Here is a 56,453-nt window from a genome sequence, read left to right as displayed (position 1 = left end):
TACGAGGGTGTTTATTAATTTTCTCTTTATGATTTCCGTAAATATGTTTAATATGTACGCCAATGAACGTTCGGGTGTTTTCGGTAAATTGGCTGCTATCTTTTAGCTGCTAACTTCACACCGGTAATTTTTAAGCGTTGTGGCAACGTCAGTCTTTTATTTGACATGGTAAACAGATTTTTGTAATTTTTGGCCTAATAACTTAAAAAGCAGAGTAATTTTCAAACTCAATTTACTCGAAAACCACTGGAAATATCGATTTGGACAAAGATAATATTTTTTACGTAAAATTGTTAAGATTTTATAAATTTGTAGAGAAAATTGTAAAAAAATTGAAATAAAAAAAAATTACGGGGTGTCTCAAGAAGAACATAATGCAGTCATCACTGATTTTTTTAATGGACCACCCTGTATATTATGAATTTGTGAATTGTACGGTAAATTCTGAACACTTTTTGTATAACATACCATATCTTTAAAATCAGCGGTTTTCGTAATAATGACGTTTGAAAATTGATATTTTGAAATACACATAATATACAGGGTGTTCCATTTTAAAAAATCAATGATGACGCACTGTATATATGCATTACATCATGATGTACTGTAGCCAATAAAATATTTGAATTAAATTAATTTTATAAAATCAAAACTAATCAGTATAATTTTATGCAGATTTGTGAAATATACAGTGTGTCCAAGCAATGGTGGGTTATCTCTCGGATTTGGATAGGACTTGCAAAAATAACAAATTTATATATTTTTTTAATTCACGCTCATACTATGGAGTTATTAGACCTTAAATTTAAAGTTGAAAATTGATTTTAAGTTACAATCACTTTGATTTTCATTAAATTTGGCTATGCTAATTAAAAGTTCTGGAAAAAATTTAAAAAACGTATATTTTTGCACTGTTTTTAGAAGCCCCATTAGAATAAACTGAAACTATTCTCATTTTTAACACATTACTATTAAAATATAACAAACTCTTAAAGACAAAATCATGAAAACACCAAACCAAAAATACGCTTATTACACCCATGTCATATTTCTTACTCAAAGAACAACAGCATTCCTTATGCTTGTCGCCTAATTGTCTTTCCCGGATTACCACTACTAAATCTCTAAAACAATTTAATTTATAATAATATGCAAATAAAAATTCCAAGTTGATTTTACAGGGAAACAAACCGTTGTAAAAATACCTTCATATTTTCAGTTTGTCAACAACATTCCTCATGAGGCATGGAATAACAGCGTATACAAGGGATGATCTGTCATCAATGAGAAAACTACCTACTACTATTTTGCACTGACATACGAAAGTATTTCTTTTTGTTTTAGTAGATAATCCAATTTAAGTCGTTATGATGATAATTTTTCTACCAAAATCAAAATGCCGGAAAGATTCCTCATCAATTTAACATTTTTATCAAAACTGGCTACATCCTTGACAAATGTATTGATGATCTGACGGATCACCTAACAAACGTCACTCATACCTGCTGTAGGTATACAAATTACCCCCTGACAAACAAAATATTTAAGGTGTATCTTTTCGAAAAATCGCAGATGATGCCTTTGTAGCAAAGAGATAAAAGTGTCTGGCTCGGCTTGCACAGTTACGAGACGTTTCCACTCTGATGTCTTCATTTGTCAAGGGTGGCTACGAAATATGATAGCCAATAAAATCTAAGGTAAAAAAACGGCTAAACTTATTTTTATTTCCGCCGTCAAAATTTCTTGGAAGCGGATGAGATGCATAAAAATAATAAATTGATAATAACAATGTTTAGATTTAATTCCAACCTTCTTTAGGATTACAAAACCATGGCAACATTCATAAAGTTAAAATACATTTTATTAAAATCAAAAATAAGCACTCAAATAATTAATCAAGTGTTTGATTCTATTTTCAAGTAATTATATTCTTAATGCTGCTTATTAAAAGGCAACAGAACTAAAAAGTAGATTATAGGCTGTAAAAAAAAAATATTGCATCAAACTTAGAAAGTTGATGGTATCGAACTAGGACAAAGGAACCCTTCAAGGGAAAAGCCATGCAATCAACATTAAGACCAAAGTGTCCGAACATTAACTTAGACGTCTTTGTGACGAGGAAATCAGATGCTGTTCTATTGAAGTGAATATGACGCCTGAAAACAAGGAAAATGATTAAACATATATATAACGACTAATACAAGGTTAGAAGACAGATTTTAGGAAAACACAATATCAACACCGTCTATAACACCACAAGGAAGCCTTTACTAAGACAATGTGCAAGGAAAATGTGTTCCAAGATGTCGATGTAGGAGACACATGAGCTCGAGATTATAGATTTAGGTGTAATCTAAAAAATAACATCGATGTGGTGGAGGGCAAACACAGGGCATTCAGTAAGAATAATTCTAGTAGGAGCTAAAGAACTTTTGTCAAAATCCTATAGAGAAGAAAAAGAAGTCTGAAAAAAACAACAAGTTCAATTGAAACGAAAGATTATACCACCTGGAGTTTGGAAACGATTCATAGAAATCAAAAACTGTGACGTTTTCAAATCATGGACCGGATCTCCGTTTATTCTGAAGAAGAAAACGATACGGTTCTCGAAACGTGAAGAAGTCTAAACCGATTACGTGACCCTGAAACTGTGCAACCAGTATCAGTCAATAAGAAAATATGTTTCTGTGGACATTTTGAGGTCTTGAGTTAAATCTTATTCAGAATTCGGCGGAGATAAAATGATTGCGACTCTGTCAAAATTGACAGTTTGTAAATAATTCCCAATGTAAAAAAATGGAATTTTTATAAAGTTTTCATTGCATGTTTCTATTGCACTCAGTTAACTCCTTGATGTAACAGACAGTTTATCAGTAGCAGCATTGGCAAGGTTTGAGATTGCTATTCCTATTTTGTTATGAACTGATTGCTCTAGTAAAGTACTGCCACCGCTGATGACTTCCAGCTACCATGTCCTTTCAACTTTACAACATTTCCTCCTGAATCTCCAAGCATCTAAAACCATTACTCATACACTCTTGTGGATTGGGCAACCCAAGATGTCTAGCAATTTCGCTTTCATATTTTCCAAAGGTTTTAATAGTTATTTGCTGAACAAAGAACTGTGTAAAATATTTACCTACATTATTTGTACAGCGGATGGTACCGTCTAATTGAAAGAAAATAACTTTGTTAATTTAAAATTTTCAAAACATATTTTGAGTAAGAAGATTGTTCAGACTCAAGGCGGACTTCACTAAAGAACTCACGCGGACCCATCAATGAATGTGACTGAACGTCAACAATGGTGCTTTGCAGATCAGTAACCAGGACCGGAACCTAGCCAGTAACTATGATTGAAATTTTTTTTCGAAAAACACGTCACTTCCGCCAAACATGTTGTTCCTGAATAGGATACCAACTTTGTCCTAACACAAATCCGATTCAAATTAAAATTTAGGAACGTTGTACCAAAAAATTATCAAAACATCAGTATCGATTTAAAATGGACAACGCTTCTCTACGTTTTATAACTTTTACTTTAATCCCGACTAAACCTTGAAGTCGTAAAACCGCCCACGCCACTGGTGGGCCCATAACCGAATCAATCCGTAGCCTGTCCATCTAGAGCGCGTTGACGAGCAGGGCTACTTGATGGATGCGTGTCGCCGACCCAAGCGCCAAGCGGTGTGGTCCCGTCCACTAGGCGGGTGATAAATACAGCGCTAACTCGACACATGTCAGCGATCCGGTCATCCACGTCGTGCAACGGCCTTCTATGATCACGACTACAGGCTGTGGCACAGAAGGCTTCAGAAGGCTTTTCGATTTGGCAAAAATAGTAGCTATTAGCAGGTAATAGCAACACAGGGTTGCTCTGAACTGGTATTAGTTACTAATAGGTACTACTATTGCCAAAAAGAACGACCCCGCCCCCAAAATACAAACGAATAATTGGTTAGAGCGCACTTGATCGCGTTCTGGAATCATCAGTATGTCATAGTGCTCATTTGCAAAGGTTCATCACCCCTTGAAAAAATTGCGCCAGGATAAAAGTCTGTGGCTATCTAACCATAATTTTTACTCAACTTTCCAGTTGAATCACAAAGCCGTCTTCAACCACTCTACACAGGACCAATTCCTTCCAAAATAGAAGCCCATGTCCAACTACCTTCCACAGGAAGCACAAGGTATGAAGCGGAACTACAATGATCGCGTATGTTTTGAAAATTTCCGTCTATGCTTTGAAAATTTCCTATACCACCGGCAGAGCATCCGCTGACGATGTGCTGCAAAGTTGAAAAAGTCACCCCAGTTTCGGATTTCGAAAGATAAAAACTCCGAAATATGCGAAATTTGAAATGACGAACAGCGATATAAAACCACAGTCAGACTATAAGTATATCACCAATTCCGAACGATTATAATCTAAAGATGGGCAAAATTCAGAGAAGTCAATTGTCCAGACCTAAAGCGGATTTCACTATAGAACCCATGCGGACCCATCAAGATTTGTAACTGAACGTGAACAATGGTGTCTTGCAGTTCAAAACCGCCTAGACCGCAGTTCTGGAGCTCCAACCAACCAGGCATTGGTGCAATCCTACAGTGGAGATGCCACGAAATACATCAGTCTCCTAGAAGTTTTCAAACCCCTCTCAGGAGGTCTACACAAGCTTCCAGAAGCTTCCAAATTTCAGGTACTCTTCAAAACAAAAAATGACAGTAATAATAAGGGTAAAAATATGTCAAAATTAGGAATGCATAACAATAATTTATGGGTACCAGGACCCAAAGGCATTTGTGGAAACAAGAATACGGATGAACTTGATAGGAAGGGATCCGAGACAGAGTTCATTGGCCCAGAGCCCTTCTGCGGTACATCTCCCAGTGTGGTCAGGCGGGCTCTGGGCGAATGGACTAAAATAGAACATAGGAAAAACTAAACTGACCAGGGTATAGCCATTCTAAGGAGTTCATGGAATATCCTTTGAAGGAAAGAGCAAATGAGTTGCTGACCTTGAATAAAATTCGACTCAGGAGAGTGACGGGACTCATAACGGGATACTGTCACTTTAGGAAACATCTATCCATAATCAAATCTGAGAGAAGTGTCAGCAAGAAAGCAAGGACTAATTAGTGGGACGCACAATAGGCCTAATACGACCGCGGTGCTATGGGACCAATTACTAGGAAAAGAAGAAAAACAAGAACCATAATCTAAAACTTATGTCTCATATACATATAAAGTGTGTTTCATTTAAAGTCGGAACACCTCCGTATTTAGGATGGCGTTGGCCGATTTCCAAAATTCTTTTTTTTTATGTGGTAGTACTCAAAAAGGCCTACTTTTTGATATCATGTTTTATTACAAGTGACCTTTTCTACGGCCTGCTATCAGTAAGAACAGACCCTCAAAAATTAAAAAAACATATTAGGCATTTTTTAAGAAAGAAATGGATAGCATTTTCCATTTGATCACACTTTTACAGGGTGTTCACAAAATGGGTGCAAACTTCGAAAAATTTCACTCATTGTAGAGTGAAAATTGGAAAATATTTTCAAGGTATTTTTCCATAATTTTATTAATCGAAGGTATATCCATGCATTTTCATTGATTTCACTCATACAGGGTGCTCACATTAAGACAGCCAAATGATATATATTGTAACAGGTAGAAATTGAATTAAAAGTTTTTAATTATAAAATCTAATAGAAGTTAAGTTAAAATACAAGTAATGACATATTGGATATATGGTGACAAAATAGTAAGGATAATTTGGGTGACAGCAGAATGAAAAATGACGGTGTATAATGATATGAAAATTAGAATGAAATCTCAGTATAAAGGAATAAAAATAATGTAATGTAGTTAAAAAAAGAATAAAATGGTATTAAAAATGGTAAATTAAAAATGTATAAATTATAAAATAATCTGATTGGTTGAGATTGAAAACGATATATTAATCAACATTGTAATTAGATATAAAAGTGCGGTGAGAAGGAAAATAAAAAAAAGTGATGATAAAGGAGACAGAAATAAATAGTCAAGAGATTCAAGAAGTAAAAAGAGGAATTAGAAGATATACAAATCATAGCAATTAAAAGAAGTTTAAAATAAGAGGAAGTGAAATAGAATATGGAAGAATAAAAGAAAATTATATGAACTACCAAGAAAAAAACAAGTGTTGAGAAGAAGATTATTAAAGAAAAGTAATGAAGCACAATACAGACATCAACACAGACAAAAGGACCACAAAAGTGTAATATAGGTAACAAGAAACTATAAGTTTATAGAATAAGTAATTAGCAATCATTTAGCTCAGGTTAGATAGGGAATTAGGAAGAATTTTATAAATGTATTATATTATAATATATTATATAATGTATTATGTTATTATAATATACGAATTTCAAACTCAATTAAAACATTACTATTTTATTTTTTTAACAAAAGTAAAGAAACAAAATTAATTACATATTAACATTTTCTTCATAATTAATTTCAAAAAGCTTTAGAACCGACTAGACTGAGATATCAACATGCTCTATAAAAATTTCATTATATAATTTGCAGAAAGTACACTAGTAGTCTAGTTGTCATTAAAATTATTAAATTATTTTTTTTTAATATACCTAATTAAATTATAATTTGAGAATAATTTTTTAAAAAATATATAATGAATAAATTTACATTTAAAGCTTCAAAATCAAATTGGCATATAAAAAGAGCTAGCTTGGTAAGTATAGAACATAATTTATTATGATATTTTTAAGAATACTATAGGAAAATTCAAAATTTAAATATTTTAAATACATTTCACATGTTAAATAAATCTGTATAATACTATAAATTGGCGCCTAACATTATTTATTACACAAACTACACAGAACAAACAAAACTAAATTATAATAAATAAAACACAAAAATATAATTATTTATAGTATTATAATATTTTTTTATTATATCAGAAATGAATTTCACAACGAATTAATATTTAAATATTATTGTTTTCTATTAGCCCACCATCATTTGGTATGCACTGTTCAATTCGTCTCTTCTTATTTCTAATAAGTCACCTCAACTGATGTGGTGTTATTTGTCGACATGTTTGTCTAATTCTATATTTCTACGACATCTGGGCATTAATTTATGTAGTATTTATTGTTATTTATTAGTCCGCCTTGATCCTGTCAATTTCTTTTAAATATTCCCCCGATCTACGCCTATGGATGGCCTCCTAAATCATCGTGCACCTTTTTTAAAGATCTTCCAAACACGTTTGAGGTGTTGCAGCTCTGCACACGCTAATAATATTTACGCCCCACAGTTAAATCCACCCTTTTCGGGTAGCTGCGCCCCTACACCCCCACAAATTTATAGTATGGTAAATTATGATAATGTCCTGTTAGTAATACGTTAGAATGTTCGGGATCGTAGCCCTCGGCAGTAGAAGATGCCATTCCATACGAAGGTAATTCGTTATATTCATTGTGTCCGTATATTTGTGTAGTTTGTATACGGGACAAATTTCTGTTACAACACCATTGTGCTCCGAAGGTAAATATATGTCTTTATAAAGGTATTTAGATTGGGAGCAGGTTTATTTTTCATTCGTGGGGATATTCGAATTAAATGGTAATATATGGTGCTTTCACACGGTGAGGGTGGTCTGGAAGCCGTGACTAATAATCAGAACGGTTACAATATAAAGTAGCTCTTAAGTGCTTTTATACATTTAATACTGGCAAAGCCAGAGTCGAGAAAAAAGCTCATAGATTTTCAATGCTATCCAAAAATATAGTTTTTTTTATAATTATTCAAAAGTCCCCTGTTGCGATAATAAATCTATATCTTTTTATAATCTATTTTTTTTAATTAACGGCATTTCGACATCTTTATCGTGTTTTTTTCAGCGCCCTTTATTTTATGGAAGTGGCTGTTATAATTGTTACGATATCAATTGGAACTTGTGAATCTTAAAGCATAGGACCGTCTCGTCTGCACTTCCCTTGAAATTTCTTCCTATGCTTTAGCGATGATCTGTCTCGTAATTTATATTGGAATAGCCATTGGGCGAGTCCGGTATTGGTAGACCAGTCCGCCTGATGTAGAATCGACGGCGGCGCGCTGGTCGTCGAAGCAAATTGGTCCACTAGGTCGTAAATAATTTTTGGTACACTATAATTAGTGTGGCATCGAACGCGCTTCACTTGGCTTTGCCAGTGCAGTGGAGCGATGTAATACGGCGCACAATTTATAATATGTATAAAGAAAATAAAGGTCCTACTTTAAACATGATTCGCGATAAATTAAGTGATTATCCTGATTATAATTATAAATCTTTATATACTTTACATGTTTTATTACAATGCGATTTTAAACATAAAAAACTTGACAATCATATGGTAATTATGAAATCACGACGTATAGTCGGGAAGGTTATTTACAAAAAATTAGAGAATATCGTCAACTAAATAGGAATATAGCTCGGAATATAGTATCTCTAGACGAGACAGGGCAAAATTTTTCTGGACGCCTATGGATTCCGTAGAATTTATGAGTTAAACGTTTTTATGCGGTTCCAACTGATATCGAAACGACTTATACCATAATTGAGATGGTTCAGGGGGAAATGCAAGGTTATCATCATGTTTCTTCCTCGAGCAGTACTTCTACGTCACATAAATTTTCGAAAAATTAAATTCATTTTCTGAAAAGAGTGGTATTAAAAAAAGGTACTCTCATTTCAACAGAATGCGCTGTTTTTTAAAAAATTGCAAAATATGATTCTAAAATCCTTAATGTTGATGATAACACAAATTGTCGGTAGTAAAACTTCAACAAAAAACAGGAACAGTAAATGGAACTGGTAGGCTTAACTTTCACTTGCCACTATATTGCACATGTAGCATATTCTTTTGGAGATTATCTCCCGTACTACAACAAATAGACCCATCAAATCATACACCGCTAAGGACCAGTTCTAACAAAATATGTAAAATTGTACAGGATGAATCATTTAAAAAATTATAAATATCTTTATCATTTACCTTTTTCTTTCCTCAACAGAATATATAAAAACTTACGCGACGCGGGAGTTTACTTTTATTTTTTCCGTGTGGTGTCATAAAAATTGATGTATGTTTATCCTCCCAATTGTTATACAGAGTGTTAGAAGTTTGATTTGAAATTTTACATTACGCAATTCAGTTAGTATCTGGAATTGGACCGTGTCTAAAAGTTTTCTGCGTACCACTATTTCCTTTTCTTGAAGCGTTTTAAAGCAAGTGCGCGAAAATTGGATTCGTGCACACATGGTATACACCAGCTGTGTAGCGTTAGGTTAAGCGCTGTTGTCACCGTGTGATGAAACTCCCCAATATTAATACTCGCTATATTTTGAAAACTGTTAATCTTACGCCCTTGTAATATACAATTTCTTTGTTCATTTATGATTACTCTATCTCATGCTGAAGTAATGTCAGTCAAACTTCTTACACCCTGTATAACACTATCTGCCTATAATTTTTCTACACTTTTTAAATTTAATTAACAGAAAGTTGTGGGTGGTCGGTAGTTCCCGTGATATATTAATACGAAAAACAAAGCGGTTTTCTGTAAAATTATAATTTCTGATTTGGCAGCCTGCTGGGATTTAAACCCAGAATGGGCCTAGAATTAATTTTTAATTTTAAAAAGTAGCGCTACGGTGAATTATGGTTTCTGGAGAAGTAGGTACACGGAAACCGACGAAAAAAAAACAAGGTGATCGTAAGACCATATTGTTAGTTACTGTTTAAAATCTCGATATATTAGAATTAAAAACAGATACAATAAAATTTAGCCGGTCAATTTCTTTTTCTAAATAATTTTCTAGACACGTGACCTAGCGACTTGGTTCTCAAGGTGCTTTAAAAATATATCTTCATACATATTTGTAATTTTAAAAAACGATTTTCATTGAATTCGTTTACATCGCGAATTATATCCGCATTTAAAATATTTAAAACTGATTTTATTTTGACTACGATTTTTATTTACAATTTACCTTTTCAAAAATTTCACAAATTTCATATATTTTTTTAACAATACATATTAAATACCGAATACAATAAATCATGAGAAGATAAAAACTTCCTTTTCTACACAACAGAACGGGGAACATGTCCCGAATAAATTAGCTCAGACGAACTTTGACCCTTTTCTTACTTTGACGGAAACACAATCTAGAGAATATTTCTTTCCCCAATATATCTCCCCAGTGTATCTCATAACCCATAAGTTTTCTGTTGCAAAATCAACTTACTGTCACGCCGATGTATTATTTTCGATGATAAATTGTTTAATGAAACGGGCCCCTTTTCTAAAAAATTTCCGTCAGTGCGTTCTGGTCGATTCTTATCTATGTTCTCATGTTACGTTCTTTTTTTCGGAGGTGTAAATTCCGAACAAGTCATTAATAACGGTACGTACCAGCATAAAAATTTGGGAAAAACAAACAAGTGGCAGCAGAACAGGTAGACACGAACAAGTGTGTCATATGGTTATAAGTACAATTCTCTGACATAAGTAATTTTATCCATTTATACAGGGTGTTAATGAACATCCTTGAAAAATCTGCATTTTCAAATGCTTCGAATGCAGCTAACGATTCCAGTTAACCCCATATTTTCGCGTATGACTGACTTCACCAATACGGGTCATCCTCATCATTTCGTCGAGACTGTAATTATGCAGACAGAGCTACGACGACTCGGGCACGATTCGCGTGTCTCAACAGGCGCCACTCGTCGTGGGCGAAACTGACGCGCGTTCGAGCTCTTCGCAGCATTCTCGTCCGGTCTCCCACACCGATCCCATCTGGCGCCTCGTCACTGCAACAGTCGATGACTCGAAAAATCTTCAAAATACAATTCAATACAAGATACTCGTATGCGTTCGTTTTCTGAAAGTGTAACAGGTGAATCACTCCTTTCAAAATTTGGTGCACTCCAATTCAGAGAAATAATAACAGAATGACTATCCACAAAATTGTAATGTTGTTGGCACGGGAACCAGCTTTTGTTGCGTGACTTTTGTATTAGATAAAACAGAAGAGCATAGCTGATCACATGCGTCTGGAATATAATACTGACTTGTATTTGCTAGTATTATAGAAACTAACAATAAGTTTTCATCAGTAACCAAGTGTTCAAGAGTTAGTCTTATTTTTCATTGTAAGAAAGTCAAAGGAAGATTCAGCATCATCTACATTTATAGAAACTAACGAGCGTGCAAATAAAAACGTGGTCGAAGTTGGCTCTGACACATTGAACGTAGGGAGTAGCTTATAGCGACCAACTTAACCTCATTTCTCAACGAGCTGTATAGCAGCTGTCAGTTTCAATAACGTTAATGACTATATAACTTTATTTTAAAGAATAATCGTGATAACAATAACAAACAATTAAAGGAGCTGCGGAAAGTGTCCCCCTCCTTGTTATAACAATAAATTAAAGCAGCTGCTGAAAGTGTCCCCCTCCTTGTTCCAAGCACTTTTCACACCTGTTCCTCAAAGAATTAAAGACATTTTCTAAGATGCTCGGGGTATTGTTAATTTCACGAATCTTGTCTATAAGTCGAGCCTGCAGATGGTTTAAATCAGGAATAGGCAGTTCAAAAATAGTGTTTTTAAGGTAAGGCCACAAAAAGAAATCACACGGCGTAATATCACATGACCTCGGTGGAAATTCATGTTCAGCATTGAGACTTATTAGTCGATTTTGGAAAACTTCCCTCAACATATTCATCGTCTCGCCTGCCGTATGTGCCCTTGCGCCATCTTGTTGAAAGTAAAAGTTTGTAATTTCGTTTTCTTCCAGCTGGTTAACAAAAGGAGCGATAATTTCTTCTCTATACCTTTGCGCAGTAAGAGTACCATTAAAAAAAATAGGTCCATAAATCCTCCTTCGATTGAGAGCACACCAAACTCCAATTTTTTGAGCGTGTAGAGGGCCCTCGACAAAAAAGTTATCTGGTTTTTCAGAAGACCACATTCTCATATTCTGTGAGTTTACGTAACCACTTAAATGAAACCAGGCTTCATCAGAAAAAAAGGTGATATTATGAAGTTCACCGTAGTTGTTTAAAAACCATTCACAAAATACAGCCCGTCGCGGAAAATCAACTTCATGAAGTTCTTGCTGACAAGTTAAACGATAGGAGAACAAACGCAAATCTTTTTTTAACACTGTGTGGCAGGTACCGACTGATACTCCCACCATTTGTGATAAAACACGTACAGAAGTTCTTGGCGCATTTTCCATTATTTGTTGGACATTTTCTTTTAATTCTTCAGTCCGCTTTTTAGGTCGGCCGCTTCCTTCTTTTCTTGTTACACTGCCCGTTTCACGAAAAACATTAACACAACGCTGAACTGCACTTTGAAAAATTTTGTACTCAACAACGCCGGGAAATTGATTTTGAAATTCTATGAAACATTCCTCAATAGAATACTTCCATATTCCATCAATCTTGCGTCCATTTCTAAAGTAGGACTCTATGATAAACACTTTTTGTTCTTGAGAAAACACCATTTTAAACGCTGTTTAAAACGAAAATATTCAAATTGACAGCGGCGATATAGCGCTTTGACAGATGATGTTTAAGTTCATTTGCTATACGCTACGCCCTACGTCCAAATTTTCAGAACCAACTTGACCACGTTTTTATTTGAACGCTCGTTATATCTGGATTAACTGCAGGTAAATTTAAAGCATCTTCCCTTGCAAGGGAAACATTGGCCACTTCTGCTGTTGCGAAACCATCGTCCGTAAAGGTGTCAGGATTATATGGATACATCCATGTGACTCTAAATGATATATTCATATAGCTGTTAATCTATTTTCTTCCACTCTCTTCCCTGCTATGATTCTGTATGTTACCAAGATACAAGGACATTAGGCAGAACAATCCGTGCCTTTTTCTGATTCCTTGATGAAGTCCAGCTTCAATAATGAGCAACTCAATGCCCTATTATATAGAAAGGAAATAACATTTTCTATGAATACCAAATTTTCTCATTTAAGAATCCATGGTGAATATTTTTATTAATATGGAACTACAACAACTTAGATGAAATTTAGTTCACTAGCACTTGTCACTTTTTGATGCAGTAACCGAAGTAATTGAATATACAGAAATTGCAAAAATACATGCATAAAGACAAAGCTTATTCTACTTTTCCTCTTGCATGCTTTTTTTTTTGTTTTGAATAGTAAAAGCGTTGTAATTCTTAGAGATACTTTAGAAATTTGTAATGGAATCTTCTTTCAGAAGAAATATTGGAAATGATTACCTTATCCAGCCCGACAGCATAAGCATAGTCAAGTCAAATTTTCTACAGCTATTTTCTGAAGACTGAGGAATGCTGCAGATATGCTGATGACGGATAAGTGTTCAACGTGCGTAAAAACATAAGATGTCGCTCAAGCAGTACGTGTCGCTAACGCTGTTCTTCAGTAGGTGCTTCACCGATTTTCTGAAGACTGAAGGATGATACAGACCACGAATTCGCATTCAGCACATGAAAATACATCAAGAAACAGCCAGCTTGGTCACTTTATAAAGAAATATTTGCTTTTACTCGCCCGTAAATCATTGGACTTGATCGAGCGCGTGGATTCGATAACTTCAGAAGGCTGTAGCTTCAGAACAGTAGTTTCTCAGACTTAGGTCTCATGGACTTTTCTGATCGACACATTGAGGACTATCATTCGGCAAACTTTCGTACCATTTGGCCTGGACCGGTTTCCATAAGGATAGTTGCGGAGTCCTTTGTAACATTAAGGAAATTAATTTTTTTACCACTTTGTCAATTATAGGCTTGGTACAAATTTATGACAAAAAAAAAATACATTTTCATGCAAGTTGCCTATTATTATCTCAGTAATTGGAACGAGTTATACAGAAACTATACTACGATGGTGCGTTTTGCAAAAGATAAACGCAGTTGAGAGATGGTCTCAATAGCTTTATAATGACCTAAGTAGTACCGTTACCACCGACGGTAGTACCCAATCAAATTTTACCTCATTATTATTAAACCACTCAATATTTTTATTACTATCCTTCAGCAGCAGAAAATTTTGAAACATCAGACCTTTGTACACAACTTTTATATTAAAAACTCAATAATTTAATTCACTAAAATCCATAGTACGCACTTTCAATAAACAAAGAATTTTTACTTTCTACCAAGTAATTGTTTCGTTACCTTTTAAACCAATTAAATCACATAAGCCATCTAAACGTCATCACTCACCACACACATTATGTAAAATAGAAGCATAAAACATGGGTTATTACACCTTGTTCTGTCTATATACAGGTCGGCTGACATTTGGAAAATCCGTCTAGACCGAATCGTTAAATAAATAACTTTATCTGATCCAGCATATTTACGGTTATTGGAAATCGAATGAGATTTGAATAAGTAATACTGGTACCATTAATCTGAGCTTCACGTGGAGGTCATTTTTCAGAAGGAGACATGTCAGAGCCAGTGCCTGACACGATGACGTAACTTTACCTCAGTGGATTTTTTCAGGCAGGTATTTCATGGGTCTCGAAAATAACATAAACTGACATCGAGTTTGATGAAGGAAGAATAACAAGGACACTTGGTAAAAAAATTGTATTTGGATTGTAAAAATTTCAAGAAGGGACAGTCTTCAAATATACAGGGTGTTTTTAAATAAAGTTGCAAAAATAATACTAGTAAATGTAGAGCCAAAAATAAGAGGATGAAGTAAAAATACCTTATATGAAAGTTGCACCCCTGAGGAGATATACCCTCTCAAAGGAGGGGATTGAAATTCACATTTTAATTTTTTTCTTTAACATGAGGAATGCTAGAGGCACGAAACTTGGTACTCATAAAGAGATAACTTTTCAATATTTGTTCGATCATTGGCGTTTTTTATAAAGAAGTGAAACAGTCAACCCCATTGCAATATTTTATTAGAAATTTTTTATGTGAAGCAAATTATTTATTTAAAAATATTTATTGAGAAGACTAATTTATTGCGCAACTTTTTTACCTCTTGTAATTTTTTGATAAAACCGATAGTTTTCTAATAAAAAAATTAGATGCGTTATCGTTCACTAAAGGGGTAATTGCGAAAATTTGTAAAAATAAAGTAGGCGGATGTCATAACAAATACATTGTTTTATCATATTAATAAATTGATACTTTCTGTCAACCAATAATTAGTAGCAATTGATTAATTTATTATCAGAATAATTATGGCAAATAATATTTATACCAATGACGAATATGTCGACATGCTCCAAGTGTTTTTTGATTCCAGAAAAAATAGTAACGCTGCAGTAAGATTATACCACCAAAGATATCCAAACCGACCGATTCCTCATAGACAAACATTGGCCTCGGTGGAAAGAAGGCTTCGCGAAACTGGTAAATTCAGCACAATCGTGAGGGTGCCGGAAGAAGGCGTAATGTCCGAACTGTTGCAACTGAGGAAGCTATACTGGAACATCCAGAACAAGACTGTGGTACAAGCACAAGACGGTTGTCCAGGCAACTGCAAGTTTCTCACAGTCTTGTGTGGAATGTAGCTCATGAAAATCTTTTATACCCTTTTCACCATCAACCCGTGCAAGAATTGAATGACCCTGATTTACCTAACCGCGTGGATTTTTGTCAATGGTAAGTACATTAATATTTCCAGGCATGACTTAAATTTCCTAATGAATATACTTTTCACCGATGAAGCAAATTTTTCTGCAGTAAACCTTCATAACGTTCATTCATGGTCGGAAGAAAATATTCATGAAATATTTGTTTCAAGATGTCAACATAATTTCAGTTTAAAAGTTTGGATGGAAATTGGGAATTGTAGGAAATACTCTAGTAGGTCCTTTTATTCTTCCACACAGGCTTGAAGCGGCCGAGTATCTTAGATTTTTGAACGAAAATCTTCCAACATTACTTGAGGATGTACCCCTCGCTACACGTCAGGTGGTATATGCACGATGGGGCGCCTGTACATAGTACTCTTGCCATAGAGAATGGTTAAATTTAAATTACCCGAATCGCTGGATTGGTCGTGGTTGTGATGCCCCTGTTTGTTGGCCTGCACGTTCACCTGACCTAACGCCTATGGATTTCTTTTTGTGGGGACACATAAAAAGTATTGTTTATGCCACTTCTGTTGCCTCCTTAGAAAAACTACGCTTTAAGAATATTTCAGGCAGACGTATTAGGTTATGCTTGCAGCAAAATGGAAATTATTTCGAGAATATTCTTTAAATTTAATTTTGCATTTCTTCTTTTTCGTTTGTATTAAATTTTATTTCACATGTCCCATAGTCATAAGTTATCAAACATTTTTCATTAATTAATAGCAAATTATTCTTAATGCTATTATTAAATTACCAGCTTATTGACAGAAAGTGTCAATTTATTAATATGATAAATAACAATTTATTTGTTATGACATCCGCCTACTTTAATAAAATATTGCAATGGGGTTGACTGTTGCACTCCTTTATAAAATATACCAAAGATCGAAAAAATATTGAAGAGTTGTCTCTTTATTAGTAGGATGCTCGTGCCAAGTTTTGTGTCTAGCATTCCCCATGTTAAAGAAAATGTGAATTTCAATCCCCTCCTTTAAGAAGGTATATCGCCTCAGGAGTGCAACTTTCATATAAGGTACTTTTACTTCAATCGATTCGTTCGATTCGTTTTTGTTTAGAAGCTACAAGCATTTTAAAAAATACAATTTCATATTTCAATCAAAGTAGCCTGATAAATGAAAATGATGGTTATATAGGCCATACACTCTATAATTTCGATGTATGGACGCCAAATACCTATAACAACTTATCATATACATCCCAGAATATGTGGGCAATCTGTCGGATTTATACAGGGGACGTTAAAATAACATGACAAGTTCCTATAAAAATTTTCCCATAAGGATGCCCCTGAAAATCAATTTTTTTAATAACTTTTAAAATACTTTGTGTAATTTAACTATTTTTTAAGTAGAGAGTTTCAGAGCAACTTCTGAAGAAGATATGTGTCTCGAAACGTCAAGAGTTGTAAATCGATGACGTGGCAGCCCTCTCGGAAATCATTCAACCTATAACAAGAGTATTTAGTCTTAGACGAAAGATTGATGCTTTAAAACTGATATTGTAATTTACTGTTGCTTGGAGCAAAACAAAAATATTTTACCTAAACAAAGACTTATCCAATTTGAAATCACAGCTTGCAGATGTGCCAAAATCCTAGCCGACTTGGGACACCCTATACCAGGGTTCATAGTTCAAAAGTAATGAAGAATTCCTTGACTTTTCCAGGTTTTCCCTGACTTATAAAAAAAAGTCCAGGTCACTTGTAGTTCATTTTTACATACTAATTGGTGTTTATGCATTAAATTTTTTCTCGACTGGACTCCATAATATTTTTTATACCCTAAGAACCTCTTATAAAGGTTTCAAAACCACAAATAGTTTTCTCTTTCAAGAACACAGGGCCGGCTTTCACAAAATTTCCAGTTGCAAACATCAAATTCCCTGACTTTCATGAATATTTTTAAAATTCCCTGACNCCCTAAGAACCTCTTATAAAGGTTTCAAAACCACAAATAGTTTTCTCTTTCAAGAACACAGGGCCGGCTTTCACAAAATTTCCAGTTGCAAACATCAAATTCCCTGACTTTCATGAATATTTTTAAAATTCCCTGACTATTCCCTGTTTTTTATGAAGAATAACGAATTCCCTGACTTTTCCCGGTATTCCCGGTTTTCCCGGCCGCTACGAACCCTGCTATACGCAAGATATCAATTAATTTGATCCCTTGCAATAATCCCGCGAAAATAATTACAATTATCCGCCGCCTCTGCCCACGGACAATTATCCTCAACGGGTATAATAGCCCCTAACTGCGACTTTCTACACTTGCACCTCAATTATACATTATTTGTAACCGCGCTTACTTTGGTACCTTACGCCCACCGTCTACACGAGACCAGTAATTACTTTCCCATATGGCCAGTTATTGATTGTCCCTATCTTTTATCGCGATGCGATGGCGCCGTGTGACGCGAGTAAAAAATTATTAAAGCCTTCGAAGGGTCACGTTTGGTGGACGACGACACAGAGTGTTTGATTTAGAAGACACTATTCCCGCGGATATTCCTCAAATGTTGCTGGCATCTAACTGACAAAATCGAAGCTTATACACTACAATTCCTCCACTCAAGGCAATTCCCCTGATTTCCTCCATGAATTCCTTCGAATTCCTCTGACTCCCCTTGAATTCCTCCGAGTTAATATGAATTCCTTTCTTCTTGAATTCTTCGGACTTTGTGTTGGCATATTTTGGCAATAGCTCAGAACTGAATAAGTTCTGGTAACGTAATAAGGTCGTTAAATTACATTTTTTGAGAATTTATAAGCTATTTCACTCTGTAATTTTTACACCAGTGAAAATAATTTGACCTTTATATCGGATTGAGAAAATATTAGAGTCGACGTTCGATCACGCTTCGGGGTGGCTCCGCATATTCTCGGAGACAGGTCGGTTTGGATCGTGACATTCGGCCTCTCCCTATTCGAAGGATTCGCGACTGTCGACTTCCCCGTCCTAGAATCTCGCTGTTATTCGAGATTTATGTAAGATGTAACACTCATATTCACACCATGACTATACAGGGTGTCCCACAATGAATTGTACATAGAGTAACAGGTGATTTTTGATGTCATAATGTGATCTGGCCAAACTTACCTTAGTCCAAATGTTGATAGTAACCGAGTTACATTATGTGAAAGTCAAAATTTTATTTTATATATTTTTTTAAAAAACCTTCGAAGTAATTGATGTATTTAAACGAAATTTGATATTCCAAGGTCTTTTGACACTTGCGTCGCTTCTTAGAAAATATAAAGTTTTTGCTACACACTATATGTTATTTTCTGGTAGCAAAATCTCTTTTTCACTTTATATTAAAAAGTATACCTTCTTAACATCGCTAGGAATTAGCATTCTCGAGATATTGGAATTAAAAAGATTCGATGTGATTTAAACTGTAGATGCACTTTATCAAAGCAGTTCTGCAAATAAACAGAAACAATGAAAAACGTTTTTAAAACTAGTTTTTCCCAAACTTGTCAATTAATTAGTATTAGAATTTAGATTATTGTTGAATTTCTGCAATGTTAATTCTTAATGCTCCGTCACAACAATTTTTCTAATACTCAGATGCGAGACATAATATGCGTTTATGCACAAGAAAACTTTTGTGGCAGACGTGTGGCAGATCGGACATACGTATGGTTGTACCCTGACAAAATCCAACCAAACCATCAAACTTTAAAAAATATATTTGACAGTTTAGGACAAACTAGAGAATTTCCTGTATATACACAACATAATTATATCATTCGTTGGTTATCTCACCTATGACATACTGATGAGAACTTATAATTTCGAAATCAGTATAAGCCTGGTGGTTCTACTGACAAATTATTATAGTTATTCATTAAATATTCCGACATTGCGATATTTATCCACAATATAATTTATTAGAATGTCCTGAAAATATTAAACTTAGCCATTAATGTCCTAACTCAATCCAGTAGATTAAGTGTAATCAGAAGGATCAGAAGAAAAAATGCTGGAAAGCCAATAAAATACCGACTACAAACAGCGGTAATCCCATTAAATTGCTCATTCCTGTAAGCTGTACTCAGGATTCTATTTAAAAAGTAATTATTTGTTTTTTAGGCCACTGTGTAAAACAGGTGGTACAGGGTGATCGATTTAATTGGAGAAATTAATATTTCTGGGAAACGGCTGAGAAAAATAAATTATTTTAGGAACTATTGCATTTCTGATTACTTTTACTTGAAAGTAGGGTCAAGATACAGAAATTATCTTTACGACGCTAGGCGTCGCGGCGCTTCAAAAAATTCTCCAATGCAACTAAACAGTGAAAACCAATTGCCAAAGTTTTTGCCACATATTTCTAATAGCTGTTTTACATTGACAATTTATTGATCAATTAATTCATGAAGTCGCTTCATCAAAAAATTTAACAAGTGTGCTGTCAAATAACTTCATGAATTTATTCATCAAGTTCTTGACGAATTAGAGCATGTTCTAATATTCGTCAATTTCTTCGTGAAGTTCGGAAGAACCAACCCAACAGATTTCCAGCCTCAGATCAGTAATGAGGTTATGTTATTGGGATATATAAATAATTGTGTGGCGTCGTACTAGTTTTGTATTGTTTTTACTGATTTGTTACTTACAAACACTAATATTTATATAATATGTGTCAAAACGGTACCGCTGTTGTATCACTACAATTATGAGTGGAAAGGTGACATATTTTAAATTTGTTTGCTTCTTTGATTCGTTGGTAGAACTGATTCATGCGTCAAAAAACTTGAAAAGTCTGTAGCAGTGTAAAACCACATTGTTTACCAATAAATTCGTGAATTAATTCATGAAGAACTTCGTCAATTTATTCATCAATAAATTGTCAATGTAAAACAGCTATAATAAATGTAGTAAATTCTATTCGTTGAACTTTTTTTTTTTTAATAAATGCAAGCAGGCTAGGCAAATAACAGTATTTGTTTTCATGACATATTTTCTATGAGAAGTGTCAGAATTTTGAAGGTTTTAATAATCATTATAGAGTTTATATAATTAATTTTTGAAGTGTTGTGATCGTTTATTAATAGTAGTTATTGAAAAGTATCAATAATAAAATGTTTTCCCATGGCGAAAAAGTGGATATGCTATTAATTTTCGGAGAAGCCCAGAAAAATGTATTACGGACAAGATTATACGCATTGAGAATAATAAATTATTTTTAGTTAACAGGGTGAGACAAAAAACGGTAACCGCTGATGAAAATGTGGTATTTATAATAAACTATTTTGAAAATCATCCTGAAGCATCGATTAGAAAGGCTTCGAGAGAGTTAAATTTGACATATAATGCAATTTAAAGAGTTTTAAAAATTAACAAATTTCACGATTACAAAATACATAGTGTGCAAGAGTTTTAAATCTTGGAGATTTTGAACGGCGAAAAAATTTTATTTCTCAATTCTTAGTTGCATTAGATGATAATCCTAATTTGTATAACCACATTTTGTAGACAGACGAAAGTCATTTTATTAGTCATGGCATTCCAAACCGGAAAAATACTCATCATTGATCGGACGAAAAGCCACATAGTATCGGAGAAGTTCAAAGGCAGCGTCACTTTAGTGTCAATGTATGGTGTGGAATTGTTGGGCGCCATTTAATAGGTCCATACTTTTATAATGGTGTCTTGACGGGACAAAGGTATTGCAATTTTCTTGCAAATGAAATTCCTATTCTTATAGAAAATGTGCCACTTCAAATTTCAACTGGACGGGGCGCCTTACCATAATGCTGCAGTTGTTCAAAACTATTTAAATTTGCACTTTGAAAATAAGTGGATAGGTACTAATGGTCCTTTACAATTTGCTCCGAGAGACCCAGATCTAACCCCTCTGGATTTCTTCTTGTGCGGAGCCCTAAAAAATATTGTGTATAAAACTAAAACAAACAGTATTGATCATTTAAAGCAGAAAATCACTGCTGCTTGTACTGAAATACATGGCAATATTTTAAAAAAGGTTACGTCCAGTGAACTAAGAAAACGTTACGAATTGTGTTTAAATAATAACGGTGCTCACATTGAACACCTATTAAAACATTAAGTATTGTGTTTATTTATTTCAGTTGATATTCTTTATATTGCTGTGGTCTCCCTTATATGATAGGTGGGTTTGTAATTCTTACAAATTAATGTAATTGTTGTATCAGTTGTGTTATTAAATTGTTTATAGTGAATACGTTTTTTATTGTAAATAGAACCGTAGTTATTGATATATTGAACCAGCAAGGGCATTGAAAAAGATCTATATCGCTGACTACGTCGTTGCAATAATAATTATGAGATAGAGAAATTCACTAGAGAATTGCCCGTAACTTTTTAAATAATGGGAATATGTTATATAGGGAAAATATTCAAAATTAAGGGATCTTTATAGTGACATTGTTGCTGGAAAAAAATTTTTTGAAGCGTCGTTAAGATAATTTCTGTATTTCTGCCCTAACTTCTAGTAAAAGTAAGCAAAAATGAAATAGTTTCTAAAATAATTTATTTTTCTCGGCCGTTTCCCAGAAAAACTCATTTCTTCGGTTAAATCGATCACCCTGTACATAAAGTAATGCACAATAACTCCCAATGTTTTCCAATATTTATGGACTTCTAATAGCTTTTCTTCTACACGTTCGATGTTTGTTTTCTTAATGGTGTAATAAGTACCACTTTTTCTCATAAGTGGCATTCTAGCACTACGGTTTTTACTCGGGTTTTTACACGTAATTAAGATAATAATTGTGAAAGGGAACTTAAACACCTCACTACTTCATACCAAACGATATTTGTTAAACAATTTAAATTGCGGTCTGTCCTCTATTCTCAATTAGTTTTTGATCTGATTTCAATTTCAACAACTGAGATAATAAATAAAGCTTCATTCACGAATCTAAATCTAAGTTTGATAAACCAAATAGGTACCTACAAAAATATACCTACACGCGTATGTTTTTTAGTTAAAATATGTTCAAATGTTCAAGTTTTAAAATATTACATAAATCGGAGAGCAATTCGTAGGAACTTCTAGCGAACCGCTATAAAAGATAGCCCATAAAAGAGACAGCTAATTAAAACAAGGTAAGCCGGGGTATTGGAGTCGGCCAGGAGCGTAACAATGAAAGGTGAAGAGGAAATCGATAAAATGCTTGTTGTAAATCGTTAAGCAAGAGTGGTCACAATTCTTCCTCTGTTTTTGACCGGTTATATGCCACTCAAAGTGTAACAAGGAAGTTTCAACAGACTTTGGAGTCACATTAAAATAGGTAATTGTGAAAAATATTATTTAAAAGCTTGAAAATTTTGAGTAACACAACTGATATCCACTTATTACATCTCTAGACGACAGTGTTCATAAAATAATGACGATTGCAATTTGCCTATATAAAAAATAAGTTCCCTGAAGAATGATAATACCCTCCTGGTTCAACTCGATAAAATTAACAGTTTAGGAAATTTTAAGTGAAGTAATCCACAACATGGCGCAATAATAAGGATCGACGGTTGCGGTTTCAGATTTACTCTTTCCGCTTTCCTGTAATATCCGCCAACTATCACTTCAGTAGTTACATACCCTTTAGAAGAAACTCTATTTATTGAACTTACGCACGCCTCTGTATGCGAAACCGAAATCGCAAGCCGTTCCTGTTCTGTCAAAATTCGATGCACATGATCGGGTTTGAAACGAAACGGGCGATAATTCACCAACCAGCGTCCCTCCTCGAGTTTTTTTAACAGGGTTAATTCAATTCCCATTTACATTCCGAGATGGTTCAGATGAACTCAACGATTAGATCCATATCGACAACAAATTACTACCTACCGGCATATATCTATACATCGAGATGTGTTATTATACCGTGTAAAATTCGAGATGGCATCTCAACACTCTGTTTAGAAGAGGATAACACAATTATCGGGGTGTTGTAGACACGTAAATTGAGTTTCGGTAGCGGAATGTTTAAAATGGTAGGTTTGTATTGGGATATGCACCAAATGCTTAAAAGATGGTTTGATATATAGCTCATAAGACAAAAATTCTTATTTTTTGTCGTACTATCACCCCCCGACTTACGGAAGGTCTTTCTGAAACACCCTGTATATATTATATGAATAGTAGCACAAGTTAACCATAAATAATTGACACATTTCGACACTTAAAGCATTTAAAAATTTTTAATTGAAGAAAACTATGACTTCTCTGAATTATATTCTAAGTCACTTACCTCCATCAATGGAACTTTGAAGGGAACCATTTTTGTTCCAGCGACTTGTTCTCCCATAGCTTGATATTTCAACCATCTGTAAAATAATACATATTTATCAAAACCACTTATACCACTGCCAGCACATACAGTTTCGTTTTTTTCCCAATTAACATTTAGGAAACAAACAAAATTTACATCCACGTTATTAAAAACAGGCTTTTAATATAAAATATATTTTTTTAAGTCACCCTAATTCAGAAACCGTCTCTCTAAAAAAAATATTTATATTACTTAACCAATTTTTGCATAAAATTATAGCAGTTGGTCCATGGCTTCGAATTAAAAGCTAATAAAAAAAATTACTAATCCTTCCAAACCCCTAATACCCAGCTCCTACCCCCACGAGACATTATAAACTTTAAATGTATTTTTAAATAAAAGAAAATTAATAACGAGAAGTGACGAGAACCAAATCAATTTTCAAAATGTAGTAATGTGTAAATTGGTTGGTGTGCCATCTGCTAGCCAAGTAGCAAAGTAATTCGACAGATCCTTGACCATAGACACAAACAATTACAAGTAACTGTCTCGAATAACAATAATATCATCTGTCACTAGATGTCAGCAAATCGAAAAAGAATATACCTAGTGTATTATGCAGTCCTTCAGTACCTCTATACTGAAATATGGGTTTACTTTAGGAAGGAAATATTAGTAAATATAGCAGATTTCAAACACATATTTCAATAACAGTAAAAATTGTGATAATCTTGAGCAATGCATAAAGTTCAGTCCAATCTATCATCCTTCACCGCTAGATGTCGCTGAAATTGATTACTTATAGTCTTAATTTTTAATAAAAACATTTTATAATTCCAAATTAATTTAGCTGATTTGTTATAAAGAATACAGTATATGTATAGTTACTGATTACTTATTAATTTACTCTAAAATGTACTACATAGGTATACGAAATAAATTTTGCATAGGTACCGAAGAACACGACTTTATCGATGTAGCTAATGCCATCAGCAAACAATAAAAGTAAAACGTATTTGATGGAAATTTAGAAAAGAATAATATAATTTACTATTCTTATTTCCCAATGTTTTTCATATCACATCTTTCTAAGAAGACATTCATTCCTGCCATAGCAGAAACCATCTAATATTTTTAGAAATGGTACTCACCCTTTTGGAATTGCCCTCATTTTCTCAAGAATGACTTGAAAAGTAGATATTCACGAAACACTCACTAAAATTTCACGAGGTAAATTACTTATTAATTACGATAATATATAATTTGTTGTATTTTGCATATAAACCAAAAATACGGTGTGATGGAACGCAACTAAAGAATTGACATACGCGCAGTTTTCTGACCTAACCTAGAAAGTACAGAGAATCGTGAAAATGTCGGCGTAAGAAAACGTTAAAGTTAAAATAAATAACGTATATTCTGTAGATTCAAAAGATGTAATCACACCGATTTTATTGCCTTTTCAACGGATATGATTTTTTTTAATTTGAGGCATAAATATTTACTAAAGAACTATCTGGAACAAGTACTCAAAGGTAAACTGTCATCAATTTACTCTGTAAAAAATTATGATTTTGGAATTCTTATAAATTCTGGGAATAAAGGGGGAATTTAATGAAACAACAATAGGCTATACAAATAATATATTCCTAAAATATTAATAACATACAAACTTAACTAGAAAATAATTTAATATCAATAACATAAATATACCAAAAACAACTTACAAAAATTAAAAACTCTCAGATTTTAAATACAAAAATAGTTTTAACACCTTCCGTGAACTTAACAATCTACCAACGAAGCCACCCTAGTAAAATCCAACTAGAACCCTGCCTCGTCGGTCCTTCAACGTAAATCTACACAGACAGAACCTGTGTATATATCTTCTCGAATCTTAAATATGTTTTAATTATGCATATATACTTATACAGTGGTCAATATATATATATTTTATTAAATAATTACATTGTTATATAGCAACCAGTTTTTTGTGCTTGATAACTTGCGTAAACTAAAATCTAAGACACAGCCCTCGCTCAAGAATTATCAACTACCTAATGGTACAGACATAAAATCTAAACTTCAAAAACATAAACAATTAACACATATGATTTTAAAACAAATAATAGGGAGAAGATGGGATTTATCCAAAATATACGATGCTGCTGCATGCTCCTCTGTATCGAATATAATTTAATTTAATTGACGATTCAGATAAATTTCATTTCTCCAAATATAATAATTTTTTTTAAATATAGTACGAGCCTTTATATGAACATGAAAAGTATGAAATGGGCTTTACCTAAGGATATGTAGCATTCCTTGAAAATGTGGTATTTATTGTAATATAATTTTAAGAACATAAACCAATGACAATTCAACAAAAATTTATAGAAAAAATAATTTGGACAGTTTACATGCTCAGATACTTTAGACGAGCTGAAAATGTTAGTTTTACTCATATTTTGCTTAATATGAATTATATCAGGCAGGCATGGCACAAATTTGCAAAAAAATACAAAATAACATTTTAACTAAGTATTAAAAAAAGTTCCTATATTAGTTTGAGCAAGGTTATTAATCTACTACCTATATTTTATCATAAATCAATCTAAAGCAAACCATGATTTTAAAAAAATACACTAGTAATAAACTATTCTAAAACATCATTCATACGTCTCCCTTTCGCATTTCTATATCACTTAATATATAGAATACAGCATGAATTTACAATATGAAATAATTCAAATATCCAAGAAATCTATTCCTGGTATTCATGTGCTTTAAACCTCCAAAGAATTTGTATAATTCCGTACAAAACTCTCTTATATAAATATTCTAGGGAAGCTTGTCTAACGACGATAGTGGATGCTTTTGTATAGGAAGTAGATCTGCATAAAAAATATGGATTTTAATATGATGGCAATATTAAATAATTTATCACAGGTACCATAACTAGAGTTTTACAATTATTCTAAAGTCAATTTAGAATATAAACGATAACCTTGCAACAACAATAAAGTTGGTAAAACCTATAATAGAACTAATAAATTTTTCAATCACTTATTTTATCACAGCCTATATTAAATAGATAAAAAATAATAAATAACCATCTTGGATGTTACTTTTTAAATTTGTATTACCTAAGTGATTTAAAATCAAATCAAAGTTTATGTATGTACTCAGTGACAAATTATGGCTTAAAGTGTCAATTTGGCGCCCAACATGGGGCAAAATTAGAAAATAAATAAGAGTTTATATCCTCTATTGCTCCTTAAAGGCAGATCAATCTCCTGTAAAACATCACCACTAAACTCTCAACATTATTTTTTTTATTCATATTTTGGATAAAATATTTTATAAATAATAACCAAATTGATTTTACTATAATGAAAAACAGTAAAGCATACTTTTATCACATTCTGAACACAATCACTTTCGAATTAAGTTGTACTTCAAATACCTCATCACTCGACTGACCGAAAAGATTCACTTAATATGTATTTTGCAAAGCAAAACTCCCTCGACTACATACTATTTACAAACTTAATCCTGCTAATTGCAACAAGAGCAATAAAATTATCATTTGATGTTAAAATTCCATGTTACAGCTTCAGTTATTCTCAACTGTAGTGCTTATTTTATTAGTAAAGCGACATTATGTAGACATGTATAAAGTTTTTATATGTACAATATTTACAAGTTCGTTCATATTTTAAGTAGAAATGAAAATTAAAAAAGAGTGCATCAAGTGGTTCTTAACATTACCTTGAATTGTGTAACTTTTTTGATGCTGTGTTCAAACTTTGAAATAGTTAAAGATTAAAAGATTTATTTATTAACTGAACCATATACCATTTAACAAATTCAATTTCCAACTCTTATCAATTTCACAGCCGAAGTCATACACTTCATGACAAAAATGAGCCACGCTGTATAAGGGAATTATTGCTATGAGTTGTAGAAACAAAGGAGCACTCAATTGGACTTAATTACTGGATTAAAAATGGGTATCCACAATATAAATTTGATGTTTTTCATATAAACGTCTTTCATTAATGCTTCTGAAAGATACACCTTAGAAACAAAATGAAAAATCATAAATGTCTGCAACACTTATCGATTTTTGTCAGAATGTTAACTTAAAGCAGGAAGAAACTTTGTATAATATTTGGCTGTTAGGTAGAACTTTAGCATCAACAAAATGGTTTTACAAACTAATAATTTATTTTTAATAAACCAATTAAACTGTTGGAAAACTTTTCAGCATTTTTGATTTTTACTTGTCGTAAACTCTAAGGGTAAAATATTAATAGGGCTCTATAGCAAATAGGCAACCCGCAGTACATTTTTATAAATTTTATTATACACTTTGTCTAAATATGAATTAATGCACAAATAACAAACTTTCCCTCAATTTAACGCAGATTTTTTATAAAATGGACTTGGTTTGAAACTCAATTTACTTTTTGGTGTAAAGAAATTTGTAATTTACGATGCCGCCTGTTCAAAAGCGGCAAATTACAAATTTCTTTACAACAAAAAGTAATCCGAGTTTCAAACTAACTCCATTTTATAGAAAATCTGCGTTAGAATGGAGAAAAGTCTGTTATTTGTGCATTAATTCATATTCAAACTGTTTAATAAAATCTATAAAAATTTATTGTTGGCTGGCTATTTGCTATAGAGCCCTCTTAATAAACAAATTTTGCCGGTATATTCCAACTCTATTGTTAGGTATTGTTATTTTTTTCTTTATTTTTGGGTACTTTTGTCACCTGTATGTCCCCCCTTGTGCCAAAAGGATCCGTCAAGGGTTACTTTTATGAAAATATTTTTGCCTAACCAAAAAATCTCACATTGAAGAAAGCAGACAAATACAAAAACACATCACTTTATATTTCGCACTTAAAAAAACTGCCAAACTCAAAAAAAAACAAAAAACGTTCAAAAGACAAAACAGATAAATTTTCAAAACGTTGACTTTTTAGTGATTTAGCATTTTGTATTCGTTTGCTGTTTTCAGTTTGATATTTTTGGTTAGGCTAAACTATTTTCATAAATATAACCCTTTCGGCACAAGGATTTATTTCACTAATTTTTGAAATTTTGAAAAAATAACCAAATTTCACTAGACTTGTTTAATGTTGATTTCATAGCCACACACAAAAAAAAAAGTTGTCTACTTTTCATGCGACATATGTTATCTGTAGTATTTTTGCCTCCTGATCACGAATCCGGTGTCAAAATTGAGCTATCATATCACAGGAATTTCCTAACCTCAAAGAACAGGTCAAAAATAGCAAAAATTCTCAAAAAAGTGCTAGGAAGTATACAAAAAAATGTTTTTTCTATATTCAAATGTTCACTGATTGATGGTTCTTTTTCTAACCACAAAAAAATTAAGGTCAGATATCACGAATTTTCAAAAAATAAGATTGGCGTCAAATTTGGTGTACGGGGGTTTTCGGGGTCGCTGAGCATGGATCCGAGGTAAATTTTGCAAAATTCAAGATGGCGGATCCAAGATGTCCGAACAAATTTTCAAAAAATAACACATTTGCGCCAAATTTGGTATACAGTGTTTTTCGGGGTCGCTGATCACGGATCCGATGTAAATTTTGCAAAATTAAAGATGGCCGGCCAAATTTTCAAAAAATAACACATTCACGTCAAATTTGGAATATGTGGGTTGTCGAGGCAAAATTGACCTCGGATCCGTGATCAGCGATCCCGAAAACCCCCGTATATCAAAATTCGTGATATCGACCCGTCTTTTTAGGTTAGAAAAAGAACCATCAATTCTGACTGCGAATTTACGTTCGGTGGGGTATTAACCAAATAAATGAACATTTGAATATAGAAAAAAAATTTTTTTGTATTTTTTATAACACTTTTTTATTGTGAATTTTTGTTATTTTTGACCTGTTTTTTGAGGTTAGGAAGTTCCTGTGATGTGTAGCTCAATTCTGGCATCGGATTCGTGATCAGGAAGCAAAAATACTACGTATAACATATGTCGCATGAAAAGTACAGATAGTCGCATAAAAAGTACAGTTTTTTGTGTGTGAAGATAATGCCGAAATTCATAAAAAAAATTATTTAGTGCTCTAAGTGCTGAATAAACTTTTAACTTTTTATATCTTAAGTATAGGTAGATTGAAAAAAATTTTAGTATTTTTTAATACTGCACCCCTAGCACTTACGGTATGTTTTTCTGGAACACCATGTATATCTAATTCATGCAAATGAAATTTTTGTACCTAATTCCTCCTTTCTCCAAATTATTATTGCAGAAAAAATCCTAACGAAAAATTAACACGAACCAATAAAATCTTCCATCGTAAACAAGTTTGAATAAACATTGCTGCCTTGTGTGGTGGAAGGAGCACTATATTATTATTATTTCAAATACGTTTTATTCAGGAACAGGCCCATTTCATGTACAATTAGAGAAGCTAACATCACGGTAAACAAATTAAATAAAATTTTCTAAGTAGTTGTAATCAACCATGATGGGAACATTTACTGTACAAGATAAGTGTTTTAAATGTCACGATAAATGAGCACATATTCCATATCTTTTCAGAAATAAAAAAAGTTCAGTATATACATTTTTTTTAAATATGTTAAAAAGAAGCGAGGCACACAAAACACAACTATCCTGTACAGAAAAGAAAAATAGAGGCTTCGAAAAACACCTTTTATAAATTACGACATATTTTTACAAAAAGCGAAGTGTAACTCTGCTAAAAGTAACACCTTCCCTATATACTGACCACCCCCATTATTACACCTCGCTTTGATAAAAAACACCTAAAATAAAAAACAAGAAAGAACATATAGTAGGTAACCTACGAATTATTTGATCTGTTACATGTTATAAATAACAATTAAAGCTATAGTGTAGGTACTATCGGTACTAAATGTTTAATAAAAATATACAATTCTAGCTCCGCACTATACAAGTTTTATTACGGACACGACCCGTCCCTTCCTACCTTACCGTCTGCCGCCGTCTAACGCGGCGCTGAGATTCTATTGGGAGGCTTCACGCCCGTCTATAAGTCTTCGGCGGCACCGGTGGTGTGGACGCCATTCCTCACCTTGTCCAGAACCTTATTGACATATTCCGTAGTGTGACCGGCTATCTTAACTACTAGAACAAAGGAACTGGTCAACAAATGTTTCCAGAACCAAAGGAGAAGGGTCAATTAGGTCGGTTTTGGAGAAAAAAAGAAAAAAAACACTTATTTATATCCAATAACCAATCGATTCCACCCCAAATGGGACATCCCCCTCCTTCCTAGTCAAGATCAAGGTCAATTAGAGGTCAGATTAAGAAAAAGAAGGATCTGGAAGTTTAGGTTTTTTGGGTCGCTGAGTCGGAGGTTAGTTTGTCTGTATCAGGCCATTTTAAAGTTGTTTCAAGGTCATTTCAAGATCAAATTGAGAAAAAGCCGAGCAATCAAGTCCAACCCTGTTATACAGGATTTTGGAGTCGCTAGGTTAGAATCCGAGGTTAGTTTGTCTATATCAGGTCATTTAAAGGTCGCCTCAAGGTCATTTCAAGGTCAAATTGAAAAAAAACGAATACTTAAGTCTAACTGCCTGTTATATAGGTTTTTGGTATAGCTGAGTTCGCATCTGAGATCAGTTTGTCTGCATCAGGTCATTTGAGGGTTATTTCAAGGTCAAACCAAGAAAAAACTGATTACTGTTTTTCAAGTCCGAGTTTGAATCCAAGGTCCAATTATATAACAATTTAGTCCTCCACTACTTGATTTGTGCCAATTAGTTGAATGTGAACCGAAGGTAAAGATTGGCCAAGTTTTAGGTCAAGAGATCACTGATGTGGAACCCAAGCGAAATCTTACAACCTTTGTACAGGCCATTTTTGTGTCAAATGAGTAGTTTCTGAAATAAAATATCTGCTCATTTGCTCCTTCAGTGAACTTGCCTAAACCTTGCATGTAGCTCTGTGTAAACTCAAATGATTTTAAAAACCTATTTTTAATATCAACAATTTTAGATTCAGACAAAAACAGAGGGGTCTGAAATCGTCTCTCACTGACCCTACTAGAAGTACGTTTTCTCAAATCAACCTTGGAATAACCTTGAACCTTTAGTAATACATATAAATGAACCTCGGATTCAGATTCAGCGACTGTAAGAACGGTAATTGATTCCAGGGTTTATTCCATAAATCAACTTTTAGATGACCTTAAAATGGCCTTCAAACGACCCGACACAGATAAACTGACCTCAGATTTGAACTCGGCAACTCCAAATACGTGAACAACAGGCGGTTAGACTACACTTGACTTTGAAATGATCTTGAGGCGACCTTCAAATAACCCGATACAGAAAAACTGACCTCGAATTCGAACTCATCGACCCCAAAATTCTGTATAACATGAAGTCGGACTTGATTGCTCGGCTTTTTCTCAATTTGACCTTGAAATGACCTTGACACAACCTTAAAATGGCCTGTATCAAGACTAACAAAACTAACCTCCGATTCGGACTCAGCCACCCAAAAAACCTAAACTCCGAGATCCTTTGACTTAATGCACTTTTTCTCAATCCGACCTCTAATTAACCTTGATTCTGACTAGGAAGGAGGAAGGAGGTCCCGTTTGGGGTGGAATCGATTAGTCATTGGGTATAAATAATAAAATTTGGAACAAAAATGAATTTACCCTCCCCCTTTGTCACTTGTTATTAATTCCAAAAATTGTGTTTGATTCCCAACATTTTCACAAATAATTTAGTCTCTACGTTAAAACTTTTTATATTTCCCACAACTTTCAAATACTTTCTTTTATACTTTTACAGTATAATGATTAATTTGTTCTATTTACTTATTTAATTTTTGGTATTATTTACTACATATATACTACATATATATTTGAAATGAAAGCAGAAACTTACTGGTACAGTTTTTATAAATCTTATCCAAATTCATCGACAGCTCTTCCTGTCTATCGGGAGCCTGTTCTGATAATTTTGCTGCCAGAATTTGTTTAGCCTGATAAATACCATTAATAAGGCGTTCTAAAAAATAAATTTATAACATAAATCGAACTGCATACTGAAATTAATCTTTTTTTTTCTGTATTTTTCTACATTAAGTACTAGGCATATCCAGAAAGTAAGCGTACTGAGACTCTGATGCTCTAAGGTTTGTGTTTTCGACCCAGTTGACAACACTCCATTCAAAGCCAAGGTGTTGGGAGCAGAAGGTGCACTCATTTGTGTCAGCCTGTTGAGAACTGTTGTTGTAGTGGCATGTTGAAATGAGTGTCGCTGTTCCCAATCCCACCAGCTGCGATGTGAGGAGCGTAATCAGGTTTCTTCTTGCAAAGGGAAAGGTGACATTCCAGATTTTTAAGGAAGTTTATGGGAATGGTGTGATGAATCGTACTAACGTGTACAAGTGGTGTTGAAGGTATAAATCTGGCAGAAAATGAATATTCATGACGAATATGGAGGGCGATACAGAATAAAAGAAGGGGAATGTTAACAAAGGGAGTGTGCTTATTGCAATGCATGTCCCCACAAAGCAACTCTTGGATTTATTCGATTGGAACATCATCAACCACCCTGGTCACAGCCCTGACCTGGCACCTTCTGATCTTCATCTTTTCTTTTCACTCAAGGTGTTTATGGGTGGAAATGGATTTTCTACTAATGATGAGGTCCACAGTGCCGTGAATCAATGGGCTCGAGAGGTGACAGAAGATTTTTTGGACGAAGGTATCAGAAAGCTCATCCTATGGCTCACTAAGTGTTTTGATGTTGAAAGCGACTACATCAAAAAATAATGCTTTCTGAATATGTAAATTTTTCATAAATATACTGCCGTTTCAATGTTTAAAACATTGAGTACTTTTACTTTGTGGATATGTCTCGTATAATAAAAGGCAACAGCATTTCTATTTATGAACATTTTTCTTTGTGCAATGAAGTATTGTAATCACTCTTTTGCATCAATTTGACATTTTTTAAATTTTTGAAATTTACATAAAATTTAGACAAATTTATATGTGCAAAAGAAAAATTTATCCGACAACCAAAAAATGGCTAAAAAAGAAAAACACCTTATATCACTTAAACGATTCAAAATATTGAGATGCAATTACTGGTGTTATATTTTTCTTAAAAATCAAGCCCAAATCACAATTACTTTTTGTCTGCCTTGAGAGATACAAAACACTCCCATGTGTCACACACTGTATATGGGGCATTCCATGCCAAATCGACCACTTTAAACCCTGACCCCTTTCAATTTGGCTGAAACTTTTTTATTGTTTTCTACCCCATTGAAAACCTCCGAGAATTTTTTCACCCAACTCAAAAAAAGTTATGAATTTTAAAAAAATAGCTTTTTTTTAAATAACCATAACTTTTTCAAAAATTGAGATGTTTTTTCCAAAATTTCTGTTTTTAAATGTCCTTTTTGAAAAAAAAATAGATCAAAATTATCTGGACCTATCTTGTTTTTTTTTTAATTTTCGAAAAAAGTTGAAAATTTCTCGATTACCATTTTGAATTTTTTTTATTTTATTAAAAACGATATATTTTTTCTTAATTTTTTCATGTTTATCACTCAATTATGTCTTTCATATATTTTTTTTTCAATTTTGGGATTCTGTATACATTTTCAAAAATTTTCAGTTAAAATTTTCAATCAATAAAAAAAATAGAAAATGAAAAACACCACTGAGAAAATTTTTGGATTTATAAATGTCAACAGTATTTTATAAAAAAAAAAAAATCAAAAATTGAAAAAAAAACAGTGAAGATAGGTCCAGGTAATTTTGATCAACTTTTTTTCAAAAAGTACATTTAAAAACAAAAATTTTGAAAAAAAACCTCAACTCAATTTTTGAAAAAGTTATGATTATTTTAAATAAAAAAGCTATTTTTTTCAAAAATTCATCTTTTTTCGAGTTGGGTGAAAAAATTTGAAAAAATTCTCGGAGGTTTTCAATGGGGTAGAAAACAATAAAAAAGTTTCAGCCAAGTTGAAAGAGGCCGGGGTTAAAAGTGGTCGATTTGGCGAGGAATGCCCCGTATGTAATTCCCACCAATATTGAAATAAAGGAACAGTGAACTTAAATTTTCTTGAAGGTTTAAAAGATTTTACAAAAACTTACTGTGTTCAGACTCCAAGCCACTCAATTTGATCTTATTAGCCTCGTGCTGAGCTTTCTTTTTCAGCCTGCAAGCCCTAGAAGCCAGCTTGTTCTTTTCTTTCCTGGAAGTGGGACGCACATTGAAAGGCAGCTCGCTCACTGGCGTCATATCGTTTATGATTCTACCCAACTTGTCCAATTCCTTCCCTATATTGAAAAGTTTCCTCGCATTTGGAGTCAAATCATTCCCATCACCTAAAAAAAAGCTCAGCGTAATCGAACTCATGTAGAAGTATGTACCGTTACCTTTTCTAGCCTTTCCGCTATGCTTAATCCCTCTAACGGAGCAATCGGGGCTGAACACCGGGTCGGTTATCTCGTTGAGATAGTGCGGGTCTTCCATTTTACACTTCATCACTAAGCGTTGCCCTTTGGGTCCCTTAGCTTGAACGTTGTACTGCCAGAAATAACGTTCCTTCTTGCTTGCCGACTTGCCCCCATGTTCATCGTCGTCATCCGAGTCAGCTAAGTTAAATCAGTAATACTTAAACTTTTTTTCAAAATAACCAAAACGCTTACCGTTATCAGAGGAGAAATCTTCATAGTGCCCATCGCTATCTTCATCGCTTTCATCATCGTGAGAAAAGTCCGGCGGGTCAGGGCTCAGTATGCCACCCGTAGATAGCGAAGAGGTAGATCCCGCTTCTGCCTGCGAACTTGTTGATAAGAGGTGTTTCCTTGGTTCGCGTCGCTGCCATATTTGTTCCAGCCCCAGGTGTGTCGGCGCAGAGGAAGATAACCTAAATAGGAATAATGATAAATTTCCAATATAGGGGGTGTAACTTTATGTAGGTATCAGTTTTTTTAAGGATAATAGTGTGTTCCCCAGATTACTAATCTGAAATAATTATTATTTTTTAATGAAATAGACTAGTTTATACATAATTTGTTTTTTAAACTGGACTTAAACAATTGTCTACGCCGTTACTGAGCAGCTCCCGAACTTGATTGTATGTGCGTACCCATCGTTGTTGCCTGTCACTTTTTAAACAACTGTATAAAATTAATGAAGGAAAAAAACAAATTAAATCCAAATTTTCAGTTTAACGACTTCAAAACAAGAACAGAATGGACCTTATTTCTCTTATGACAATCAAGATCCCTATGATGTGGTTCCAAGTGGGAACCCAGGTTTTCACAAATAATTATGTTTCACGTACCTAGAATTATGGCCCCGGGGTATCCTGATGCTCTGAGTTGGCAAGCTCGTGTTCCTGCCGGGAACGGATTGCCCTAGAATCGATCGATCTGGCGATACATAGTTCTCCCCTTTCATCAACAGCTCGTGTAAGGTGCTGTGCTTCTGCTGCAAGTTACTGACGTGTATGGGAGAGGATGTCTGAATAATTGATGAACTTGAACTGTTTTGACTGCCTGGAGACAGAGCGGACACTGGCGTCTTCGAATTGTAGTGATCGAAGTTACCTTTACCGAAAATTAATTTACTGGTATTACGAATTCTTTCAAGAAATAATTGATAAGTCATTCTGCAGAATCAACTGTGGTAAATGAGCAAAAAAAATAGAATTTACCTGTTGGAACACTAGAAGGCAAGTCCAATTCCTTGTAATACAACATTCCTTGGGGTGGGCAAGATGACGCTGACGTAACTGGGTTATTATTCATATGATTTGTATTCGTGTGACCATACGTATTTTTACCTAAGGTTATGTATGTACTCTCTTCGGGGAGTAACAAATCGTCAAAGTTCAAATCACCTACAAGACACGGGATTCAATACAATTCGTCGAAATAATTTACTCGGCATCCATATATATGACATTCCGAAGCCCATCAACACAGTAAGCACAAAATGAACAAAGGTCAAATACTACAAAAAAAACTTTAACTTCCTCAAAATTGCAAATCTTAAGCCCGCTATTTTATTTCAAACACTAATTTTTGGCAGATTGTATTCATTTTATTTTTTCTGAATTAATGTCCAAAAAATGGCACTTTTGCAAAAACAATAGTGATATAATTAGCTTGCACAAATAGTCTTTATCTAATAATTGAAAAAAAAAATGCATTAGAGGAAATCAAAGAATATAATCACTATTAGATCTCGGATAAAAAACTTTTTACTCACTGTGTTAATGGTCTAAACATTTATACATTTTAACACTCTGTATTTTTTCGAAACTACGGTAATATTCCACCTTGTCATTAAAAATGTGTTAAACGTTAATGTCAACAATTGTTATTTTATTAACATCTTTTAGATAAAAGTTATTAATTTTTATGATAGATTTTACAGTTTCAATATGTCCTATTTGTAATAAAAAAATAGTAAATATCGAAGTTTCTACACGGTTCAAGTGCCATAACCGACTGCTCTCATGATTTGAACAGAGAAAGTACTTATTATTTTGCCTCAAAATGGTGGCACAAAATACCCAACAATCAGAATTAGTATATAACCTCAATATTGAAACAAAACCTTTCAGCTCATGTATTGAGGTTAGGACAAAAATGGTTAGGTTATGGTTGCACTGTATATAAAAGCATTGTTTACAATTTAATTACACAGGGTGATTCCCAAGTCGAGTCAGATCTTGTATAGTGTGTAAAACTGTATAACTACAGATTTTTATGTTTATACTTCCTCATGTATGATGACATAATTACTGTAATTTACTGTGTATAATTCTGCTATTATTTGCAACATTTACTTAATGAACTGCATTTGAAAAGACACACTTGTCTTCCTCTTCTAGGTAACAGTTTTGAAATTATTTATTGGCTTAATTTGTGCTTTAAATATTTAAAATATTGTGAACTAACGTAAAACATTTTGTTTTATAAAAAAAGCAAAGGGAAGAGACCCAAATAGCAAAGAAGAAGACGAAGGTACGGTAAAGGACAGTGTATTACATTTTTTATGCTATATAATGTAAACGTGATTTGAATACAATAAAGAACTATAACATAAAGATCATGAGTTTAAAAAAGTCCATTTAGCGATGCAAGAAATTACGACATTGCAGTTCAACTGGGTTTAAATACAAAACAGCTTGAAGTACAGTACTGACCCTCTTAAGGAGTTTGGTAGATGTCAAACTAAAGCGCCATCTAGCAGACTTCCAGTATACTATTGGTACGTTCAACTGTTTTAATGTCAGAATGTTACGAACTAATACAGACCTTATAAAATATCCATTCACAAAATTAATACCGTCGTTTCATCACAGTTTAAATTCAATGATATACTGAATATTGATTATGATATAAGAATCTAAAACTACAAAGAAAAGAAACAGTGATTACCATATCTTTTACCTAATAAAGTCTCATCGTTGGCATTCAACTCAGCCAGAGTAGGCCCCTGAATCAAATCGGCTTTGTCTACTTGGAAAATATCATCATCGTCCATGTGTATGAGAGCTTCAGACTTCAGCATCTCGTCAGTATCTATTATCCTATTATGTCCCCAGTAAATATTACCACCATAAATGTCGGTGGTCTGTATCTGGCCCGTGAGGCCAACGTCGGCGTATAAAGGGGACTGAGAATTTTCTAGGTCAATGCCGAAGTCTCGGTAGTCCCCGGCCTCCCGTTTTGAGGGAATAGGGACACTAGCCGAAGTGTTTATCATGGTGGTATCGTTCAGGGGCTCTTGCTTTATCGTGATGCCTGAATCTAAGAAGAAGTCTCTACTGAAATCGCTCATTTTTGGAGGTTCAGAAACTGAAAAAATTCAAATAGTTGAAAATAGGTATTATAAAATTGGAAAGAGTACAAAAAATATTACAGGATAGAAAAAAATGTGGTGTCGATTTTCTCTTGTTGAAAGTTGTAGTATAATACAAATATTTTAAACCACCAGAATGCTAATTAATGAACAATAACGATACGAAATATAAATTGAAAGCTAAATTCGTATTGATGAAATATCTAGCGGCAATGATTTAAAATAAGTAAAAAGTTACCTGTCAGTTTTGTTGCTTATTTATTAAAAGTATATTTCGCAAACTATGTTAGAAATGTTCATTATATATCTACTACTGTGCAAAAGAACACATTCGATAAATCCACAAAGTGAAAAAATATGTTATCAATGTGGTAATGAAATATCATCAAATTTGCACCAAACAAGTGGCGGAATTTTAAAATTATCACAAAGCATGGTGAATACTAAATCACCTTTATCATCTACAGAATGACAGGCATTACATCTTAAAGATGCTTAACAGAAACTCCAATTTTGTCAATGGATTTTGCAACATCTGCAAGATTATTTCTGTTCAAGGGTTCTATGGTCTGATGAAACTATTTTATCAGAGATGACATTGATAAGTATAATGATTTTAATAATCATATTTGTTCGTTCGCCATATCGCAAAATTTTCAACATAGATTCACTGATTTTAAATATGCTTAAAGTGACAATTCACTCAGCACTGAAATTACATGGGTTTAGGTCTGGACATTTTGGTGGCCACATTTGTTCCTTATGTTGTTAATGTTAATGTTGCTTAAAACTGTCATGGGCTGTACCATGACCTAAACCCATGTAATTTTTATTTGTGGGTCGACTTGTATATGAAGTAGAAATAACTAATTGAAATGAATTAGTGGAAAAACTGACTTACAGCTATATAACTTTATTTTTCTAGAAATTATTGCTATGTAGGTAGGTACCTTCTTTTGCTAATTGTAATAAGGCTAGAGAATCGCACAGTATTGGTCAAACAAATTAAAACAATTCTAATGTGAACCAAAATATTCATTTAAGGAAATCATTAAACACAAACATAAATATAATAAATATTACAATTTTATTGAACGAAAATACTATTTTAAAGAATTCTTCAAATTCAAATTGGTGTCTATACATACTTTAAATTTATGTTCTACACCTGATAAGTAAAATCTTAATCTTAATACATACTCAACCTTGCTTGACAAGTACTGTCTGTTTAGATTATGAGTTTATCTAACTAGAATGATAATGCTAATTTTTTTAACATTATTGCACCATATAATATTCAATGCAAATGCTTCTATACACAATCTAATACTGTTGACTGTACAAAGAATAAGGTTATGCCATATTTTATCTAATACTAATGTAAACATTGAAAACACCAGTTTAAATTTACAGATAAACTTGTACACATAACGGCTGTGTTTACGCTTAAAATATATTTTATTGAAATGTCAGATATGGGCTGACCAGAGTACAAATCTGTGGCCTAGGCGATAAGACGGTAGTAAATAATAGTTGAAAACTTCATTCATGAAAGCATAGCCTCTGGTAAAGGCATATAACTTTTTTGGGATCAAAGGCACATGATACAAGCATGTACATAAAAGGATGCAAGCTATTTTGTTTGCTGGAGTTTTGAGTTTGGTTTATAAGTACCCAGCTGTAAGCATCAGTGTTGGGGCCAGTGAAAACTGAAGCGGTCATGTTTTGATACCATTTTTTTGGGGATCATTTCTATACCCACAAAGAGAACTTTCATGACGTAAAAGTTCTGGAAGTTGCGAAATAAACAAGGTAATCAGGGGTTGCCAAGCCTGGGATCTCACATATATTTGCAAAATACATTTTTCGTAATCAACTAATAAATACAATTTCATTTTATTCATCTCAAAATGTTCATTTTTCATAACGTTACGATGCTATGAAGTTTCAAAAACAGAAAATTGGTAGGTATCAAATTAAAGTTGACAGGTATGAAATCAAAAAAAAAAGTCTATCAGTTGATTACGTATACCTACCAAATTTGCATGAATTATGTAACCCTTTTCAAGATGTCCAGGTCAACACGGCCCTTATTTAAATTTCTTATTTCACAAGTTCCATTCGAAATTTTTTCATCATGAAACTCATGAAAGTTCACTACGTGAGTACAGAAATCATTCTTCCGCATTCTTCTCTAAAAATAACGGTATAGATTTCATGCTTCATTATCAAAATGTAACCACTTTAATTTTCACCATCCCCCACTGACAAACACTTAAATTTTATTCGAGACAAACATAATCTTAAAAAGAACAAACAACTTTATGTTTTGTTATGTTTCTTATAGATAATTATGAAAAGGTGTTTTTGTAGATCAAATTAAACTGGTATGAACTTTATGGTTACAAAAATTGCATTAAATTCCAAATGATAAATAAATGCAACTGTCCTTTTAAATATGGATCTAACCTCAATCTCAAATGAATAATTTACAGAATCCTGTTTTAATATTGATTTGGTGATTCACCAACCTAGAACGAAATTAGAATCTAGAAATCTACACATTCCAAAGTATTCTAGATATCTAGAGATATAGAATTATGAATAGAAAAATATCTCCTTTCTCTTGTTTACATTAGTATAAACAAGGATAGGTGATTACCATTCATAACATGTTTATGTAGAACAAAATTCAAGTAGAGAAAATATCTAAGAAATTTTATAATAATGCACACGGTGTTAAAAAAAATCATACCAAGTTATGTCTTTTGAAAGAACAATAAAGATTCAGTATAATAAAGCTCTAGTTTAAATTATGTAACTATTTCCAGGCCTTTACTTAATTATATTCTGGTCATCTAATCATAAGTTTTTAATTATTAGACATCATTAGCTTACGTTTTGTTTTTTTTAATAAGTATAAACAAGGTGTTTAAATTACAAAAATAAGTTTTTATTGGTACATATAGGTAAGCCTTTTACACACGTTCTTACACATCTTAAATATTCAAATTCAGATTTACATAAATATATTATAATAAACGTTAAAATAAATTAGATAACTATCACCACAGAAGATCCTAAGGATATTCTGTGCTATCACTATTAATGCTAGCTGGGAAGCCCCATGAAACCTAACTATTAAATTCAACTGAACTAATTTTTTACAAATGTGTTAGGTATTTATAAAATACCAGCACGTGTGAAAGTCGTGTTTTTTTTCTGTAACAATAAGTACCTCCTAGTCTTATCCCTATCTGTCGCTCAATTAAGTGAATTAATTTATGATTCGAATCAATACTCTCACGGACGTGGAAAACGTAAACAACAGAATGTAAACAAATAACCCCACAGACAAAACACGATCGAACACACGCTAGATTATACTTACATATTTAAATAGTTCTCTATATGACGTTACAAAAATATCCACACTTAAAGAGTTTGTCACATACCAACTAAATATATTTATAATTTCCCACGATATTGATACACCTAAATTATATCCACCATGCTTTTACACACCACCATGACTCGGCATTGTTGGCCAAGCGTTTAAACGCCACGAGAGAAACAATCAGTCACTTGTTCCGATTTCACCACTTTTCACAATTTTGCAAATACTCACTGAACGAGGGAAGTTTTTGTTTTACACAGCACACTAAAATATGTAAAAAATATTGAGGCTCCCAAAGGTCACATGGACATACATAATCAATTTTTTAAACCAATCACAGCAAAGTATCTCACAACGCGACCAGTCACATTGCGATTTCGGAGTGGTACAGGCCTTTCAGGAATTTTGCAACGTCAACACACGGGCCTCACAATGAAAATTAGAAGATAAATAAAGGAAATTTTTGTATAAGTTACACACTTGGTGTACTTATTATAAATATGTTTTTACTTTTCTGTGGACCTGGCACACTCTATTGAAAACACTTCCGATTTTGTCTGACGTCAAAACACTCTTTGTAGCGTCAGATAATAAACGTCCTTCACTTTGCACAAACATTTACACGTGACGGACTTTTATATTTATATAAATAATAAATAATGCGAAAATGTATCGCAATTCCGCGTCATCTATTCGGCTGTCGTGTAAACCCACAGCTGTAAAAAAAATACAGACTTTAAACTTACAGAATTCTGTATTATCAGACACGTATGTTTCATAATTGAATAGTGAGTTTGTAGATGGCGCTGTATGGAATATTCGATGGCGTTACATTGGTTTCAATCGTAGAAAATGTTTCAATTCACAGACTTCTAATATAAAATAGACTACGTAAGTCATTCATAAATAGCTCTTGTTTACTTGATAGCTTTACTTGATGGTGAAGGAAAGGGAATCAAGGGAGAGGAAGGGATAATATTGTCGAAGAATGCTCCACATATTTTAATTTTAAATTAACCATAGGCGCATCATATAATTTATGTAGCAACTAGCAATAAAAAATTCTTAGTTTATACTTGCTTTACTCAGTAATTTTCATCGTTTATTTTTTTCAGTTAATACTTGTACAGATCTTGACACAATTATTGCAATTAATTTCGGAAGATAAAATAAAACGGTAGATATTTACATGTTTTTTGTGCAAACAAGCTTTCTGGAGACGCGGACGCTAATGATCTATTAATATAAAATTTCTTGAAAAGAAATGTGTAAGCACTTGTCTGATGGCTATACATTTTATAGACACAACTATGTCTTACACTATGATTTATATTATAACATAAATATAAGTAAAATACAGTGTAACATGCACAAATATGTAATACCTACTATAAAAATGACACTTCACTTCCAATACCACTACAACCATGGGCGTAGCTACAAATCTAGCTTGGGGTCGGCCTAGTGCTGCAAGTTCTGTGGGGACCTCTAAAAAATAAAAAAGTCACACAGTCACCGAACTACCAATATGACAAAGATGACAATATTAGATCTTTTTTTCTGGGGTGGTCGAAACTATGTTGCCAAATGTGTCTATATACAGGGCTGGAAAATCCACATGGTCCATCTGCCTTTACATGAGAGCGACAAAGTAAAGTAAAGAAACACGTGCGATAGACAAGGATGGCTATAGTAAAGACGTTTCATAATCTGAATAGTCACGGCCCGTTTCGGGTTAGAAGTGGGAGTAACTATTCAGATTATGAAACGTCTTCAATGTAACCATCCTTGTTTATCGCACGGACTTCTATAACTTACTTTATCGCTCTCACGTAACGGCCGATGTACCATGGGGACTTTCCGAACCTGTATTTAGAAGTCTGTGTTTCAATTGCAGTGGCTTACAGCGTTAATAAGTAATGTAAGTTGATTGAATTATTTTAAAAAATAAATAACTGTTTACAATATACACTAGACACAGAAATTAAGGGACATTAAAGAAATCCCTAAATTTTGGTTGATTTTGGAATAGCTGTAACTTGGAGGAAAATGGTCGTAGAGAGAATAAAAAAAAAGGAAATTGAAGCTTCAAGTGTCTAGTCTTCGGATCTGGAGTTTAAAATTTTTTAGCTTCAGCCGTTTTTGAGTTGATCATAAGAAAATCAAGGAAAACAAATTGCAAAATTTTGTTTTTCTAGGCCTATGAACTTAATATTTTTTTTTTTTTTGGTAACCGCCATAAAGCTCTTAAATAATTTAATTATCTTCAATCTGAGCGGTTCCGGAGCCTTATACAATTTGTCACTGATAAAAAAAATTTTTTCGAAGTGAAAATATTGGTCAGAAAAAAGGTAAAAAATTGCATAATTAGGGATATTTGAATATTTGGCATAACTTTGCAAATAATGAATAAACTAAGGATATTGACTAACTTTTCAACCTCAAAGTGTCCTAAAGAAACCCTAATAATATCAAAACGCTGCGATTTTTTTTCTTGGTGCCCAGAATGTTTAAATTTGTCGTTTTTTATGAAAATTAATGTAATTTTTCACTTTTTATTCAATTTTTTAGTTAAAGTTAAAAATGTTTTTTTAACAATAATCCATATTTTCTTAATCAAAAACCAATAATTACTACTTGTAGAGAATACTTTGCAGTTTTCAAAACCTGTTTGGATTTTCTGTACGACCATTATTTCCCGAATAATTGATTGCCAAAGTCAAAAATTATATTTTTGCTTTGATCGACAAGTCAGCGACAAGTCATCGTACAAGGCTCCGGAACCGCTCAAATATAATAGAATTAAATTATCTAAAAGGGCTTTATGGTGAAGTTACCAAAAAAAAATTATTGAAGTCCATAGGCATTTTTAAAAAAAAGCAAAAATTTGCCATTTTTTTTTTTCGTTGATTTTCTTATGACTCAAAAACTGCTGACGCTAAAAAATTTTAAACTCCAGATCCAAAAACTAGACACTTGAAGATTCAATTTCCTTTATTCTCTCTGCGTCCATTACCCTCCAAGTTACAGCTCTTTGAAAATCACTCAAAATTTTGAGATTTTTTGAATATGCCTTAATTTTTGTGCCTAGTGTAATTTCAGTTTTTTTTTAAATATATACTTTTTCATAATCGAGGGAGTAGGTACTGTTTCCTTTTTATTACTATGACACTCTCATAAAATATGTTTGTATGGGACAATTATAAGATATTTCTTATCTTATGTATGTAGCGGCCTTCGCTACATTATTTCTTGAACGATCCAGATGGTAATCCACGGCTTGCTGCGATTTTAGATAATAATCACAAAGAATTTTTTAATAAGAAATCTAGCTACATTACCTTAATCAGCATCACTTATCCCACATCAGATTTCATTTTGTAACGCAGGATAATAACAGATTTAATTAATTTTAATAAATTTTTATTTACTATAAAAAAAAGTATGTCGATGGTATTTTGTATGACATAAACTTCACACTTTTTTCACTATTAAAAAATCAATATCTATACAGACTTTTGAATGTAGTTGGACAAAATTCACAATAGGTGTTAACCTTTAGAAGAAAATTTAGTGAAGTTTAATTAGACTAAAGTACTCCTAAATACTTCTTTGGAACGATGATTTTACCGTTTACCAGTTTTAAGGTAAATACATGTATGAAGTGATGATCTTAATATTTCTCAATGACCCTACAACAGGGGTGCTCAGACTTGTACTATCGGGGATCTACCGCAAATAAAATGAGTGGCAAACGATCAGCACCAAAAAGTAAGGGGGGGGGGGAGAATAGAACTGTAACATAGCAGGTGATATGGGCATGTCGCTGTCGTTATTTGGTTACAGAATTTGAATTCTACCTACTAGGTACAGAAAACTGCAATGTAACTAAAATTCTTTATTGCGCATACAAATTATACATCGCTATCTACTAGTAATGATAATTATATGTCGCTAAGAAGTATTGACATCTTTGGATGCCGATTGCATGTCGTCAACGTACATTTCATAAGATGGCACAGAATTGCTGATTGACAATCGCAAACTCGATGACAAATGCTCATCAGTAAACCAACTGCGATATTTGGATTTATTAATTTTCATTTCAGAAAACGCAGATTCGCATAGATAAGTTGATCCAAACAATCCGGTCATTTGAAGCTCTTGCTTTGAGATGTATATCTGAAATCATCTGTAATACCTCATTTTCCACAAAAGACAAGTCTTGCTTGAAGGTGTTTGATATTTCAGTAGCACATTTTTCAACGTCATCACAAGAAAACGGATAAAAAAATATAGAAAAAAAATAAATAAAAGACCGTTCGAGGTACTCCTAACGACCTCCATGTTTCAGGTAGAAAATAATATTCAGTTACCCCAAAAATTCGCCCATATCAGATTTCATTGAATATTTAAAACTAGCAAAGTTATCTTAAAAGCACAGTGGGAGACTGTTTAGGCGTTTCTATGAATTTTTTTTATTGAGATATTATTGTATCAATATTTTTAACATTTACAACTTTTTTGTGGAGGACGCAGTTTTGATCTGAAAGCAGAATTGTTGTTTTCTTGCATTATTAACAGGTTTTCTAAAAATATAAAAATTGTGAAAATTGAAGTTTTGACAAGGGTTTGAAAAAAAATTGTATCAATTTTGTTGTTCTTTGTAATTTCATAAAGAAACACACGTTCAACTTTCATAACGATCGCTTCATAACTTTTTGAGCTTGAATTCCCGTGAATCAAAAAACTGTCGCTTCAAAAAAACGGGTTTGAAGATTTCCGAAAACTAGAAATTTGAGAAAGTTATAAGAGTACTTTCCGACCAATCATCGATACCAGCACCATATAACAGTCCGTCTTCTTCCTCATATATGTAGGTATCTTTCTGAGCTTGCATCTGTTCTTCTCTTGTTTAAAAAGTCTACCTGATCAAGCGCCCTATCATACCTGCTATGCGCCCGAGCTGACCCGATGGCCATTCGGTTTTAGGTTCATAAAATCGGAACGAATAGAAATTTCGTTTGGAAATTTTGGCAGCCTATTCTTGAATAGTTATATGTACTAACAATTTACACAATAAAACAAATCCGATTTTTTGAACCTCCTAATGTGGTTTCCCGCTTAAAGGAGCAAAATTATATTAAAGGAACTTTATCTAAATTGGCTTGTCTCTACCCAAGGAAGCTTCCCTCGAAGTATGGCTTATTCGCCTTCGGACACCCTATATGTATACGTATATCATTCTTGCATAAACAGCTAGCTTTAACCGTCAATAAATATACCAAAATCAAAATGCTAACTGCTACTCGCTAATGTAAATCCTTCGATATTTTATTAATACATTTACCTCCCCATGAAATTGGATTGAATTCGCTTTATAGATTTTATCTAAATATGAATAATTCAAAATACATGTCTGCAATTAAATTATCAGTGCGCAGTTCTGTGGAGGAAATCTTCCATTTTCCTGTTGAAACGCATGGCCACGTCATGATGCAGCTACGGCTCGGTTGGCCCCACGTGAAGCGTAATGCAATCGATACAAGTTGCTGTCGTAGGTGCCGTGTTTTAAATAAAATTTGTTGCAATATCGACTGGGGAAAGAACTTTGAAGAATAGTTAGGTATTTTCATAAAATAATGTTAAAAGTTCTGTGTACTTTTAAACATTCTTATTTAGGCGCATCTACAGTGTGTCCAGGGATTACTGCCCGGAGGAGGAAACATTTTTTTGCGAAGAATTTTTTATATAAAATTTGTCCTTTTGACTTAATCTTATTGATTTCTGTTTAAAGTGTCGTTGTAGTCACTAGAGGTAAAATAGGAAATAATTTGAATATTCTATTATTTTAGATAGTTATCTATTTGTAAAAATTGATCAGGCACCATACGGCACCATAAAATTATACGGGGGTAGTTCAAATAAAGTTTCGTAAAAAAATTCTTCAATTTCAAAATACAGAATGATGAAGCTGAAAAAATTAATGAAGTTTGGCCGACTGAACAAAAATAACTGCCTCTTCAACATATTTGAAATCCAAATCGGTACACTCACGTAACTTCGGTTGACGACCATTTAGCAAAATATTTAGAATTAATTTGGATAAGCGTAAAGTACATGATAAAAAAATGTAACCTTTGCCTACCTCCACAAACTGGAGACACCTATTCTTTCAAGGATTAGGATATGTTTCTTAGAGATGTGTCCGAAACTATCAATTGGATTTAAATTGTGCAGAGTATTTAAGAATTAAGAAATTAATAACATCTTTTGTCAACCTTGTTGCTCACTAGTGGCTAAAAGTGACAAATCAGTCATTAGTAAGTACAGTTTAGCCAACTCGACCTCGTGTGGAACAAAACACTCACGACAACTCCTTATATGAAGAACATTAGCATACTCTGGTTTAGAAATCAAGAAATATATACAGGATGTTTCGCCTAATATCGATTATTTAATTATTTATTTAATATGGCAATTAGCCACTAGAGAGTTTATTTAGAACTGAGTGCTATCTTTTAAAGAGATAATGGTATATTAGCACATTCAAATTTGTTTACATTTAAAATGATGTACGAAATACATACCTAGTTCTCTTTTTTAATTACCCGACTGCCTCTGTGGAAAGTAGTTTTAATTGCTCACTTGCAAAGAGGCGCACAAGATTTTCGGACATCTCTCTCATAATGCCAACCTCGACAGACGCATGAGGGCTCACGCTTGTTGTTCTCCTTCCATTGTTGGCGAGATGTTTTGCCTACGAGTAAGATTCACACTCTAATTTGCCTGTAAAAGCCCTAGATACACCTTCGAGATGATACTGTCTTTTGAGGCTTTCAACTTAGTCTCCTTCTTGCTTAATTTATTGGCACTGCGAATTGGTACTCTGGTGACTATTATCGCTAATGTGGTAGGCTTTGCCTAATTACTTGTTTTGAGGTCTTCGGAGACTATGTACTTAGATTTGGAGCGTATATGGAGCACAAGATCCCATGGGATACAAATCCGCAGACTGAAAGACTTCTTTGTGGTGGGCTACTAGAACTAACGTCTAGGTCGGGATAAGACTGGTAAAAAAAATGTTTTGTACGTGTTGATTACTAAAAATTGTGAGATTTATTGAAAATATCGTGTTTAAAATAAATGATTAAGGAATAGCTTTTTATAATACAAAATGTAAATCTGGAGCGTACTAATGTTCTGAACCCTGGTTGATCAAATGCAAGGCGCCAAGGCTGACGTTCGATTACAGGTTACGATAGATCCGTAGAAGTCCTGTAGTGGTCTTCGCCTTAACTCTGGAAACATTTCCTCCTCCAAATCTGACAATCTTGTGATGTCTTCTCGGACGAGTTATTGACCTGTAACTGATTGTAGTGTGTTATGATTATGTTGTCCTACTTTAGCTCAAATTTCGTTGTTTTTGTTCCAAAAATTCGAAGCTGAGGTGGAATTTTTTACACGCTTGCGTTGTCTGTGGCCGTTCTGACGTCAGCAATGTCTTGCTGCGGCTGTTGGTGCTTAGCGGCAATCGCGAGCTTCGTAGGGAGTTTCTTGGAAATTTTCGAAACTCAAGTGAATATTTCGATTCTTGCTCCACGCCTTCTGCTTATGGAAGGTCATCTAGGTTCCCTCGTACATTGTGATCTACTTTTGACGCAATCTGTACGGCGTAGATAGGTTGTAGGCGGCTTCGTCGATGAAATTCGAAACTGGAGTTAATTTTCGAAATGTACTTGACATCATACACTATCGTGTAAGTGAAGAAAATACAGCTCGTTCCAGCAACAAAGGTTTTCAATAATTTTGTTGGAAAACGTATTTAGATATAAAGAATTCTTATGGTATTTAAAATTCTGGAATATTTTCAGTAATTTTTTTATTTTGCCTAAATAAATAATATCTTGAGTCTTTATTATAAGCAAAACTTTAATATATTATTTTTCTATTTAATTCAAGTTTTTCCATTGCAACAGTTTTGGAAAAATATGATTTTTTTTCTACAAATAAGAATTACTTGTCCGCAAAAACAAAACGATCGATTTATTCTGATAAGCTGTCGTTATAAGTGATTTTCGATTGATATTAGAATTATTTTTACAGGGGTATTTCCCTGGAAAAAGCTCTTATGTCTTAAATTTTTCAATTTCAATTTTTTTACCTGGAAATCGGGGCAAATATGCCAACAACTTCTACTTTGTTTTAAATCCTAGCATAATGGATTATGATTGCACAAAATTGCATGTTGAACTCAATAACAAGTTCCTTCAAACAATTTCGTTATTACATATTGCAGGTACAGGTCTATTATCGAATTTTCTGACCTAGGCCCCTCCAAAATACTAAGAGAAGTGAGAATGGGTCATTAATTTTTATTGATTGATTATGCTTTCCGGGCTGTTAGCTAAATATCTAAAAAGACGCACGTGCAAAAGTGATTGAATTAGCGTCTCTGGTACTTCACAGTAAATTAGTCCGTGAGAATTCACCAAAAAAGTTCAAAAACTCTAAAAAAAGTCCTGTGTCGTGATTGTATATACAATACATATACAGGGTGTCCACTAAGGTCGGCGACGTACGATATTAGAGAGAGTATAGGCCCTAGAGCTTCGGGAAAAAAGATTTGATAAATAAATCGACCAAGAGACATAGCTGGAAATAGTAGAAGTTCATAGTTAGGCCGCTATCTACATACCAAAACAAAGAGTTGAATTTTTCTCAGAACTGTTTCCTATTCAGGTGTATTAAATAGTACAAATAGCCTGATTCATTGTGCATAACTTTTGTTATTGACATATTCTTCAATCTCTCGATAGAAAGGGTGGGGGAAACCCTTAATGTCTGAGCAGAATAATGCAATTTTTTAAATATTGGCTCATCAAAAGCCCATAGTGTTATACCTTGTTGGAAAGGTCTTTTCATGCTTTATCTCGTGGTGAATGTGTAATGTCATTTACCTCAATATGGAAACCTATAGATGGCGTTATTTCAAATGAATGAAGTTTTATGGATTTTTCTCAAAAATTTTAAATGCAACGCTATGGTTTTCTTTACATAGATGAATTCAGCACAAAAAAAAAGATGAAAATAGTATAAGTTTGAAATTTCTAACGAAAGTGTTGTTTATTTATTGGTGCTATTTATCCAAGTTTAGGTTGTTTCACGATTTCTTAAAAATGTGAAATAGCAGGACAAAACTTTTTATAGACTAGTTTGAAGAGCATAAAAACAGCTACATTCTGACGCCAAAAAGGGTTCGATATCTGTTTTTGTTATCAAGTTATTCGCAAATTAGTGAACAGAAAATAAATAATGATAATTAATTGAGGAACACGACGCTAACGAAAAGACATTTAATTACCAAAACAAAATGCGTTTATAAAAGAGGCGTTCCGTCTGTAGCAACCAGCAATAAGAAGCAAATCATCATCAGAGTCCGCCTCCACAGAGTCTAGCCCGAGACCAGCCAGGTCAATGATTCCTAGCTAAAGCCAACAAAGTACAACGTAAGTCTAGTTGGGACTAGGTAACCAGGCGACGGCAGTACCACCCAAAGATATTCTACTTTAAATACAAGCAACCGCTAAATAGTGTAAAATTATTGGAATGCAGTTCAGTCCCGTTAGTTTATGACCTGATGGCATCTCGAATCTATGTATATAATTGTAAAAGCTAGCTTTTTGGACCACTAGAACTAAAATATAAGTGTGGTGTGGTGGTTCAGTATATACGTTTATTTTCCTTAGTTTCGACCATCATCAGGAAGAAAGAAGAATGACAATTATTGGAAGAGAATTAGCTGCATAAAATTAGTAATAGGTGACATAATTTTACATAAAATAATGAAAATATCGATAATTTTTCTTTCAAGTCATCGTCGAAAATTGAGAACAAACAGTAAAGAGATCATTAAGTTAAAATATGATACAAATAGGTTCTTCAAATTTTAGTCCATACTGTTAAGAAATATGGTCCTTTTCTTTAATGACTTCCATCCTTCGAACACAGTATTGCTTTTTCTTCCGGATATCCGGGGTCAGATGAATGAACCCAAGGCATGGAAGCCGAATAATAACGAAATATAAGGTGATGAGTGCTCGCATTTCAGTTATTGTTCCCTATTTTCTGATTAATACATAACATACGTAATGGAGACGGTGTACCGCTGCTTAAACTACAAAATAGGCTTTTAAAGTATTGTGCGAAATAAACACCATTATCGATTATTAAAGGTTACAGAATGCAGAATGTTAGTCGGTGGTGTCAAATCAATAATTTAATGGTAAGTGCTTCCAAGAGCAATGCTGTTACATCCACTAGAAAGAAAAAGATCAATCATATTGCGTCCTCTGCATTCAAGAATATGGATTTCATCATAAGGAATTGCAAAGACTTTGTCTACACTATTATTGCTATGTACTTTTATTCGTTCTAAATTAGAATATGCATCACTGGCCTGGAGACCAATTCATGCTAATCAAAGTGCAACTTTGGAAACAGTACAGCATATATTTATGAAACAGCCATATAGTTACTAGATGGTACATATTCTATCAGGGCTTTACTTGTTACATGAGCGTTTCAACATTTATGTTCGTACTAAAAGATGCATAAAAAGTAGCCATGTCTGGCTCATATTGTTTGTTAACTTTTTGTTTTGTTGTTCATATTTGCATTATTTGTAAGTTTGTCGTTTCTCAAACTTTTATATTTACTTCCTTTCTCTTTTCTCCTTTTGTTTCTTAAATATTTTATATTTTATACAGGGTGTTTCCTAAAGAATGGCAACTGAAAACATAAACATGAAACCAAACACAGAAAAATATGAAAACATGAAAGAAACTACAACATTTAAAAATAGCAAAATAAAAGGTAACCATTTAGACCTAAACGTAATAGAAAAAACAATTTTTCTTTTAAATATTTTCGCTAAATGTTCGCCATTTGTTTCAATTAATTTTTGACATTTCTTTAAGAAATTTCTTCCAACTGTTAAGAATGTCGGAAGGATATGCCTAGTATCATTTGCTGCTACTATATTTTGCCACAATTCATTTCTGGTATTAACAGTAGGGCCAGAATAAACCAGAGTTTTAATATATCCCCATAAATAGAAATCCAGAGGATTCAAATCTAGACTTCGTGGAGGCCATGGATATTCACTCGCTCGTCCAATCCACCGATGGGGGCATACGTTATTTAAATGATTTCTTACTGCTAAAATAGAATGAGCAGGGACGCCATCGTGTAACGTACTATCATCTAGCAGACCGAATAAATAACATATGCTGAAGGAAGTTTGAGTAATCATCTTCATTCAATGTTGCTGGAAGTCCAAAAGGAACAGTAGAAAATTCCTGTTCTTGTAAATGCTGACTCATCAGTGAATAGAATTTTACTTATAAAAAGTGGATCGTATCTCTTTTTATTTAACGCGAATTCACAAAAGTTTGTTCTCGCTAAAAGATGACGTGGCAGTAAGTTTTGGACAGGAGTAAAAGGACACGGGTGTAATTGTTGTTTGTGTAAAATGTTAAACACAGGTCGCTGATTTGATCCTACATTGGCGGATATACTGCAGATACTTGTGGTTGAGTCATATTCAATAAATTCCAATACCGCTTCCTCCTGCTGAACAGTTGCAACCACAAGTCGCCCATGACGTCTCTTTGGGCGACAACTTCCAGTTTAACGTTATCTTCTGTAAACAGTGCATTTCAGCAACGTGCAACAAGGATACCTTTTTTAAAACAAATCGAATGCTGGTTTAAAATAATCATTTTCCAAAAATATAGATCGTTAAAAAAAATCTGAAGGAAACGATCTCAGAACGCCCTTTATATACATCGCAAAAAAACAAGCAAATATTCGTGTTTGTATCACAAAAAAAAACAATTTTTTCAAAGTTTAAGTAAAATTACTCAAATAATAAATAAATTATCGCAAAAAAGTGAAATAAAAAACTACTTTCTCGGGCCTATAACTTCTTAAGGAAGCAAGGTGGTACTAAGGTAAGTTGATTTAAATCACCTTATTTTCTTCCAATGAAGATAGCCTTAAAGTATGGCCCTTTCTTTAGTACATACCCTGTATATAATTATATACTGGGTGTTCCACCTAAGAGGGATTTTTCTGTAACTCTGCAACTGTAAAATTTATAAAAAATGGTTTTAATAAAAGTTGCCTGGAATCATCGTCGCACCCCATTACGATTCTTTTTTTTTTATAAGGAGAACGAAGTTTCAAAGCAAAAATCTTGTATAACAGATATACTAAAAATATTTGCAGAATGAAAACAAAGTATAAATCCTATGATATGATTCTATCAAATGAAAACACTAACAACAATTCTCTATGAATCTCAATAAAATAAGTTATTTTTCTATCAAACAAGAAATATTAACAAATTATTAACAAAATATAAATTCTATGATTTATATACTGTACGCCGAACTGCATCTTTCTCATCTTCATTTAATATTAATTTCTTTTTTCCACCCCTTTTTTAGGTATCTTAACGTCTCCTTCATTTTTCTTCTCTCTTAAAATTTTGAAAACAGATGATTCGCTTACTCCAGTATATCTAGAACACATTTCCACCAAACCAGTCTTCAGTTTCATAGAATGATCCTTTTCTAAAGCGTTATAGACATCTAATATTATCGTTTTTTCTCTCTAACTTAATACAGATTTTTTTGTACCCACAGCAGTACATCCGGCTTGCGAACATCCAGGCACCGCCTCCATTTCTCCATATAACGACAACAAAGCAATAATAATAATACAAAAAAACTTCACTTCACTAGCACAGAAAATATAATAGCATTCACGATTTACAAGCAACAGCCCGAAATACACACACACAGCACACAAATAAAACACTAAAAACACTTTTGTTGCGGAGCATAGGAGGTATGGTTTCTCTCACAAATTCTCAAATAATAGCGCGAAACACACATATAGCCCTAACGAAATATAATTGCACTTATAACAGTTATAACCTCACAAATATCGCGAGCGAGAAACACGCAGCACCAATACAACCGAAACGAAACTGTTCACGCCGGGCCGGCACGCGCGCCGCCGCGACAAACACAAGACACAAGTCATATGAAGGAGGATGAAGGGAGTAATAAATGTATTGTTGCCCTGCCGCCCAATGTGCAAAGGAGATGCCTTTGTTTTCCATTTTGCCCTTCATAAATATATAACTATTAATCCATAATGCATAAAGAAATTAGGTATTTAATTTTCAAAACCCCCTAAAACGTGTTGCACTGATTCCCTTGACAGGCAATGATTTATTACTTTGCATCGAATATGATCCTACTATAATATTAACCAAGGAATTCGACAATGCAGTAATATACAGGGTGTTCCATTTAAAATAACAAAGGTATGTAGCGCTCACGCTAAATGGAACAACCTGCAAAGCTAAAAATATTTTCTTTACATGGCCCACATGATTCCATACCACTTATATTAGTCATTTTTTTATAAACTATACAGTTACAGAATAATCTCTCTTGGGTGGAACACCCTGTATGTATTTTAAATATTGAATAAATTAAAATTGAGATTGGAATTACCCTAATTTCCTCAGAAATGTTTGTATTACCCTATCACACTCCGCATTACCCTTGCATTCCCTTATGCGAGTACACCAAATTCCTCAAAGGTTTACCTTTACGGAAGTCATGTAAAAAACTGTCACTTTTGACGTGATGGCAGGACATTGCTGTTGTTCCTTTTGAAATACAATGGTAGTTATACTCCGCGGTCGAAATTATAGAGAGTGACTCATCGCTAGCTTTTGGACTTGTAAGGGGGATGAAGCGTGCCGGGAACGAAAATCAATTGGCGTGTCTGCGTAAAAGGCAACAAAATATAGAAAATATTGAAAAAAGATAATAAAACATAACATCTAATATTTTCTACGGTTTGCTATAATCGGCATTTTGATACATTTTAATTATTACAGCATTTTAAAACGTCCCAGTTGTGTTTTTAATTTATAAATTTATTATAGCCATGGAATTAGACCCCTCGTCTACGCTTATGCTATGACGTTTCTCAGGACTGGTAAATCAAGTCCGTTTACACCCACTAAAAAAGCATTTCCCTATTCCCTACCAAGTGCAAAAGACAGAGATAGAATATAGATCGACGTTCAGTGTAACTCAGTCTAT

At 33.4% G+C, this 56,453-nt stretch overlaps 1 protein-coding gene and 1 long non-coding RNA gene across 3 annotated transcripts; both read right to left on the bottom strand.

Moving 5' to 3' along the window:
- Positions 1-23,983: 23,983 nt before the first annotated feature.
- Positions 23,984-25,330, bottom strand: LOC108915561. The gene is made up of 2 exons (XR_001964731.1): positions 25,121-25,330; positions 23,984-24,024 (listed from the first exon to the last, which is right to left on the bottom strand). It is a non-coding gene; the product is annotated as an uncharacterized LOC108915561 (long non-coding RNA).
- A 5,041-nt stretch (positions 25,331-30,371) lies between these two features.
- On the bottom strand, positions 30,372-42,872 carry LOC108915567 (protein CREBRF homolog). Of its 2 annotated transcripts, none has more exons than XM_018721635.1 (9): positions 42,256-42,872; positions 38,441-38,860; positions 36,706-36,891; positions 36,334-36,598; positions 35,693-35,913; positions 35,420-35,638; positions 35,135-35,368; positions 32,907-33,029; positions 30,372-31,128 (listed from the first exon to the last, which is right to left on the bottom strand). In XM_018721635.1, exons 2-9 carry the CDS (start codon positions 38,841-38,843, stop codon positions 31,034-31,036), a joined length of 1,746 nt encoding a protein of 581 aa, XP_018577151.1. In that variant the 5' UTR covers positions 38,844-38,860; positions 42,256-42,872; the 3' UTR covers positions 30,372-31,033. The 2 variants fall into 2 exon arrangements, with proteins under 2 accessions (XP_018577151.1, XP_018577152.1); XM_018721636.1 differs by having other exon boundaries at positions 38,453-38,860.
- Positions 42,873-56,453: the final 13,581 nt, after the last annotated feature.

This window comes from Anoplophora glabripennis, unplaced genomic scaffold (assembly GCF_000390285.2).
Source record: "Anoplophora glabripennis isolate ALB-LARVAE unplaced genomic scaffold, Agla_2.0 scaffold726, whole genome shotgun sequence".
Lineage (NCBI taxonomy): Eukaryota > Metazoa > Arthropoda > Insecta > Coleoptera > Cerambycidae > Anoplophora > Anoplophora glabripennis.
This window is presented reverse-complemented; position numbering and strand designations above follow the sequence as displayed.

Bases quoted from the DNA above. Each gene is read 5' to 3' on its own strand.
- LOC108915567 (XM_018721635.1), bottom strand. From the start codon at position 38,843: ATGAGCGATTTCAGTAGAGACTTCTTCTTAGATTCAGGCATCACGATA. The intron at 36,892-38,440 runs GTAATCACTGTT...CGTGTCTTGTAG, and splicing joins TTTATTAGGTAAAAGATATG to GTGATTTGAACTTTGACGAT. The intron at 36,599-36,705 runs GTAAATTCTATT...TTTTCGGTAAAG, and splicing joins GCCTTCTAGTGTTCCAACAG to GTAACTTCGATCACTACAAT.